Below are 72,089 nucleotides of genomic sequence, written 5' to 3'. Positions count from 1 at the left end.
GCGATTAATAAACCGTGCTTTGGTTATTGTTAGTGCAGGTACTAACGACTTTGTCATCAATTTTTATGATATCCCAATAAGACGAGCCGAGTTTAATATTTACAATTACCAAGAATTCATCCTAGAAAGACTTCATGACTTTGTTAAGGTGCGTTTGCAATGTGCGCGTGCGCGAATAAATATACAAGTGCATTTATGTGTTTATAAGTGTGTGATAACTGAAACTTGTGTGACTGCAGGAGCTTTATAAACTTGGTTGCAGAACAATAATAATAGCCGGGCTTCCACCTATCGGTTGTCTACCAATACAAATTACAGCTAAGTTTAAAGAACAGAATAGAAGATGCATAGAGCAACAGAACGTTGAAGCTCGAGCTTACAACAAGAAGCTTCTAGAACTTTTGTTTCATATGCAGACATCTCTTAAAGAAAGCAAAATCTTCTATGCAGACATCTACAAGCCGATAATAGACAAGATTAAAAGCCCAGAAACATACGGTACGTGTGTATAATATCTTAAGTCCATTTCGGCGCGTACTACACGGTTTCTGACTCGATATATGTTTCAGGTTTTAGGGAAACCATAATGGGCTGCTGTGGAACAGGGTTGTTGGAAGCGGGACCCATATGCAACCCGCTCACTCCAGTGTGTCATAACGCGTCTGAATACTTGTTTTTCGATAGCATTCACCCTAGTGAAAGAGCTTATCTTATTGTTACCGAATACCTTATGAAACAAATCCTTGACAAGTTGTAAAAAGTACGTAATAAATTTCTTAATGTCACAAAGCTAATAAGTCATTAACAGAACATAAGGATTGTACTAGTTTCCATCACATTTGTATAACTGGGCATCGATGGATCAACATTAACCGCATACAAATGACCAAAATTTAACAAATGTTACATGGCATACAACAACATCCACATAAACTATGCTAGAAAAGCATACATAACATAACTTGTATTAATGAAACATGAAAACAAAAGAGGCTTACTTGATATCGTTTCATTTCCGACCACTTCCCGATACTGCAGTTCCTTGAAACAAACCATCAATCCGAGCCTCAACGTCTTCAACCTCAAATTTAACATGTTTCTCCGCATACTTCGCAATATCTTGAATATTATTAAACCAATCGAGAAAACTTGTGTAAGCAGGGACCAAAGCTGCAGCAATTGAGTTCTTCAATTCCTCTTTTAACTGCTCATCAGATATAGCCCACGCGGATTGAGTTCTACAAATCTCGTCAAACTGAGAGTTGAATAGTTTAAGCTTTTCTTTCATGGCCTTTGAAGCAACATTTGGAGATAAGTTACTATTATCCAATTTCAAAGCGTTAAGTATCTTATTCCATGAACTTCTTTGGTAAGTCACATGATATTGTCTCACTTTCGCCGTGTGTTTTCTCACCCAATTGTCTCCTAAAAGCGAGCCCAATTCATCATCTTTAACTTTTTTAACAATGTACCTTCCATTATTCATCATGAACACAGACGACAAAGCAGGGTCCCTGTAAATCTTGGATTTTGCTTCGAGATTGCCCTCTAAAACCTCCATAATCAAAGCCATTTGGACCGCTAAGGGAGACGATGGTGATAAAGATCTATCGACAACCACCGGAGGCACAGCGTTTTCATCGAAAACCTGTTCTAGCGTCGGTCTAGAACAGGCTGCACGAAGGTAATTCATAACATAACGAGTAACAGGATGGAGCCCGCCACCGGGAACCGCAGCTTTGACAGGATCACGATGGATTAAATTCTCTAATTCCATAAATATACCTCTAATCGACTCCCCTAATCTTTTCCAAACTCCTAGTGCTTCGTTTCTAATAAACAAACAATACTGATCAGCAAACAGTACCTCAATTTCCGGCATCAAATCCTTCACCGCTTCATAAACGTCTAAAATCTTAAACAACCGATCCGGCGCACGGCTGCCCATCGCGACACCTTTAGCAAAATTAAGCAGCTCCATCGACGAAACCCTGCACACCTCCATAAACGAAAGATCAGCCGCAGCAGCCGTCGCAGACAAGTACCCAAACACACGATCACAAAGCCTGCGTTCGCTCGGGTAAAACACTCGAACCGCCATATTAATCGCTTTAATCCACTTATCGATCTCCACCTCGTCATCGTCATCTCTAAGCGCCGAACTCGACTTCTGCAACCCGAGAAACCCCAACCTCGACAAACTCTCTTCCAAAAACTCCCTCCGGCACAAACTATACGCGAGCGAACACTCCTTCCCATACCCAGCCCCCACCATCCGCTTCGAGATCTCGTGTAAATCATTAACCGTACCCGAAGGCAACGCGTCGATAATAATATTATAATCCGACACCGGATGCGCCACGGGGACCTCCACGTCATCGTACCCGTCATTCTCCTCGTCATCATTCTCCTCCTCATCATCATCCGAATCCAAATCGTTATTATTAACCGAATTGACACCGCCGCGTTCCATCAGCAGCTTAAACTCCTCCTCGAGCCGAAACATACACTGCTGAAGCAGATCCTCGGCTCGGTCAAGGCAAGCCGTGACGGATTTATCGGCTGCTAACGGCGTCCAGTCGCGAATGGCGGATACGAGATCGTCAACGGCGTCTAAGAACGTTGAAGCATCGGCTGAGTCAGACCAGATAGGGTGGTCAACGGTGACGTATCTGGAGATCTGGCGGTCGAGTGACTTGAGCGTTTGATCTAGACCGGCCGGTTCGTCGGGTAGGGTTTCGGTGAGCTTTTCGCGTAGACGGCCGTCGAAGTTGGAGAAGATTTGGAGGATGTCGTCGGCCATGGCGTTGTCGGTGTGGCCTAGTGTTTTGGCGATGTGACGGGCCACGGCGATTAGTTTTTCTTCACCGTTTTCTGCTGCCATTGTTGTTTAGTGAGTTAGGGTTTGATTGAGATTGAGATTGAGATTATTATTATTATTAGTATTATTGTGTGGGTGGAGAATTGAATTGAAGAGAGAGGAGATGGTTGAGATCACGGGAAAGTGCAGAGAAGACGCGGATTCTGTGAACTCAATAATAATATTAATAATAATGAAATGGTATTAAAGAAAGAAGATGAGGGAGGAAGAAGACCCGTTAACGATATATTTATTATTATTTTATTAAGTTGGAAATGTGAACTCAATAATAATATTAATAATATTATTATTATTTAAATAATGTCACACGTTTGATTTGATCCTCGATAACAAAGTATAATCGGACGTTATTTTATACGTGTCAGTCAGTAATAACTAGTTTATATGATCAAACCCAATAGACCTTGGAAGAATTTTTGACACGTCATCACATCCACCATCTTTTTCTCAACTCTGTCTTTGTTAACATCACTACGCTTAAAAATGTTTTTTTCTCGACGCACTTGGTGAATTGCAAAACCTAGGCTTGTAAATGAATCGAACGTTCGGTGAACTTGGTGAAGTTCATTTATGTTCTTTTATTTATTAAACGAACTAACATGAACAAAAAATTTGTGTTCGTTTAATTAAACGAACGAACATGAACACATGTTCCGTTCGTTCATTTATGTTCATGAACATTCGTTTATGTTCGTTTATTTATGTTTGTGTATTTGTGTTCGTATATGTATTAATGTAAAATAATTAGTTATTATCTGGATGAGTCATCTAACTAAATTTTTATATTTTTTTTTAATTTGTGTTCATTAAAGTGTTTTCATTTATGTTCGTTTATGTTTGTTGTGTTCACTTACATTTGTTCATCTATATTCATTTATGTTCGTTTATATTTGTTCAGTTATGTTCCCTTAGATTATATTATAAACAAATTAATATAAACGAACACAAATGTTCTTTTTTAAAAATAAACGAAAAAGAACATAAATATTTGTTCGATTAAGAGTTCGTATTCGTTTAAAGTTAAATGAACGAACACGAATATGCCCTTGTTTGTGTTTGTTCGATTCGTTTAATGCTTTCATTATTCACATTGATGAAAAGGTTGGTCTCAATCTCTAGGCTCTGTTGATTTTATTTGTGTTTGCTTGTGTTCGTGAATTGTTCATGAACACATTGATTTCCTTAATGAACGAACATGAACATAAAATCTCGTTCGGTAAGTGTTCGTGAACCGTTCGTAAACACGTTATTTCCTTAACGAACGAACACGAACAAGACCTTGTTCGTGTTCATTCGGTACGTTTACAGCCCTAGCAAAACCACTTCTCTCTCTTGTCTCTCTCTTCCATTTTATGAGTAGTCTCATCAAATGCATGCTAAATGCATTGCATTGGTGGTATAAAAAAATAGTTGCATAAATGTAAACTCATTTTAATCATTACACAATTAGGAAGATTTCCAGCTTGTTGCGCCGGGTTGATGTTATTGATAGTTGTACTCGTACAATTTATCAACTCGTGCAGTGCGTCTGCGCGTCAAGGTAAATTCAATCAGTGCCAGGTTACGAAACTAGTTATTACCCCCCCCCCCCCAACAAAAAACTTCGTTAACGCAAAAATACAACAAAGTAACATAACAAACAAGCGTTGCGGTTACGAACCGATGACACTTCGATTGGTAGTTGATTACGACCCAAAAATAAAGCAAACCATAAATTTGTCCACTCTTAGAATATACAACAATTGAACATATCTGTAAATTTTAAAAAAATGTGGCGAACAAAATAAAAAACACGTGCGTTGCAGTTGCGAACTGATACGAATTCGTTGATTATGGAATCGAGGGATAAAAAAAGGTAAAAACACCTCAAGCGGTGTGTTTGCAAACTAACGCGAGTTCAGCCGGAATCGACGTTGTCGAGATTAAATTGTACATAGAATACCATGCGTTGTGGTGGTGAACGAACAAAAGTTCGGTTGATATCAGGTCACGACTCTTAAATTAAAGCAATAAGTTAATTCGTTCACACTCAAAATACAACAAATTGACATATCTACTTAAAAAGACCATGGCGAAAACCAAAAATATAGGCACGTTGTGGCTTTGCCCCGACGCGGATTCGTCCAGAATCGATGAACTAAAAATAACTCACGGGGAAATAACCTTGGGTTGCGACCAAGAGCTGAAGCGAATTTGATCATAAACATTTGACGGTATCAATGATAAACCCCCCCCCCCCTCCCGTATTTTCCGGTAGCGAACCGACACGGATTTGAAAAACTAAAAGCAAATAAGAAGTTTGGCGACTAATCACATGATTGCGTCGCCAAACTTCATAATTGTTATATATCATAATTATTTTTATTTTAACGTTTTAATATAAATATGAATATAAACTAAAATTAGGGAAAATTCCTAAAATGACCCAAAAGAAGAAAGAGAAAAAAAAATGATCAAAAAAGAAACCATATTCCCAAAATAACTCATCAAATTTGTACTGAGTCGACACTTTGGAATTATAATCACGAGATTTTACAACCAATTAAAACATGACACTTGAAAGGTTTCTGACATTTCCGACGAGATTTTTAAAAATCTTGGGGTTTTCGTCCATATTTATAATTTAAATTATTTTGTAAAAAACAATCTCTCCAGACGGTTTTTAATGTTTCTTATCTGATCCATTTAAATTACATTTTTCTTGAGAAAAGAGCTTTATGAATTCGTCTTCCAAGACGCATTTTGAATGAATTTGTTTCAAGGAGTTCATATTCTCATGTTTTGTTTTTATAAGTTTTAAAAGTTTAATATCGTCTCGACTGATAAGATTTTTGGTATTCCGTCTCGACCGACAAAAAATCTTTGAATATTCCGTCTACTCCGACTATATTTTTAATTAGGTTTCAGGTGGACCCCACTTTCTTAAATTAAACTATCAATTAAATATAATATTAATTATCTTCATCTTCTTCCATTTTCATCTTCAAGGCACATTAAAATGATGTGCCTTGAACTTCTAACGACTTTGCTCCTTGTTGATTATACTTTATAGAAAGAACTGCGGTTTTAATTCTTGTGGTTTGACCGAATCTGCGGTTTTAGTCCAACAATTTCAAAATTGCAATTTATGTTCAATAATCTCGTTTTTAATTGCAATTAAACCTGACCCAACTAACCACATTAACTCTGGTCATTAAATCCATTCGCGTGTCCCTCACGTGAAGGGCAACTTTTTTAATCTACCAAATGTGTTATGATTGAAGCCACCCGAGATGAATCATAATCCTCATTTGTTCGTGTAGGGTTTGTGGAAGACGAAGGAAAAAACAACGAAGATGAAAATGGGATTTGAGAATCAGGTTGTGGTTTATTTCGGGAGAAAATGGACAAAAATGTCCCTCATAGAAGGGGCACACTAATGGGTTTAACAATCAGAGTTTACGGGGTTAGTTGAGTTGAGTTTAACTGCAAGTGAAAACAAATCTATTGAACAAAAATCACAAATTTAAATCTATTTGACTAAAACTGTAGATTTAATCAAACCACACGGACTAAAACCGCAGTTCTCTTTAATTTATATTACGAGTAATTGTTTTACACTTTTACATAAGCTTGATTAATCGTAAAAAAACAACCATGAGGGCATGTTGTCAACTAGTTGGACCACTTCATCATAGGGAAAATGGTCCTATCGTTGGTTCAACTTTCAATTTTCTAACAACCTAACATAAAGTCCAATATGATGTCAACACGATTATAGTTACTGTTTTTAGTAAATGACTACAACAAATCCTTTGACCATTAAATGTTATCAAACAACATTTCAAAATATCCTATATTACGACTTTTCAAATCAATCAATTAGGCAAAATCAATATGTAGTCATGACCATCACGACATCTCTAACCAAACAGTGTTTATAATGCGATGTGGAGTTTAAAAGATGTTTCGTGGCATTAAGATCATATTTGGTTTTTTTATTGTATCTAAATTTATACTATTGTTAAATTTATTCAAAACGCTATAAATATGTGTTACAGTGGTTGATAAAAATGTCTTGTAACAAGTAATGATACATAAACAATTCATGTCAATAGAGTAAACAATTATCTCATATTACCCATGTGTATAAATAAAGGATCAACATACTGAAACGAGTGGGTTCATACTATGTTAAAATGTTCAACCATTGTATTTATTTAGGGTGTACGGGTGTCGATGAATGTAGACAAATGGTTTGAGTTAAATGGAAAACGTTGGTTTTAGACTAGATGGGTTTAATATCACAAAACTACTATCTAGGTGACGTTTAATGATAAATATTTATTAGAGCGTGTTGGTGATGAAGACTTTAAAGAATAAATGGAGAGTATTCATAACAAAGTATTTGTCTTTATCTTTTTTTATTTTTTATTTTTTAGTTTTGCAATTTATCAAAACTTGTCTCTCCAAATTTTTAAAAATTTATGAATAGTGATTATATATGCAACCTCTATTGGCGATGCTTAACATAATTGACTTGTTATGAATGTTTGTTAGTAGTAATTGTTCATATGTCTCACACTAGCAATCCAAATACTTAAATAGTCCGCCAACACAAGCAAGAAGCAACACATTTGAAGAATCAACACACATGCATCAAAACGTATAACCTATAGCGAAAGTGAAATATGTGAAGAATGAATGAGATAGAGTAAAAACATGATATAAAATCAATTAGATATTTATTAAAATAAAGGCATTTTCTTATACGTTTTTTATAAGCTCGACAAAGTTTATATAAGTTGGAAATCTTAAAAAAAAATTGTCAATACCACAATTTGAATATTAAAATTCGATGTGGGTATGTAGAATATGCTAGATTCGCGCTCGACCATTAAGCTTGCGCCCGGTATATCTTCTAAAACTTGGCTATAAATAGGGCACTTATACCACAATTAAGATCACATCTTGCAAAACTAAAACTTCATAGCCATTATTTATTTATTTCTCTCTCTCTCTCTCTCATTCTTCTATATATTTTGCATATATGAAAAAGATTAAAAAGCCTAACAAGAGAATAACCTTAAAACTTGTACTTTCTTACTTATAAAATATTGTATTGAGGTGATCACTTCTTTTACTTTTAGAGAGACGACTAGTGAAACAATTTTTGATTGATGAATCAACGAAATTGACATATAACTGATTGGCTAACAATATCAACTTAAATCTCTATCAACTAGGTTATATCTTCTCGTCCAACACTTTGATAGATAAAACTCAAGAGTTATTTTATAATCAAGCAGGTACTTAAGAAACCTATTTACCGTCTTCTAATTGTTGTAACAATGAGTTTGGTTTGATTTATTGTTGTAACAATGAGTTAGAAGATTAACCGATCATTACTAACTGATTGGTTAAAACAAACAATGCACAATCTTACTAATCTATTAAATCAATACAATTTTACCACATGTCCTTCTACTAGGGTGTCCACCTAGGCCTCCATGTCATCTCATTTCCATTCTAAGACTCTCTAATATGCTGTCATGTTTTATCTCACACACTATCACCTTATAATTTTCTCTCTCTCTCTCAAAATAAACCACATACACCATTTACTATTTACCATGTCCTCTCTTGTTCATTCCACTGCCGACTCCATCTTTGGTATCCCACATGTTGCTACCGGGGTCTTTATGGAAACCCTAGGGGGCGGTGGTCGTCCGGTTGTGTTTTCCGGCTAACCTACTGCTGCCGGGTTCTATTTGGTAACCGTAAGTGGCGGTGGTGATCCAGTGGTGTTTTCCGGCGAGTGTACGCAATCGCCCTACAGTTTTCGGGTTCTATTTAGAAATCCTAGGTTGCGGTGGTTGTCTGGTGGTGTTTTCCGGCTAACCTACTGTGTCAGGTTCTATTTGGAAACCCTAGGTGGCAGTGGTGGTCCGGCGGTGTTTTCCGGCGGCTGTACGCGACCGACCTATCTACTGCTTTTGGATTCTCTTTGGAAACCCTAGGTGGTGGCGGTGCTCCGGTGGTGTTTTACGGCGGTTGTACATGGCTAATCGAGCATTAATTGAATTGCCGCGTAACAAAAATCGAGCATTAATCGGTGTGTGTCACTGCTCCTCACTTCCACCCATAATTTCGGTTGTTTGGCCATTGATTTTGTGTTTATCAGATTTGTTAAAAGAATTCAACCGTAGTTGCGTTGGATTGAAGAATAAACCAAATATATGGTTACAATTTTGTTTTTTTAATTAATGATAAATCCAAGAAAGAGTCCATCCACTGTTGTTCATTGTTGATGGTGTTTGGTTTGGCTTTGTTGTAGGTGAATATTGGGTTGTCCGGCAAGGTAATATTAAATTTGTAAATTAAATTCCAAATTTCGAATTTAATTTCGAATTTTGAATTTTAAATTCCAAATTTAAAACGAATACAATTTCAAATTTTAAATTTCAAATTTAAGTTAAATTTGAAATTTGTAAATGGTAAGTCAATATTCAAAAACGTCTAAACTTACCATCATTACAATTTATTATTTTCTAAAACGATTTGATTTAAAAAGTTTAAATTTTCAAATTTAAATTAAAGTTGATTTTTTTATTTAATTGTTGGTCAAACGTTTAAGTTGGTAAGTTAAACGATTTGATTTAAAAAGTTTAAATTTCCAAATTTAAATGACTGATTAAACACACATTAATAATGTCTAAAATTACCATCACTAAAATTTATTATTTCCAAAACGATGTAATTTAAAATTTATAAATTTCCAAATTTAAATTAAAGTTGAATTTTATGAATTACTGGGTAAATATTTCATAACATGTAACATTGACACAATTAAAATTTATTATTTGTAAAACAAATATTAATATTTAATATTCTCATTTCAGGTTATGTTCCCAACTTGATATAGCTAATTTCATGTGTTGAAGATTTGTTGATAAGATATCTTATTTGTTGTTTAATATTGATGTATATTTTTGTTATTATTCATGTATTTATTCATTTTTTTGACAATTTATGTAATTTATTTGATTTTTATATAATCAATCATATATAGTTGTTGGTTTTGTCCATTTAATATATTTTAATAACAACCGATGTATTAAAAAAAATATTTTTGTATCTTATATTTATCTATTTATTAATGATAATCTCTATAATTTATAATAATTATTATAATTTTAGTAATTTTGTTATTGTTTATTTATTAACTTTTCTAATTAGTTGTTACATCTTATTTTGACAAAAATAATTTACTCCTTACCATTTTTATATTTCAATATATTTGACTTAAAACATTATTATTTTATTATATTGTAAGATACATTATATTTTTTAACATTTACACATTTCCATCTTTTTTGTTTGACCAATGTATATGAGGCATAAATGTCACAATTAATGTTAATGGGTGTCATCATTTGGTTATGAAAACTGTAACAATTAATGCACTATAAAAATTCAAAATATTTTTTGAATTTGAATTCTAAAAAATATATATTACAGTTGGTTATGGAAAATTTTTGTTTTCATTGCCAATATTTATTGTTTATTAGTTTCCAATCTCCACAATTTTTCTATCTTATATGTTTGACTAATTTATAATTAGACATAAATATCACAATTAATGATAATGGATTTTTAACAAAATTGAATGCATATTTCTTTGACTGTAATAAAATAATATTAATTGTGGATCGACTAAAAAAGTAAAAATTTAAAGATTACATTATGCCATGATTTTTGTAATATTTTTTGTATTTAGGATCTTTGACTATAACAAATTTCGTTTAACAATTTTGGTAAACAGATTTATAACTTAAATAACAATTTATTATATTCTAATTTAATCAAATCATATAATAACGTTTAAAGTCATTATTTATAATTATTACTTTTTATGTGTATTCAAATTAATAATTCGAAATTCAAATAAATTAGTTGAGTATAATTTATTTATTTATTTTTGGAATTGACTATAACGTGGGTCGGTGTTTTCTAAAATTTTTAAAGCTAATAACTTTCTTTAATATTGTTGACCGACCATTTAATATATTCTAATTTAATTCATTTCTTAATATATACTCAACATAAAATGTCAATATCTTAAATACGTGTTTATTACATTCTCTGTTTGTACGGGATATTCATATACGTTCGTTAGTAATGTTTTTAATAATATTCTCATTTAAATATAACAATTAATTTCCACATTTTTAATATATTTTTTTATTAAAATACATGTATATATGGTATATATATTTTTGTATCATATTTTTTCACCTTTAAATATTTTCAAAGTCAACATAATTTTTTTTTAATCTTTCCAAAGTTATTTGAAAATTCATTTATTGTAAATAGTTTTTATGCTTTGCAAGTTTAACAAAATATTAATGTCTTGTAAATCGTTTTTATGTTTTGCAAGTTTAACAAAATATTAATGTCATTGATTTAAAAGTTTGTTGCAAGATTGGTCAAAACTCAAAAAAAAAAATTCATAATTTTTTGAAGTTGACTAATTCCAATTTTTTTTATATTTTGTAACTATTTTGAAAATATTTCAAAACGGGTTGTTTTAAATGAGTATCAAATTTGTTATGTATAAAATTACGGCCAAAAAAGATTTTTATTGATATATCTTTTTGGTTTAATGGTTTAAGTTAGAAAGATGTTTTATGTTGTCGTTTTACTTTGTTTGTTGTTATATGTTATTTTGTTTTAATAAAAGCAACTTTATTAATGTTCAAATGTTACTCATTATTAAATATATTTAATATTGATGCTAATGTTTTATTATATTTTCAGATGGTGAAGCAAAATGAGTTTGTTTTGATAGAATGTTTAAAGAAGTTGATGGTGGTTTAATATGAAAGTACATGTTTATGTCTTTTGTTGATGTTTTTTGGTTGTTCGATGTATATTAACTTATTGTAACTTTTAACTTTTAAGATCTAGACAATGTAAATGGTTAACGTTTTGGTCCGAAAGTTTGAAGAAGTATTGTGTTGCTTGAATTTGTTGTTTAAATTTATTATGTTTGTTATGTTCAAATTAACTTCCTATAATTTGAAAGTTTTAATATTAAGACAATGTAAATCTATTACTTTTTGATTGGTATGGTGATGTGTTTAGTGACAATGTAAATCTATTAATTTTTAATAGTTAAATAAACATTATGTTTGTTTAAATTGATGTTTAAGTTAATTATATTTAGTGACAATTTATTCCACCCGCGTGTCACGCAGGTATATACCCTAGTTCTTATAATTGCATCTCAGTTCATTAACTTTATACGACTCCTACATACTAAATAACTATAAGATTTCTTAACAAATGAAAATGATATTTGCAACAATTAAACAACATTGTAAGGAGATTTTTTTTAAAATAAATATTGCATCATCATCATCAAATATATATTAGATCTTCAATAGAAAAACATGTCATTTTTCAGTGGTAACTTATGATCAACAAACACTTTTTAACAACTTTTAACTTAGTTATCACCAAAACACCCATCGATGGTAACTACCTTGCTAGTAGCAAGCTTCAACTATAGGTAGCAACTCACTATCAATAGAAATACACTTCGTTAATAGAGACTGTTTGAAGTTAATCAACCAAGTTTTGTAACATTAGTTATATGATCGTGTTTTCCAAGTTGGTTCTGGAAAACAGAGAACTTAAAACTGATACGCACTGCATGCCGATAGTAACACTTTCAAAGAAAATATATACAGCTAAAGACAAAATTTTATTACACAACCATAGCCCTACAAGCCAAACGATCACGCAATCAAAGTTCAACTATAAAATAAAGTCCCAAAGTAAACAAACAAATAGTCACAACAAGCTAAAGTGTAAACATAATGAAGACAAAGAATCATACGTGAAGATAAAAAAAATCATAAGAACGAGAATCCGAAGCACTAGCAACATACTTGTTCTTACACGAAAAGTATCATTAGTGAAACGTAGATATGCAGTCATCGCCTTGTTGATGAACTTCAAAGTCGATTTAGCCTCATTTCTAAACTCTTTGAAGCCCTTTTGATCATTCACACTTTTACTTGAGCTCAATCAGAACGTTCCTCCTGATTCCTTTACATATGGTATTGTCAACCACATTGTTTGAAATGTGAACATCTGAGTAAAGATGACACCCAACTAATACCAGAGTCGATTGATGAAGCAAAAGATGACAAATGACGATGGTTAACTTAGACTAAGTTTCTACGGGGTTATCTTGATAACCTCTTAATAATGTCATTAAGAGGCCACATCTGAATTGATCAGAGGTAAAGTGTTCACTTAAAATACACAAGTCTCTTAATTGATTAGAGGTTTGTTTGGTATGAGCTAGTATAATGAAGGTAATAATGGAATGGACGGAGGTAAGGAATGGATCATTAACATTCCATTGTCTTGTTTGGTTAACATGAGAATGGATCAATACTTTGTGTTGCTTATAAGACATGAAAAGACTAATGAATAAAATAAAATCGGTGACGAGTGGCGATGATGATGGTGGTAATGGAATGGAAAATGAATGAAATGAACAAGGGAATGATATTGATCATTATCATTCCTTTGTCTTGTTTGGTTAACCTATGAGAATGAAATGAATAATTACTTTATGTTACTTGGTATCCAACAAAATTTTTGAAATGATATAGAAATAATAAAAACATTAATATATCTTTTTTTACAAAAAAAAAAACCGAAATGGCGACGGTGGTGGTAGCTCCGGCGACGAAAATAGTGGAGGTGGCGACTGTCAGGCGGCAGAGGCAGTGATTGTGATGGTGGTAGCACTAGTAGTGTTGCCAATGGTATAGTGGCGGCGGCGGTGGTGGCAGTCAGGCAATGACAGTGGTGGTAGCGGTTATGGTCAGACGGCGGCGGCGACAATAGACGATGGTGGTGGCAGAGGTGGTGCCAACGACGACGGTGGCGTTTAGGTGGTGGTGGTGGCGATGGTAGTGGTTGTTAGGTGGTGTTGTTGTTGAGTAAGTACGGTGAGGTAGGACTGGAATGAAAAAAAAGAAGAGGGGGGGGGGGCGTAAGAACGAGTGATTTTGATAGAATGAGAATCCATGTGTAATGGATGATTCCATTTCATTGCACAACCAAACACCATTTTTTTCATTCCCACGTAATGAATCTTCCCGTCATTTCTACATATATAACGTAATAAATTATTCAATTTCATTAACCAACCAAACACATTTTTACACAAGCTCCGAAACACCCTCCAAGTTAACATTACATCAAAAGTGCCCAACTTATTGATTAGTAATAAGTTTAGGGTTGTAAACAAAACAAACGGTTTCCTTCCATCCCGTTTAACTCCGTTACATCATTTCATTAACAAAACAACATCTTCAATTACACCTCTCACAGTCGCCGTCGTCTAAAACAAACAAACAAACCCGAGCTTTTACATTGGCTTCAAAATTCGGACTGGCCGGCGGCATACCGGAACGCCGAGTCCGTCCGGTCTGGGACGCAATCGACTCTCGTCAGTTCAAAAATGCACTCAAACTCTCAACCGGTTTACTCTCAAAATATCCTAATTCTTCATACGCTCTCGTAAGTCCGTAATTAGTTTCCGTTATTATTCAGTACGCGATAATATTTGTATAACATTTAATATGCAAATTGTTTACGTGTTATTGTTTAATTCAATTGGATTTTGGTAGGGTTGAAATGTAGCTTACTAGTATTGAAGATAATATTAATTGTTAGGGGAATTAAAAGTGTAGATGTATAGTCATAAGGTTTAATTTGCCCTAATTTGTATTTGTAGATATATTTTGTGTGAACTAACTAGATGATAACCATAGTTATTAAATGCGATAGGCGCACTCAAAGCGCATAAGCGATGGCCTGAGAAAAATAAGTGCATTTAAATAAAAAATATATTATGTTTTTCAAATAAAATCGCTATTATAATTACTACCAAAAGTTCTAAATAGGCAAGATTCAAAAGTCAAGTCTACGTTGATCTCCTAGATCTAAGTTTCAATAGCCTTCCTTGCGTTTACTTTGATCGGTTTTTTAGATTCTCATGTTCGTGTCATAGACAATGCTGAAGCGCTCGCCTAGGAACTAGAATCGCATTTATTGAGCATCGCCTGAAAAATGGGCCTAGGCGCAAGAAGCGAGGGCTTTTAATAACTATGATGATAACTTTACAGATTCAATAACTCTATTGATAGTTTTTACATGCAAACGAGGACCTCGTGATATAGAGACTGATAATTTAGGATCTATGATCGTTACCTTTACAAAGGCGGACCTTCGATCATAACGTAATCCGTCTTTATAAAGGGAACAATTAGAGGTCCTACATTCGTGCTTTCTCTATCGTCAAGTCGCTGTGTTTACATGAACTCTAACAGAAGAGTTTTTGAATCTGTGTGGTTATCATCAAACTAGTTAATCTGAAATTTATCTCATTAGGTAAAGTAGGATAGTGACTCTTTTGAGTTTGAATCTTTTCTTGAGTTTGATACTTCTTTCATCTATACGAGATGCATTATCTACAATACTTTGAAAGAGTTACACTTTTCTAGAGTCTTGTCATTAGTCTTAAAACCTTGGCATTCTTGGTGTACCCAATCAATATACTCTCAGTTTAACCATGAAAAGTCATTGTTTTAATACCGGCAAACATGTCGTAGGATCCACTAACTAAATAAGATGAATGGTACGTTAAACCTAGCAAGTTTAGTTAGAGCAACTACCAAGTGGTGAATGAATGGCATTCTTAATCACCATGATAATGGTTGCCAACACTCAACATCATTTCTTCATTTTTTTCTTTCGTTTTAATAATATGAACTGAACTAATATGGTATACAAATATTTAACCTTTGCTGTGTTTGTGAAAGTATACGGAATTATAAGACTTCTAGGGTTGTTTATGATAGACCTAAACCTCTCCGAGGACATGGTTGAGGATAGGAATTCGTGGAGAAGTAGAATTAAAGTTAAGGATTTTTAGAGAGAATTGAATACCTTAGGGCTTAGAATTAACTTATTTAGGTCACATACCATAATGGTATTTCCCTTACATATATTATTATTATTATTATAATTATTATTAGCTTTTATATAGCTGTTAAACTGTGATCTTATTATTAATATTATTATAATTAGTAGTAGTTTTTATATAACTGTTAAACTTTGATTTCCTTTATTTTGCTTCATACACATGTACTTAGAGCCGAGGGTCTCTCTGGAAGCCACCTCTTTATTCCTTTGGATAGAGGTACGGTGTGCCTACATCCCACCCTCCCCAGACCCTACTTATAGCTTTGCTGTCGGTGGGATTTTACTGGGTATGATTGATTGATTGATTGATACACTCTTTCCACGCGTCGAAATATTGATATTCTTATACGTTGTTCAGAAAGTATTCTTAGCAGTCATTTCCAATCTTTTACAAAGGTATTAAAGCATTATTTTTTGCGAGAAAAAAACAAAAATGAGTCTTTAGAAATGTGGGAGCGTATGTGAAAATTGTAGACATGGATGACTACAATTTTCACATCTTGCTGTACGCTTCCACATTTCTACAGACTCAACTCTGTTTGTCTCACACGAAAAAAAAGTGTCTAGATACGTCTAATTTCGTATACTTTCTTAAACAAACATAAATGTAAAATATACATTTATGTACCAGATTGGTTTCATTTCCTGTTATCGAAATGAAAGGAAATTGAATAAATGATGTACACAACCATTATTACTGTGATTGTTCACCACTTGGTGTTTGAATTAACTGAACTTGCTAGGTTTAAAGTATTGTTTGTCTTATTCTGTTATTGTATCCGACATCATGTTTGCTAGCATTAGAACATGACTTTATTTTGTTTCTTATTATGAAGTATTACAATCGGTGGACTGCAAAAATTGGAACTGGTAAAATTTGTAATCTTACTTGTTTTAACATAATGCAGGCACTTAAGGCTCTTATTTTGGAGAGAATGGGTAAAATGGAGGAAGCCTTATCTGTCTGCATCAATGCTAAAGATCTTTTGTATAAGAACGATTCATTCTTAATTGATGATCTCACATTAAGCACATTGCAGATCGTTTTCCAACGGCTAGACCATCGTTTGTATTCCTAACACACTCCATTTACTTAATTTCATATTTTTTTCTAAGTTACGTACTTATTTTATATACAACCATACATCATCAGTGGACATGGCTACTAGTTGTTATGAGTATGCATGCGGAAAGTTTCCAAACAATTTGGAACTTATGAGGGACTCTTCAACTGCTATGTTCGCGAATACTCTTTTGTGAAGCAGCAACAGGTAGATGTTTTGTTATCTCTAAGTATTTTTAGATTTATACATTCTTCCAATATTATGTAGCTTTGAATGATAGGTTTTTGTTGTTGTTGTAGATAGCTATTAAAATGTATAAAGTTGCTGGTGAAGAGCGGTTCTTGCTATGGGCAGTCTGTAGCATTCAGTTACAGGTTCATATTCTAAACTTTATGAACCGATATGGTTATACCATTATTATTTTATAAATTGTTTATGTTATAACTTATTAGAGGTTTGGTTTTGAATGTTTTATAGGTGCTGTGTGGAAATGGAGATGAGAAACTTTTGCAGTTAGCTGAAGGTTTACTTAAAAAACACATTGCTTCTCATAGCTTGCATGAGCCTGAAGGTGCGGTTTGATATAGTCTTTTTGACTTATTATTATCTTTAGGAAATACATTTTGTTGATAGTATTAAATGAATGGCATTGGTTGCAGCTCTTAGTGTATATATTTCTCTATTGGAACAACAAGCCAAATATGGGGATGCTACAGAAATTCTATCTGGGAACTTAGGATCACTTATAATGATCGAAGTTGATAAACTACGAATACAGGTACTATCTGCTCCTTTATCGTTTTTTATTTGTTATTATATAGATGTCTTATCATCTTTATATACATGTGCTCTTTAACTTACAAGTTGACAGGGGAGACTTCTTGCCCGGGCAGGTGATTTTGATGGAGCTGCAGATATATTTCAGAAAGTATTAAAATTATGGTAAGTCATCATCATCTTCTATGGATGCATATGCTTATATACATACAATAAAAAAGGAAAAATTTAAAAGAATAAGATATTTTTTAACCTGCAACTGCCACATTATCACTGATTCTCTTTTTTTATTTGCAGCCCTGATGACTGGGAATGTTTCCATCATTATCTCGGTTGCTTGCTGGAAGACGATTGCAGTTTGAAGGTGTCAAAATCGACCGATTGCCAGCATGGACACTTGGCAGATGACAAGGCTTTTTCTTATTACCTTCACCTGTCTCATATATATATATATATATATATATTTCTAACTAGTCCTTGAAGTTTATGCTGTTCTAATAAATCTTATGTGCAGTTTGATTCTTGCATATTAAAGGCCTCTGAGTTTGTAGAAAGTCTAATGACGGCAGTAGGTAATGATTCTATAAGAGGCCCGGGATTAGCGAATCTTGAAATTGAAAGGAGGAAAATAATGTATGGAAAGGGTAATGCTGAAAAACTTGTGGATGATCTAATTTTATATTTCTCCAGGTATAATTAATAATCGTGTTTATGAATAACAAATAAAACGAGTATTTATTTTCTGAATCTTTAGATTTTTTTACAACAGGTTTGGGCATTTAGCTAGCTTTACTGCTGATGTGGAGGTCTTTTTACAAATTCTACCTGGTGACATGAAAAAACAGTTATTAGAAAAGTTGGTTAAATGCATTGACTCTTCATCAACACCATCAAGAAATGTTCTTGGTCAACATATAACACTTTTTAAAATAAGAGAACTGATTGGTGATACGTTCTCACTTCCTGTTGAAGGTAAATTGTTTTAACTTTAACTGAAATTAATTACACGTATGGTCCATGTGGTAAGCACGGGTTATGACTTTGGCCCCCAAATTTGGAAAATTACAGGCTTAGACCAATAAATTGCAGAAACGTAAAACATTTTCTTCTTGAAACGGATGGAGATTCACTCTTCTGTTGAACCTTTTCAAAATGACAAAAATACCCTTATATTAAAAAAAATAAAAACTAAACTTTTGGGGCCTATTAATAATAAAGCCAAAAATTTTAGCCGAAGGTTATTGTTGTAATGTAAAAGTTTTGACTGAAAAGTTAATTCCTATCCATTTCAGGCACCAAATGTGGTACGTTTGTGCAAACCACTGGTCTAAACTCTAAACTTGTAACCTTTTAAACATACGGACCAAAACCATATTCTGTGCATACCACATAGACATCCATATTGTTTATTGACTTATTCTTTAAATTACAATTTACAAAAGTTGCTTTTTTTATTTTACATTTTTATGTCTTTTCTAAAACTTATATGGCTACCCTTCTTTGCACAGATCTTGTGGGATTTGCAGTTAAAATGACTGAAATGTATTGTCAAAATCTCCCACTTTCAAAGGACTTGGATGTACAAGAGAGTATGCATGGTGAAGAACTTCTATCTATGACATGCAATGTGCTTGTTCAGGTATCGATTTGTTTTCAATTTTGTTAGTTATTAATCCCATACATCATATTTTTTTAATCTGCTAAAACATAATTTCTTGATTACCTGTTGTAGTTGTTTTGGCGTACACAACATGTAGGTTATTTGTTGGAAGCTATAATGGTGTTGGAGCTCGGTTTAACTGTTAGAAGGTTCTAGTTTCTTCTAATATTTTGATTATTTTCATCTCCATATCTGAAACCTCCATACTCCCTAAACATTTTATTTTTATTATGCAGATATGTTTGGCAGTACAAGATTCTGTTGTTACACTTGTATTCTTATTGGAATGCTCTTCCATTAGCGTATGAATGGTAACGCAATTGTATTTCACTACTTGTATAATTATTTTGTTTGTTTGTTTATTTGTTTATTTTTTGCTAATATATTTAGGTACAAATCATTGGATGTCAAGAACATACTCCTCGAAACCGTGTCACATCATATATTCCCACAAATGCTAACATATTCACTGTTGGTAGATACTAGTGATCTTTTAAAGGGTTACTTACGGTTCATGGATGATCACTTTAAGGAATCTGCAGACCTTACTTTTCTTGCATATCGTCATCGCAATTACTCTAAAGTAAAGATAATTACACATTTATATCTTAATGCCATTTATTTTCAAGATTAATGTAAGCTATAACATCTCTATAGGTAATTGAATTTGTTCAATTTAAAGAGAGATTGCAACGATCCAGTCAGTACTTAACAACAAAGATTGAAGGGTCGATTTTACAACTAAAGCGAAAAGCGAATAGCTTTGAAGAAGCAGAGGTATTTACTATTTTACCCACAGTAAATGTGTTCGGTTCAGCTTTTATGTAACAATGTTGAAATGACATTTGTTTATCTTTTCTAGTCTGTACTTGAAAGCCTGAATAATGGAAGTGACTTTCTTGACATTTCAAGTGAGATTCGCTCCAAGAAGTTGACTTTTAATGAAGATTTAAAGCTACGACCTTGGTGGACCCCATCTTTAGACAAAAATTATCTCTCTGGACCGTATGAAGATATTTCATGTTATCCTAGACAAAACCTGGTATAAGCGATGATCTCTATTGCTCTGTGCTTACACATTTTTTTAATTGTTTTAACATTTTGTGAATAATGGAAATTTAATTTTAATCTCGATTTAATCTGTTATAGCAGGATGAGGCTAAACAAACCGAAGCAAAGGTGACAAGTATTGAAAAGCGATCACTACTTCCACGCATGATTTATTTGTCAATACAATGTGCTTCATCATCAATAAAGGGAAATTCCAATATTAATGGTTTTGATTCGAAAGATTTCTCAGAACTCAAATCCTTGCTTGAATCATATGCAAAATTTTTAGGGTCCTCCCTTCCGGATGCAGTGGAGTTAGTTATTTCTGTTTCTAACGGTCAGAAATCCTTCGAGGTAAGAACTGAAAACGAACGAGTAGTTTACCTGCTCTTATGTTAAACATTTATTTATAAATGTAGTTGAATCTTTTATATGAAACAGGTTTTTTCTTCTAATCTGATCGACTGGATGAACTTTGCTGTGTTTTTGAACGCCTGGAACTTGAACTCTCATGAAACAAACAGCACAGACCGACACACATTTCCCATAAACTGGCAAGTCTTATGTTGTCTGTTAGAGCAATGCATTTCCGAAAAACTAAACTCCACAAAACCGCTATTATCTTCTCCGGGAACTGATCTTTCCATCTTAATCCAATTAGTAACTGAGCCATTATCGTGGCTAGGGCTCATAATCCAATCGTGTGTTCGATCTTCTCTTCCATCTGGAAAAAAGAAGAAAAAAGGCGGCTCTGCTGACCAGTCAAATAGTCAACTGCCCAATGCGGTCAAGGATTCAATATCATCATTATTTAGCACGATCGATAAGGTTGCTAAATGGTTGAAAGAGCAAATCGATAGACCCGTGGATGTGGATGTTGACTTTTGCTCTCTTCAGTTCACGGGGAAGAAAACAATGACAGGCCCGGGAAAGTAGTCAAGATTCTTGAAACTTTGGTTGAATCAGTTGATGATTTGGAGGTTGGTGAGCGGGTTAATCGGGCAATTAGGTCTTGGAAGCCCGTCGATGTTGTACGGAAGATGGTAGCTGCACAACTGCTTTGACCGAGTTTTCTAATATCTGCGAGTCGAAAATGAAGTCTTTGCAAGCTCTAAAAAGTCAAATACAAGTCTAGAAGATATGATTAGATAGATTCTATGGCTGGTTACTTTATGAGATTCTTGTACACTAGATGTTACATTTTGTTGAGTTTTGTTTTTTGAGAGGTTTAACTTTTAACTTTTCAAGGTTCTTTCACAGGTTTTTGTTTTGTATCAGGAAATTTTTGACACAAAAGATGTCTTGTTGTGCTGTATATTGATTGCATTTCAAATCATGTTTGTTTCACTTTTAGATGAGAGCCGAGACAACGAGTCAGTGTTTAGCCGCTAAACGAGTTCAGGCTATCAGGTAGGGTTTTTCTGAGAAATTGAAACCTGGTTTGTATCCGAGGGTACACCAGTTCTGGGTCAGGTCTGGAACTGGGTTTTACGCCCTGCCTAAGTCTAATATACTGTGAAAACGTTACCGTTTGTGTTACTTAACCAAAACCAACTTTCTTATAGGTGTCATTGTCTGAAAATATAGAACGTCACTCGATTTTGCACACAAAATAACTTATAAGTACGACTACCTAGGTCCGGCGCTTGGTGTTGTAGACAAAGTTTACCTGTATAGTTTAAATTGGCAAAAGAAATGATTTACTGTTAGTTGCTACACCAAACCCTCTTTTGGTTCTGTTGGACCAGGTTGCCTAATTAAGATTCTGTTCTCTTTTGGTTCTGTTGGACCAGGTTGCCTAATTAAGATTCTGTTTCTTTTTTTTTTAATTTTATTTTGTTATTTTAAATTTGAATAATTAATAGATACACATTTCAGTTTCACCATAGTTTTTGTAGATTTCCACCTGTTGTAATAACGGTCTAACAGTAATAAATAATAAGTTATAACAATAACAAGACAGATTTTGTAGCTGAACAACATTGTTTGAAAACAAATCAATTATTACAATTTTATTGGATGATGTTGACTTTTTGTTTATATATAGTAAAAGATGACAGATTTTCCTTAAATGGTTGAGGACAAGTAAGTAAACCAACCATAAATAAAACTTAATATTAACTAATTAGTGGTGGACCCTAAATATATCAGTTTAACCTCCGGCTGACACATACCAAACACGATACGAAAACAATCAGATTTTGGGTTATACTGGCCAGTATAACTCGTTTAACAAACGGGTCATGTCTAGGTTGACTCGTTTGAATAAATTGGTTGTGTTTAATTTTACTCTTTTAAGAAATGGGTTGACCCGCTAACCAAATTTTATTATTTCATTTATTCTTTTCTTTCTGAAAACTACTTTTCTGTTTTAATTTTACCATAAAATTAATTTATTATCAAATCAAAACTTTTATTTGACTTTGATTTCAAGAATTAGTTACTTTTCTGTCAACCATAAGTAACTTTGATTTAAATTTCATACTTCATTAGTTTCTTGACTTTGATTTCAAGATTTTCATGACTAGTTATATTAACTTGTTTTAAACACCCTATAACCTATATGTCATGTTACCCTAAGCCCACTTACAGGGCTGGCTCCGAAAAGACAATTTTTTTGGGCCAAATACGAAATTTTTTTTGGGCCTTAAGCAAAAGATAAATTTTGTTGGGTTTAAACAATTTAATTTTAAATGGACTTATGATTTGAGTTGTGTAAAAAACTTTGTATAAAAATAAACTTAAAAATGTATCAAACAAGACTAAAACCCACAACCTTTTAGTTATATGTCATACCCCTTTACCACTAGACCAACCTAGTGGTTATGTAATTATGTAGAAACGTTGATTATACACATTTTTTTTCATAAAAAAACACAGAACTTTTTTTGAGAAAAAAAATTTCAAGACTAGAGGGGTGTCGGGCCTCTGGCCGTCAACTACCATGCCATACCTTAGGCCAGCACTGCCCACTTACAACCAATCAACCCATTTGAGTCATTTAAATAAAATGAGTTAAAACAGGTCATCTTCGGATTGACTCAAATATATATGTATTTTGGTAATAGTTAAAATCTTTGACACACATAAATATATGAGTCATGTTTGGGTTACACAGTTCAACCTGTCAATCTAACGATTGAAATCCCATGTTGTTCTTGACATGTCCAATCCCTCTTACTCATTTAATTGTTTCATAACTTTATGCATTTGACCCAAACTCTTTTTAGCATGTTATCTATAGCTACTTTTGATAATACTAAATAACTAAAATAAGTAGTGAAGAGGTAGGTCCCAGCAGAGCCCAGTTGGACACGCAAGACTCACCTTGAAAAGGGACGTCTGCGCAGAAACCAACTGGATCCGCAGGACCAACCATGCTCAGAGACGTGACGTCCTTACGCGCAGTACGCAAGCTGTTCCCGCAGGAAATGCCTCCCAATGGTGAAGGACTCCGCCTGTTCCCGCAGCTTCGGATACAAGCCATCAGGGAAGGCCACCCGCGCAGCAAGGCTACACGCACAAGGCACTTAGCTCTCAATCACTCAGTGTCACCTGAAGGAATGAGCAAAGCCGGGAACAATCCCGCACAAGGGCGGGAGGGGGAATACTCCCGCCCAAATAAGCCAGTCCGTACGATACGGGAAGATCTTCTGTACTGTACCTGACGAGGTATGGGCAAAAGATCTGACTAAAGATACGACAGCTTATTGACAACAGTATGGCGAGCAGCATGCTCCTGTACTGTATGTCACTATTAGCCGCTGCCTACTCACCAACTACTGCCATACCACGTGCATAGCCGGCAGTTGGTGGAAAAGGAATAGTACACAGCAGGCCTGGTCACTATCAGCCGCTGCCTACCCACCAACTACCAGCAGGGCACGTGCGTAGGCCACTGTTGGTGGAACAGGAATACTATTGCAGCCGGCCACACCTCCTTGGAAACCTACCTTCGGCTATAAATACCACAAATGGTATGACCATCTCATCTTATCACATTATCATCATATTATACCTGATATCTGCTCTAGCAATCTCTTAATATACATTTATATTTAAAGAGCAATCTAGTCTGATTCTCACGCCGGAGGGTGGTCACAAGGAGGAACCCCCATTCTCAGTGACAAGCTCACGGTGTCTGTTTTGCAGGTTATCAGAAGAACCATCTTTACTGGGTCTAACCCCTCGTGGGAAACATCTATCTAACCCCCAGGTTACCCGTAATCTGCCCGGGGTCCGGTTAGTGTTTCTTCATTGGCGCCATCCGTGCATAAAGCTAGAACTTCATTTTTCTCAAGTTTTTTCAAACTTCTGGAAAGATGGTTAAAGAAACTCCGGTAACCACAACCCCAGCTACTGGGGGGAATACCGGCTACACAGTCTTTACGAACACTACCCCGGTTACCCAAGCCGGGGCAAGTGAAGTAAACCTTACGAACACTACCCCAGTTACCCAAGCTGAGGCAAATGCAGTAAATAATCGCTCACTGGGATTCACCGATACCCAGTTAGAGAAACGAACAAGACTCCCCCGCCAAACACTCGATGAAGTTAAGGCATGGGCGGAGGCACGTCAAAAGGAATTCCAAGCTGAGTTGGACGAACGCTTGCGTTCCGTCCAACAGGCTGACGAATTCGAAGAATACTGGGACGTTGACTCGGAGGAGTCCGACTCCGACGCGAACCCTCGCCATAGGGCAAAAGGGAAGCGTAAGGAAACGGACTCCCAACCGAGAAGGCATTTTGGAGAAGCCTTCAAACCAAAAAACACAGGTGGAAGTCCACGTGACTTCTCCAAAACATTCAGACCAAACGTTGCAAATGCAGGAACGTCCAAATTTGCAAGGGACATTGCAGAAGCAATTGCCCCAAAAAGTGCCAAACAAATGTCCAGCATAGGCACATATGATGGTATATTTGACCCAGATGATCATTTGAACAGATTCATAGCGGGGGCAACCGTCAGTAGTTGGACGGAACCTACGTGGTGTTACATGTTCCAAATGACGCTTGTCGGGGCTGCTAGAGCGTGGTGCGATCGTCTACCGGTCAACCACATCTACGACTGGGCAGACTTCCAACAGAAGTTTAGCCAACACTTCAGCCAACAACGAAAGTATACCTAGGAGCAATGGACAATCCTCAAGTGCATTCGAGAGAGATGAATCTTTGCTAGACTTCATCACTCGCTTCAACTCGAAGAAGCTAAGTCTGGGTAACATTAGCGAAGATCTTGTTCGCGCTGCTTTTATTCAGGGCGCGAACGACCCAGAGCTCATCCGCACCTTAACGGGTAAAGATGGCATGCCATCCACATGGGATGCCATCATGACAGCAGCTAAACGCTTTGCGGAAACGGAGAAGCAACTGGGTAGAGATCTACCTCAGAGCACAAACCTCTACACCCAGAAAACAAGGGAAGACAACGTCCTTACCGCCCGATTAAACAAAAAGCGGAAGCTAGGCATTTGGCAGTCAAGGGTAAACTTTGACACCTCATCCGGCTTGCAGCATCGGTTAGGCGGAAGGGATAACGTACAGTCAAACAAGAACTCCAGATGGACGCCGCTCACCAAAAGCGTCACCGAGATATTCGCTACTGAGGAGCTCCCATGGCCAAAGCCTCAAATAATCCGACATCGTCACAATGCTGATCGGAGCAAATACTGTGACTTTCACAGGACAAAAGGCCACAACACCGAAGAATGCATAGACGTAAAGGACATGGTCGAAGCATTTGTCAGAGATGGGACGCTCGCACACCTCGTGGCGCAATGAACGCTGAGCAGGCTGATGCGTGTAGAACCCCAGCTGGGGAAAACACGAATAAAATTCCAGCTTCAATGTGGAGACTACATGCTGCGTAAAGAACGAGATCCCGAACCAGGTGCGTATCGGCTCGATGGCACTCCCATCCCAACAACATGGAAGGGAGCTCAATTACACAGTTTGCATGTAGATCAATTCCAAATTTGTAAAGAAAAGGCCAAGAGCCACTTCTAATGGAAATGATTCTCCTTAAAACATCGACGCTCATGATTTTACATTTTCACCGCATACAAAGGTGAGTCGTTGCATGGGGAAGGCGGCAAAACCCGCATAAACCCAAAAAACGACAAACCTTCACGCAGGTCAGTTGAAGGGGAAAAGTTCAGTCATCCTACTAAATAAAGTGCCGGTCTATCCGCATGAATCATGATAGAGGAAACTGAACACTAACCTATTAACAACCGCGCGTCGAACGGTTAATTTATTAAACACGGATATGCCGGTTTTCACCGCATAATTACGTGAAGTCGTTGCGTGGGGAAGGCGGCAAAACCCGCATAAACCTAAAAAACGGCAAACCTTCACGCAGGTCAGTTGAAGGGGAAAAGTTCAGTCATCCTACTAAATGAAAGTGCCGGTCTATCCGCATGAATCATGAGATGAAACTGAACACTAACCTATTGACAACCGCGCGTCGAACGGTTCAAAACAGAGAATTTCTAACAAAAGGATGAGGAAAACCTACACGCAGGTCAGATATAGGTAAAGTTTAGCCATCCTACTAGGTGCAAGTGACGGTCCTACCCGCACAATCACGAAAGAGGAAGCAAAACTTCAACCAATTATCTACCACGTTCAAAGGTTAACTTATCCTAAACACTTAGAAATTTCAAAAAAGGATGAGGAAAACCTACACGCAGGTCAGATATAGGTAAAGTTTAGCCATCCTACTAAGTGCAAGTGACGGTCCTACCCGCACAATCACGAAAGAGGAAGCAAAACTTCACACCTATTATCTACCACGTTCAAAGGTTAACTTATCCTCAGAAAAGATGAGGAAAACCTCCACGCAGGTCAGATGTAGGTAAAGTTTAGCCATCCTACTAAGTGCAAGTGACGGTCCTACCCGCACAATCACGAAAGAGGAAGCAAAACTTCAACCTATTATGACCAAGTTCAAAGGTTAACTTATTCTACACTTGGAAAATTGCTAATTTAAACTAAAGTATGCAATTCATATAACGTTTACAAAGCAAGGAATCCAATGAAAATAGCGGTCTTACCCGCAAAAAGATTTATATTTCGCAATGATTCATTACAAGAATGGCCGGGTAACTACCCGCCTACAAGAAAATAAATCTATACAAGCTAAATCTATCCTAGCAGTGGGAAGGGATCTTCAGGATCAGGCTTCAGGGCCACTTCCACTTGGACCAGCACCGTCAGAGCGTGGCAGTTCAAGGAAAGCTTTAAGGATAGCTAGCCCATCATCAGCAGCAGCAACTTGATTCACCTTCTCCACCACCGGATGCGGGAAGGCGGCGTACTGATTCACTGCTTGGTCGTAAACAGCTTCAGTATCAACATTGTACAAAGGGAAGTTGGAAGGCGGGATGCCTTTCTCAACGAACCCTAGACCAAGCAGGAAGCCGGCCTTTTCCCCATCCTCATGAGAAGCGTTGAGGGCTGCGCTCATAGCATCATCATAAGACGTCTCTGAGAAGACCCGATGCACAACCTTCAAGAAAATATACAAGTGTCAAAACCTTTTCTATTTACAAAGAAAAGCGTAAAGACATGAAAACAATACCTGAGACAACGCTTCTCGAAGAAGCCAAGAATACCTTGGCAACCAAGTAACCATAAGACGGATGCGGGTACAGTGTTAAGGCAAAACCCTTCACATACCTGGCACCCGCAGGGAATTGAAGCCAAGAATAACTTGGCAACCAAGTAACCGTAAGACGGATGTGGGTACAGTGTCAAGGCAAAACCCTTCACATACCTAGCACCCACAGGGAATTGAAGCCAAGAATAACTTGGCAACCAAGTAACCGTAAGACGGATGCGGGTACAGTGTTAAGGCAAAACCCTTCACATACCTAGCACCCGCAGGGAATTGAAGCCAAGAATAACTTGGCAACCAAGTAACCGTAAGACGGATGCGGGTACAGTGTTAAGGCAAAACCCTTCACATACCTAGCACCCGCAAGGAATTGAAGCCAAGAATACCTCGGCAACCAAGTAACTATAAGACGGGTGCGGGTACAGTGTTAAGGCAAAACCCTTCACATACCTAGCACCCGCAGGGAATTGACGCCAGGAATACCTTGGAAGTAAAGTAACCGTAAGACGAGCGCGGGTAGAGTGTCAAGGCAAAACCATTCACATACCTAGCGCTCCGCTGGGAATTGAAACCAAGAAGGATCTTCTGGGCAATGCTTGCGGAAACGGAAATAACATCCCCGCATAGCGGGAACGTCGAGAACTACATTGTTTGAAGCTCCAGGATGGAATTGGTGGTTTTAACATAATTGATCACTATGTTCAAAACTACCAAAACCACATGGAGAATCCACACAAGTGGGACTCAACGCTCCTGACTTGCGAGGAGGTTACAGCCTACCCGCATCATACCCAAAGATCAAGCAGGAAACTCGGGAATTTCTGCAAGTGACAAGGACTTCCGCGGGAAGAATCCCCATGGAAAACCTTAAAAAAAACCCCTTTTCAAAACCCTTTGCTTAAGTCCAAAAGTTCACCTCACTTTATTAAACACTCATGAGAAGAACATTGGACTGGGGGACTTGAAGAGGTAGGTCCCAGCAGAGCCCAGTTGGACCCGCAAGACTCACCTTGAAAAGGGACGTTTGCGCAGAAACCAACTGGATCCGCAGGACCAACAATGCTCAGAGACGTGACGTCCTTACGCGCAATACGCAAGCTGTTCCCGCAGGAAATGCCTCCCAATGGTGAAGGACTTCGCCTGTTCCCGCAGCTTTGGATACAAGCCATCAGGGAAGGCCACCCGCGCAGCAAGGCTACACGCACAAGGCACTTAGCTCTCAATCACTCAGTGTCACCTGAAGGAATGAGCAAAGCCGGGAACAATCCCGCACAAGGGCGGGAGGGGGAATACTCCCGCCCAAATAAGCCAGTCCGTACGATACGGGAAGATCTTCTGTACTGTACCTGACGAGGTATGGGCAAAAGATCTGACTAAAGATACGACAGCTTATTGACAACAGTATGGCGAGCAGCATGCTCCTGTACTGTATGTCACTATTAGCCGCTGCCTACTCACCAACTACTGCCATACCACGTGCATAGCCGGCAGTTGGTGGAAAAGGAATAGTACACAGCAGGCCTGGTCACTATCAGCCGCTGCTTACCCACCAACTACCAGCAGGGCACGTGCGTAGGCCACTGTTGGTGGAACAGGAATACTATTGCAGCCGGCCACACCTCCTTGGAAACCTACCTTCGGCTATAAATACCACAAATGGTATGACCATCTCATCTTATCACATTATCATCATATTATACCTGATATCTGCTCTAGCAATCTCTTAATATACATTTATATTTAAAGAGCAATCTAGTCTGATTCTCACGCCGGAGGGTGGTCACAAGGAGGAACCCCCCCTTCTCAGTGACAAGCTCACGGTGTCTGTTTTGCAGGTTATCAGAAGAACCATCTTTACCGGGTCTAACCCGTCGTGGGAAACATCTATCTAACCCCCAGGTTACCCGTAATCTGCCCGGGGTCCGGTTAGTGTTTCTTCAAGTAGTGTCTTTATTCACATTAAAAAAAATAATAAAACTAGTTGTTGCACCAAAATCAACCAAGTTTTCTCTCATTCTAACTTCACTACTGACTCAAAACCTAACCCAAACACAAACTATGTCTATATAAACTACCCCTTATCACATCATCTATACACACAACAAACCTTCACACTTCTTTAACCAAAAGTGTTTTAACAACAATATCTATTGGTCATGAAAAACGACACGCTACATGTCGATCTCTCGCGCCCTATTCCTGACCCTTCTCATTTCCTTTGCTTTTACTACATTCGCGGAAATACATAACTACGAGTTCAAAGTAAGCCCTGTCTCCTTTTATACCTACACATGTCATGTCATGTCATGTCATGTCATGACATATCAGTTATATAGATAATAAATAATAATGATTAATACTATGTTTCTCACAGGTTCAAGAACAAGCAGCAACAAGACTATGCAGAAACCATAGAATCGTTAACGTTAACGGGCAATTCCCGGGCCCCACTCTAGACGTACAAAACGGTGATACACTTTTCGTTAAAGTCACAAATGCTGCTCCTTACAATGTCACAATCCATTGGTAAAGTTTTATCATTATAAGTTATAACAAGTTGTTGCTATTAATGCTATAACGTTTCGTTGCATTTTTTAGGCATGGATTACGCCATCTGCGAAACCCATGGGCCGATGGGCCTGAATTTGTGACCCAATGCCCAATCCGGCCCGGAGGAAGTTACACATACAGGTTTACTATAACAGACCAGGAGGGAACATTGTGGTGGCATGCTCATAGCCGTTGGCTACGAGCCACGGTCTATGGTGCACTCGTCATCCGTCCTAAGACCGGTACTACATACCCGTTCCCAAAGCCCACAATCGAGTTCCCAGTTATTCTAGGCGAGTGGTGGGACCGAAAAGTGATTAGTGTTCTAAGACAAGCCTTGTTCACAGGTGCAGCACCGAATATATCCGATGCTATCACTATTAACGGGCAACCCGGTGATCTTTTTAGATGTTCGAGCCAAGGGACCACGAGACTTTCGGTTAATAAAGGCGATACGGTTCTGTTAAGGGTCATCAATGCTGCACTCAATCAACAACTCTTTTTCAGTGTGGCTAACCACAAACTAACCGTGGTCGCCACTGACGCTATCTACACCAAACCGTTTACCACCAATGTCATCATGGTCGGGCCCGGTCAAACAACAGATGCCCTCCTGACCGCTGACCAGCAGCCCGGGCGGTACTACATGGCTGCACGTGCTTATGCATCCGCTCAAAACGCACCCTTTGACAACACCACCGCCACAGCTATCTTACAGTACAAAACCGTAACTTCACAGCCGATATTACCTCAACTTCCATTCTATAATGACACAAACACAGTTACCGCGTTCTCAAACCGAATAAAGAGTCTCGGTAAAATAACAGTCCCGACTAAAATAGACGAGAACCTGTTTTTCACAATGGGGTTCGGGTTCTTTAACTGTACACCCGGGCCTAGATGTCAAGGGCCCAACAACACGCGGTTTGGTGCTAGCATGAACAATGTATCCTTTGTGCTTCCAAACCGCGTGTCTTTACTTCAAGCTTACACACAAAACATTCCAAACATCTACACGACCGACTTTCCGCCTGTTCCGCCTCTGCAGTTTGATTACACGGGTAATGTTTCTCGTGGGCTGTGGCAGCCCGTTAAGGGGACAAAGCTGTATAAGCTAAAGTTTGGTTCAAGTGTGCAGATTGTGTTGCAAGATACATCCATCTTCTCGACAGAAGACCATCCGGTTCATCTTCATGGATACCATTTCTATATTGTTGGTCAGGGTTTCGGTAACTTTAACCCTTCAAGAGACACTGCTAACTTCAATCTCGTTGATCCGCCACAAAGGAATACCATCGATGTCCCGGTTGGAGGATGGGCAGCTATCAGATTTGTAGCAGATAATCCAGGTAAACCAATATTAATATAAAAGATACAATCTTTAATATTAAATATTAAAATATACTTGAATGTATAATTGTATATGATCATGTTACAGGAGTTTGGTTGATGCATTGTCACATAGATACTCATCTTGCTTGGGGTTTCGCAATGGCGTTCATAGTTGAAAATGGAGTTGGCGAATCAGAGACGTTGCTACCGCCTCCTTCTGATCTTCCTCGATGTTAGGATCATATCATCACGCGGTTTCAGTCTTTGTTTGTGTGACTTTGCTTGATTAGTTGAGCAAAGTACATATTGTAGTGGTCGTAGGTTTCATTTCATGATACTTGTTTAATCCATGTATTCTTGTGTAGTTGTGTAGTTAAAGTGTTCTTTGTACACTAATTGTTATAGTTATTTGAATTCTTGCTCTTTGTTGTTACTTTTGGTATTCTATGTATCAATTTGCTAGATGATATGCAGCCTTATTGCATCATATTATGACTCTAATGAGTAATGAGTCATAAGATGTTATAAACTAACATGTCAAGTTAGATTTTGATGTGATATAATGAGTCTAACTAGATGTAATGAGTGATTACGTCCCGTTGAACATAACTGATTAAGATCTTGTGTGATTAATTAAAACCCAAGTTTGATAAAATGTTGCAGGACAATTTTGTAATTAGTACAAAGTACAGTTTAGGGTGCTTTATACAACATTTGTAAGTTAAGGGGTCTTGATGTAAATATTAGGCGGTTATAAAGTTAGTTATATAAGTATCAGGTAGTTATATAAATATATAACCGTCAGATATGGTTAATTAACCGCCATGATGATGCCTATAAATAGATGTTCGATATAAGTGTCTTGTACAACGTTGTTCGTATAATAAAGATCGTTTCTTGTTCGATCAATAAAGTTTGTGTTTTGGGTTTCGTCCCTTGTTGTATTCTTCTTCTTTGTTATGTTCTTGTTCTTGATTGTTGATTGAATCGTGATCTGCTGAGTCCTACATAAGATTTAGTCCTAATTTTCAAAATCATACTTGCTTTAGTGGATTTGGACTGCAGACTGTATATATTTAACCCGTGTCATGAGTCTGCTCCGAGATTTGAACCGTTGGTATGGCAGGACATTTGATTTACCTTTATTCCATATATAAATTTTGGGTTCAAGATTAGAAAATAAATTCCGACAAACAAAATACTTCACAACTTCGACTCAACGCAACCGATCAAAGTGCTTGTGTTTTGAAACGTTTTCTCTCGGATATGTGTCGTGGATTCGTGATTCTGACACTACGACTCACATGACATCAACTGATGTATCTTTTTTAAGTATGTTCATAAGTAAGCGTCAAAAAGTTATATACTAGATTTATTACAGAGTATTGGAAGGACATTTTAAAGGCTTAAGATTTAAATTCCTATGTCTTTAGCCTTAAGACTATTACGCTCGTCCTAGTATTACTTTCCGCTGCGTAAGAAATGGAAATGGTATTAATAGGTCACAAGTCAAGACTTAAGGCCAACGTAACGTTTTATCGTTGTAAGAAATGGTATACATTGAGATTAATCTGTCTTTCATTTGAGACACGATGCCAACGTAACGTTTTATCATTTTGATATGCACATACTATAATCAAATTGCTGATACTTTGACCAAGGTTTATCATGTGCTCGATTTGACACTTTTTAGATCAAGCGCATGTTAGAGTTATTGGATGGTTTGGACTCATCATTTCATCTACTATATTTATCATGTATTATTATTGCATTTAGAATGTACTCATGTCAAGGCTTCTTTGTAATGTGACAGAAACATAATACAAAACAAAATATTTATTACATTTTGATAAGTTCTTTAATTAATAATGAATTTAAACATTACACTTGCTTCTTTAGCAAATAAAATTACACACTAGAATACACACTCCGGAGATCGACACCGTATATTTCAATAGCGCTACATATTTTTCTTTAGTAACCTAAGTGAAAACCGAAAAAAACCATAAATAATTGACCGAATCACACGAACATATATATCATTTGCCGAATGCTGCTGTCTGCAGTAACTTAACATTGAGGAAGATCGGATGGAGGAGGTAGTAATGTTTCGGATTCACCAACGCCATTTTCGACAATGAATGCCATTGCAAATCCCCAAGCCAAATGAGCATCAATGTGGCAATGCATAAACCAAACACCTATAACATTACCCTTTATTAGTTTCATGCTCATACATATATATATACCAGAAGAGTGCCCGCGCGATGCAGCGGGAAACTGGAAACACATACTTTGATAATCATGTTACAAATTTTTGGGTGTTCATTATTTCGTTTAAAACTGTGATATCATTCACCAGTTTGGGTTCACGGTTGAAACCGGAGGTGGCCGTACATATTGAAATGTTAATTATTTACTTATTTAGTATTAGATATAATATATATTAGACATAGTTAAAATACAGTTAACCACATTTTTATTTAATACGATCAAACTTGTCTATTACAACTTTAATTTAGCCAAATTTCCAGTGGTTTTTTTTATAATTTTTGTTCTTGTTATTATTCCTCCTTCTATTTATTCTAATAAGGTTTATTATTTATATGACCAAAGTTATATTTGTTCATAGTATGATTCTCCTAATAATGTATTAGTTGATGATTAGTTTGAAGTGAAGGTATATACATATTAATAATTCTTGTTTTAAATTTTAAACTCAATTTTTTGTATCGAGGTACAAACTAAATAAGAACCTAATCGTTGGTAATGGTTCGGTTTAGTTGGGTTTTATTTAGAAACAGTTTAGTTTCGGTTTTCGGCGACAAAAAAACGTGTAAAGTTGACTCATTGTTTAATTAAAAAACCATCAAAAACAAACCGCACACACTTTTGCATAATTTTTATTACTTCGAAAACTATAACAATATGATACTCAAATTAAAGATAATAAAATGCTCGTTTTTATGATGCCATTTATTTTAAAAAATATTAACGTACGAAAAAGTTTGACCGTTTAAAAATCGTAAGAGTAGTTGGGTTAAAAATGAAAATAAAATAATATATATGTAAAAGACCAATGACCAATGGTGTAAACTTAAGGGATGAAACTTGTAATTATTTTGAAGACATTGCAAATGCACGTGAGATTTGATGTTATAATGACATTTGTGCCCCTAGTTAATGTTGTACCTCATGCATTAAATGTTGTAAATTACTTAAAATCTAAATGTCTTAATTTGCCCATGAGAAATGTGTTATATATAGTATAGATTTTATACGAGTTTACTATTAGAGAATATTATAGAATATAATATTAGAGTTTGATTATTAATACATTACACCCTCGCGGGTTTTCATTATTCTACATTTATCTGCTACAAATCTGATAGCTGCCCATCCGCCAACCGGGACATCGATGGTATTCCTTTGAGGCGGATCAACGAGATTGAAGTTAGCAGTATCTCTCGAAGGGTTAAAGTTACCGAAACCCTGACCAACAATATAGAAATGGTATCCATGAAGATGAACCGGATGATCTTCCGTCGAGAAGATGGATGTATCTTGCAACACAATCTGCACACTTGAACCAAACTTTAGCTTATACAGCTTTGTCCCCTTAACGGGCTGCCACAGCCCGCGAGGGACATTGCCCGTGTAATCAAACTTCACGGGCGGGACAGGCGGAAAGTCTGTTGTGTAGATATTAGGAATGTTTTGTGTGTAAGCTTGAAGTAAAGACACGCGTTTCGGAAGCACAAAGGATACATTGTTCATGCTAGCACCAAACCGCGTGTTGTTGGGCCCTTGACATCTAGGCCCGGGTGTACAGTTAAAGAACCCGAACCCCATTGTGAAGAACAGGTTCTCGTCTATTTTAGTCGGGACAGTTATTTTACCGAGACTCTTTATTTGGTTTGTGAACGTGATAACCGTGTTTGTGTCATTAAAGGCCGGAAGCTGTGGTAATATCGGCTGTGAAGTTGCGGTTTTGTACTGTAAGATAGCTGTGGCGGTGGTGTTGTCAAAAGGCGCGTTTCTAGCACTTTCATAAGCGCGTGCATCCATGTAGTAGCGCCCGGGCTGCTGGTCAGCGGTCAGGAGGACGTCTGTTGTTTGACCGGGCCCGACCATGATGACATTGGTTGTAAACGGCTTGGTGTAGATAGCGTCAGTGGCGACCACGGTTAGTTTGTGGTTAGCCACACTGAAAAAGAGTTGTTGATTGAGTGCAGCATTGATGACTCTTAAAAGAACCGTATCGCCTTTGTTCACTGTAAGTTTTGTAGTACCTGCATAACACATTTTGCATATTTGAAACTGAATAATTAATATATAGTGAATTAAGATGATTTTTATTAATTAACCTTGGCTTGAACATCTCAAAAGATCACCAGGCTGCGCGTTAATGGTGTAGCATCTGATATATTTGGAGCTGCACCACTGAATAATGCTTGTCTTTGAACACTTATCACTTTTCTATCCCACCATTCACCTGTTTCATAGAAAAAAAATGAACATGTTGATTCATATATATATAAAAAGTTATTAAAATCATGTTATTTCTAAAACAAAAATAGTTAAATGTGACTTGTAAAACAAAATTAACTAATACAATAACATTATTTGTATTAAAAGTTAATATATCCACAGAGTAGTGGCTGACATAACATGTTATGAATGAGTAGGGCTGTTCACTAGTTGAGCCAGGGTGGTTTCGAGCTCGAGCTCAAGCTCGAAGTTAAACGAGGCAACTCAGCTAGGCTTGAGCTCGATTTTGAAGTTAAACGAGCTAAGATCGAACCCAGTGGCGAAGCTTGGACATACACGTCGAGGGGGGCCGGACTCAATACGGATAAAAAAAATTCAGACTATAGGGGGGCGGGCTCAAAATTTCGGTCGGAAACGGGTGAATTTATACCATGTATAAAAATTTTCGGCTGAAAAAGGATAAATTTACACTGCCGAGCGAAAAAAAAGGAGGCCGGGCTCAAAATTTCGATCGGAAATGGGTAAATTTTTACTATGTATAAAAATTTTCGGGCAAAAAGTGGATAAATTTTCACTACCGAGCAAAAAACCGAGGGGGCCGGGCTCAAAATTTCAGTAAAAAACGGGTAAATTTACACTATGTATATAAAATTTCGGCCGAAAAAGGATAACTTTACACTATCGAGCGGAAAAACGGAGGGGGCCGGGGCCACCCCTGGCACCCAACTAAAGCTACGCCCCTGATCGAGCCAACGAGCCGAACCATGGTCGATTTTGGCTCAGGTTGTTACAAATCAAGTTTTTTTAGCTAGTTTTATTCGAGCGAGCCACGAGCCCGACCTATGAATGAGTGAACTATTTTCTTAAAAAAAAGTCATACGGTCAATTTTGGCAATTTAAAAAAGTCAAGGCGAGTAAGTCAATTTATTCGGTCAAAACGGCTATTTTCGTGAATTTTTCATTAAGTCAGAAAATAAATCAAAACTTATTTGTGTGTAATCACTTAAGTTATGTACCTAGAATAACAGGGAACTCAATTTTGGGCTTTGGAAAGGGGTATGAAGAACCCAACTTAGGACGAATAACAAACGCGCCATAGACTGTAGCGCGTAGCCATCGGCTATGTGCATGCCACCACAATGTTCCTTCCTGGTCTGTTATAGTGAACCTGTATGTGTAACTTCCTCCGGGCCGGATTGGGCATTGGGTCACATATTCAGGCCCATCAGCCCACGGGTTTCGCAGTTTGCGTAATCCATGCCTTATAAAAACAAAACAAAAAACCATTATATCAATAGCAACATTTATTATTAATGTGTAGCATAAAGCTTAAAGAGTTTATAAAGTACCAATGGATTGTGACATTATAAGTAGCAGCATTAGTGACTTTAACAACAAGACTATCCCCGTTTCGCACTTCTAGAGTCGGCCCTGAGAATTGCCCGTTAACCGCAACGATTCTATGGTTTCTACATAGCCTCCTTGCTACTATTTCTTGAACCTTCAGCCACAATATATAGTAATACTCAATAACCTTATAACTAAACAAATACTCAATAACCTTATAACTAAACAAATACAATACACATAAAAGTGAACTGCGGTTTTCGTCCCAGCGGTTTGTCATAATCTGCGGTTTTAATCCAATAGTTTCATATTTGCGATTTTTGTTCCTATGATTTCATTTCGCTTGCAATTAAACCCAAATTCATTAACCCCGTTAAGTCTGGTCGTTAAACCCAACAACGTGCTCCTCACGTGAGGGGCATTTTTGTCCCTTTTCTCCCCAAATAAACCCCAATCGTAATTTGTAAACCCCTCATATGAGGAGCTGGGTGTATTTGGGGGAAAAAGAACAAAAATTCTCCTCACATGAAGAGTACGCTGATGGATTTAACGACCGGACTTAATGGGGTTAATGAATTCGGTTTTAATTGCAGGTGAAATGAAACCACAGGGACGAAAATCGCAATTTTGAAACTATTAGACTAAAACCGCAGATTTGGACAAACCACATGGACGGAAACCGTAGTTTACTCATGTACACATATATGCATGATGATAGCAACATTTGACATACCTTAAACTCGTGATGGTGAGTTTCTGCGAACGTAGTAAATGCAACGGAAAGCAGAAGGCTTAGAAAGAGACCACAACTGATGGTGTTCATCATGTTTGTTATATTAATGTGAAGGTTAATTTTGTTGTGTGTGTTTAGATATGGTGATAATGAGTTGGTTTATATAGATATATATAGATAGTATATGCATGTGGGATTAGGTTATAAGTCAATAGTGAATTAAGTTAGAATGAATGAAATAATGCATGAAACATAAACCAACTACAAAGATGATTTTGGTGCAACTGTTATAAGTACTAATGGTGCATGTAAACCACTTTGGAGGCTTATTTTTGTAGTCATGCATATGAAGCGTTGACCATAATATTTACAAAAGAAAACTGCTATTTTGTTTGACTAGTTGACTTTGTTGAAACACCAAGTTAAATACTTTTGCATGCTAATAATTATTTAAAGTTACGAATAATTATTTCTTTTACAAGTGATATTTTTATATTAGTTGTTTTCATTTTACATACAGTGTGTATTTTTATATTAACTATTTTTACTTTACAGATAACGGTTTTATATTAACAATTTGAGTTTTACAAATGACACATATATTAGTTGTTTTTATTTTAGAAATAACATTTTTATATTAATTATATTATTTTTATTTTATGACTAACGTTTTATATCAAGTTTTTTTTATTTCACAAATCATGGTTCAATTTGTAATTAATTTTACAATAATACCTTTAAGCTAGTTATATTTATTTTACACATAACTTTGTTACATAAATTGTTCTTATTTTAATGTGTTTAAATCAAGAAGGATCACTCGTTTATTGTGAGTACGCTATTAAAAAAAACTATCTAGAAAATTTCGTTTAATCAATAAAAACTTTTGTATTAACTATGATGATCCATTGATCCGCTCCTGAATTATTGTCTTAGAGCATCTACAACAACAAACTAACACAAACTGTCACATCATAGCCACTTTATATTTCAAAATTTTCTTAAAAACTCTACTTTCTTTCACAACAACAAACCTACACGAACCCCATTAAATAATATTAAATGTGTATATATATATATATAATATATGTATGAGAAGGTTAACATACAAATAAAATTAACGTGCTAAACGTGAGAATCAAGTAGAGTAATTATATATACAAGTAGAGTAATTATTAATTATATATACAAGTAGAGTAATTATTACATAATTACTCTACTTGTATATATAATTACTCTACTTGATTCTCACTTTTAGCACGTTAATTTCATTTGTATTTGATTCAAACCATATATATGTATGTGAGAGAGGTTGCCACATCATCTGTTTGTTGCAAGTTTGCAGCAACAAACTTCTCAAGGCAAACTTGGTTCTATAACGGTGAAGTTTGTGATGTTGTTGTTTGCTGCAGTGACACCTCATCCAGACCTCGGGAAATGGTGCATGTTGTGGATGCTCTTAGATGATAATCCGACCTACATTAAGTATGTGGTTTTTAGTAATATTATTAAAGTTAGTTAAAGTAGATTGGACTATGCATAATATAATATACTATTTTCTTAAATCCACGTGAGCAGGTGGGCCGTGGGTGCACCAAATAATATTTTTGGTTAGACCATTTTTAGCAAGTTACAGTTAATCTTACCTATTTATCAAGACTTATGAACACTCACAATGAGTTTGGAACCAATGGGTAAATCCTTATTAGTTCATCTCATTAGCATTCTTTATGTTCTATCTTTAACTGCAAATGCAGAAACTCAATATCATGATTTTGTTGTAAGTAATATCTTACTTTATCATCTTTCTGATGGTTTTCGCCTTTTAGGTCTTGTTTTAGTTATATACATTTGCATAAACAGGCAGGGGCGGATCCCGTGTTGGGTCAGGGGAGCGTAGGCGCCCCCTCAGATTTCTAGTTTATGTTATAAACTTCTAATATATTAAGCATAACGACCTGTGTGCCCCATCTAATATATTAAGTATAACGACCCATGTGCCCCAAGTACTTGCAGGTTTTACGAATGAGGCTATAATTTACCGTTTTCGAAATATAAAATCACGCAAAGGTCAATTGTAATATGAATTTTGTTTATTATGTTTAATTAAATTTGTTGCTTAGATTTCTTTACGTAGTTTATTTATTATAATTTCTTTTACCTGGCCCATTTTGGTTTGACCCGACCCATTTTGGGTTGACCATAATAGTTTGACTAGACCCGTTCTAGGTTAACTTTTTTTTTTGGCTCCCACTGCGTAAAATTCCTTGATCCGACAATGTAAACAGGTACAGGAAACGCCCGTAAAGAGACTTTGTAGAACGAATAACATTATTACGGTTAACGGGCAGTTTCCAGGACCGACATTAGAGGTTCGAAATGGAGACACACTTGTGATTAAAGTCTTGAATAATGCTCGTTACAATGTCACGATACATTGGTTAGTGATTTCTACAAGATGCTTTATGTTTTGCTAGTTGTGAACTTGTGACTAAACTGTTTATTAATTAGGCATGGGATTCGGCAGCTTGGGACGCCATGGGCAGATGGTCCGGACCAGATTACTCAATGTTCAATCCAGCCAGGGAATAGTTATACGTACCGGTTTACTATAATAGATCAGGAGGGGACATTGTGGTGGCACGCTCATAGCGGATGGCTACGAGCTACAGTTTATGGAGCTCTCGTTATTCGACCAAAACTCGGATCTACTTACCCGTTTGAGCCGCCTAAACTAGAAATCCCAATTCTACTTGGTATGTAACCGCGCAATTAGTTACGTTATAACAAAAATATATCTTGTTATTTAAGCATACATTTTAGAGAGTTCGTATTGGTGGATCATTTTCAGATTAAAATATTTTGATGGTACTCTTGAAAGTTTATTAGGATAATTTTCATAGAAAACAAAATAAATATGCAAATTATGTTATGAAAAAAACTAACCAGAGTTAGACCAAAAAACTTCTATTTGTAGCCGGGAACCATTATAAAATTTTGTTGAAACGGTACAACTCTTCATGAAAGAGTGTCAGTTGACAGTTACAACTTTCAGTAATTACAACAACAAGAAAACGCCAGAATAAACTTAATCAACAACAACCAAGTTACTTCCTTGACCAAGTTACTATGATTAGTTAGCATTAATGATCGCGACTTCGACTAGGGGCACTTCCCCTAGTACCCCGCAAAAGTAACATTTTTTCCTAGGTGCGAGAAATCAAAATATTTTTGAACGAGTGTTAATTTAAATTTCTTCTTTCGTCTTGAGTAAATCGTGATTAACTAAAATAGCTTCTATTATTTTTTTTTCGGGATTTACTGAGTACAATGATGATGAGCTTGATAACACCAAATTCCTCAAACACATTTCATACTATATGGCGTTGCTCGTTTTCCCTTATTCGGTTAGAATTCGAAAATCAAAAATCTTTTCCTACTAGCTAAGATAGAATCATAGAATGTCACTGAAGCATGTCAACGAGTCCACAACACGAAAACATGTTATAATAAGAAACACAATTATGTTGTTTACAATTCTAAAATGTTGCTTAATTTGATGTACAGGCCAATGGTGGAATGGAAATATTATCAACATCATGAACCAGGCATTGTTTTCTGGCGGGGCTCCGAACGTTTCTGATGCATATACCATCAACGGGCAACCAGGCGACCTCTACAGATGCTCGAGCAAAGGTTAGATTGTTCGAGTCTTGATATTAACCAAACATAATATTTATTATTAGTCTAACAAAAGACTACATAATATTTATGATCACAGATACAATGAAATTCTATGTAGAAAGCGGCGACAGGATTCTCTTCAGGGTAATAAATTCGGCTCTCCTTCAGCAACTTTTCTTCACGATCGCAAACCATGAACTAATCGTGGTTGCAGTCGACGCACTCTACACGAAACCATTCACAACCACAACACTAATGCTTGGCCCCGGTCAATCAACCGATGTTATTCTAGTGGCGGACCAGGCTCCAGGCTACTACTACATTGCAGCCCGTGCATATGAAAGCGCCCAAAATGCACCATTCGATAACACCACCACCACTGCAATCCTCGCATATAAATTTGCACCGTGCAGTGGCCAAACCGGGCTGCGGTTAAAACCCATATTACCACAGTTACCATACTACAACGATACAGGTACGGTAACTGCCTTCACAAGTCAACTAAGAAGTCCTAGTAAAGTCTCGGTTCCAACTGGAATAACCGATGACTTGTTTTTTACTATCGGGTTAGGTCTAATAAACTGCAGCCCGGGACCAACTTGTCAAGGCCCGAATAACACACGCTTCACGGCTAGCATGAACAACGTATCGTTCGTGTTACCACTAACAACTTCATTGTTACAAGCTTATTACCAAAACATACCAAATGTTTTCACCACCGACTTCCCTCCGGTTCCAATAACGCCATTCGACTACACTGGGAACGTTCCTCGTGCACTTTGGCAGCCGATTTCCGGGACTAAACTGTATAAACTAAATTTTGGTGCTCAAGTGCAAATCGTGTTACAAGATACCGCGATTGTTTCAACTGAAAACCACCCGGTTCATCTTCACGGGTACCAATTCTACATTGTCGGTGAGGGTTTTGGTAACTTCGATCCAAAAACAGACACTAGCGCGTTTAACCTCTATGATCCGCCACAAAGAAACACAGTTAATGTGCCTGTTGGCGGATGGTCTGTGCTTCGATTCGTTGCGGATAATCCAGGTATTACGTGCATTTGATACTTTTGGTTTCCTAGTGCATGAGGATGTAGAGCTATTTAATTAGTCGTGTCCAATAGGTCATGAATAGTAATGTCATGACTAGGGGTGGCAAATGTGACCCATTGAGTTGAATGAGTTGTAATATAATGTATATAATGGGTCAGAATTGGTCAAACTAAAAAATGAAAATGATTGAAACGGGTCAAAACGGGTTAACATTTCTAAATTTTTTTTAACGCAACGAGATAAATGGAAAAAACTTTTTAGTTTTTGATTTATATTTTGAGTTATGATTTTTTAATTTTTTTTTTTTGAATTAATGAGGAGTTTCTGAAATCTACCCATTTTAACCCATTTCAAAAATCCCTCATTAAAAAGTTAAAAAAAATTAAAAAATCATAACTCCAAATATATATAAAAAACTAAAAAAGTAAAAGTACTAAAAAGTTTCCTCCGTTTTTCTCGTTCCATAACAAAACTCGAGAAATGTTTACCCTTTTTGACCCGTTTCAATCATTTTCGTTTTTCAGTTTGACCCATTCTGACCCATTATATACATTATATTACAACATATTCAACCCAATGGGTCACATTTGTCACCCCTAGTTATGACCCACATGACAATCTATTAATATTATTTTTAAACGACTTAGTAAGGGCTAGTGTCTATATATTATTATATAAAAAAATACATTATATTTTAACTCAATGGTATATAATCTGGAGTAATTCTAAGTTAAGTTATCTGGTTTACAACAGGTGTCTGGTTAATGCATTGTCACATAGATTCACATCTCACTTGGGGTTTTGCTATGAGCTTCTTGGTAGAGAATGGACCAGAAATACAACAGTCAGTCCGATCTCCACCGTTAGATCTACCTCCATGTTGATGCATATGAGACCGGAAACTGATCAACGGTTAATATATATCTTAAGTATAGTGATCTTAGATTGATAATGATTAGATGACTTTACTCAATCTAAACATATATTTTTTGGTTGTGTTAAGCTCAAGATTTTAGGCTGAAGTCCCAAACAACTTCATTTTATAATCAACTTTACAAAGCAACAAACTTCTTAAGGAACGAAAACCAGTGGCGGAGCCAAAAAAAAAGTTCTTATGGGTTTGATATTTTTCAGTGTTCGATTTTTTTCGGCGTCAAAGGTTTTGAGCCCAGATGGATCGTGTCGGTCATTAGGCCAAACATATTATACCATACAAAGGTACATCATCAACATCGAATACCATACGAAATCATATTAAATAAAAAAGTTATTGCATATTAAAATTGTTGTCTACGCGTTTATATTTTTTGAAAACGAATTAATAACATTTTCGATTGTGGTTTAAAAAAAAACTCATTTTCAATATAACAAATTTTGCAAGCATCATTCATGTAAACGCTACCCGTCCGATTAGTTCGAATATTATTTTAAAATGATGATAGAGGAATCAAAATGAGTACAATCTTATGGGTAAAAAATAGGGGGCGACAAGAGGAACTTGATTGGTCGAGTTGGTGTAATTTTACATTTTAAAAAATTTGAAGTTTTGTGTTGTATGTTCCTTCGTTTTAAGCTTCTTGCTAGGCACTGAAGTTTTTTAATAATATTTTAGCCGTAAAAAAATAAGTATTGATGAATGATGATGACCATTAAACAAAATACGATGCTACATATATTACTATAATAAAAATAATATTTTTTTAGACATATATTTTATGAGTGTAGAAATGCGACATAACTCCTCCTTCACCAATTGTACCGTCTTCTTCTTCTCCATGGGTGCTCTAAAATTAAATGACGAATTCTCAAAATGTCATAAAAACGACGACAGACTAGCTGAAGAAAACGACATCATTGTCTCTCTCTAAAATTCAAGTTTTTGTGTTTTCACCAACGAAAGGTGAAATGTTTCCGGAGATTTCGTGATACTGGGTTTACTTGTCGAAAAAAATGGGTTCGTCGTTAATTAAATCGTACCACTAAGTTATATATAAAACCGAAAATTGACCGGTTTCGGCCGAACCTGATAACTTGTATGTGGCTCCGCCACTGAACACAGCCCCCTATATTCTTAGTCAAGCTCCGCCACTACATTCAACTATTCAAGCACTAATACTGACACTTATTGTCCATTTCCAGAATTGCTTAATATTAGGGGGGAGGGGTGGTTCATTTCTCATCACACACCACCACCAATCAAATTATGCCACGTTACCAACCCCAAATCCATCACATTTTGATGGAATTTGGTAGGGGTGGTGTGGTGTGATAGGTTTTGGTATATATACATACATATATATATATATATATACATATAGGTTTTTGTGTGAGTGAGAGGAGTGTATTTTGGGTGTATAAGAGAGGGAGAGTTCCATCACTCAAACCCATCACTTGCGTGATGGCCATCACGCAACCATAATACCCATCACGCTTGAAGAAAGGACCGGCGGCGGTGTTCAATTACCCATCACGCGTGATGAGTGGCTTATCACGCACCGCCCCGTCCCCCCTTACAGTTTTTGTATGAGTTAATTTATGTATTACACAATGTGAAACCCCAAAATCTTTCCAAACCCAAAAAATAAAAACAAATATATACAAAAAACCATAAAAAATAATTACCATAACACCCCAAAAAAAAAGTTAAACCTAGATGAATATATATATGTTGATTGCTATATACATAAGTGTTGGTTAATGTGAGTACAATGTGTATAAAAATCATCATCACCCGCCCATATTTGATATAAATAGATTAATTAGAAGTAAATGAAAGTCAGCTGTATAGTAGCCGGCAAGTGACAGTACGTGTACTCAGCCAGCCTCTGAGATCAAGTTATTACTGCATTTAACACCCACACCATATAATAATTAACATCCATCTGACTATTCCAACTCACCATTTTTATGGCGTAATGATTGATTGGGTCCATTTCAGGCCCAACCATCTCCATCTCTTTTATTAAATTATTATATACTAATGTTTTAACTCTCTTAACCAAGTTGCATAATTATTGTATGTTTGTATAGTTACATAACATCTTTCAAGATCGAAGAAAAATGTAATCGATTGGAATAGTTGATGTAAATTTGATTTACTACGTATGTAAGTTGCTAGTTCGCCTTTGTTAATATAATGCCACCATTAAAAAAAATAACATAACATATCATCTACTCAACTAATGTTTTACCCAATACGTCCGATTAGTGCAAATCGTTATGTACTTGTAGCATGTGAGTATTACATCGCACATGCTACTAGTGCAAACCATTGTCTACTTCATCACGGTACACTTCGTGCTTTACAAATTTTGGTTTTGACTAAGCGAAAAGATAGCTTATAGGTTGCCCACAAGGTTTTTAGTTTTTCTTTTTTAGAAACGTACCGACCTCTATTGGTTAGCAATCAAATGAATTCTTCGACATTTTAAGAGGACTAGCTCTCATGGCTTAACGATTTTTAGCTCGTTTGCCACTTTATTTTCATGGTCGTACTGATACCGATACTGATACCGCCTGACATGTTATTTCGATTACCCCATCCCTAGCTCAACCAATCGCTACTATGTTTTTCGTGGCTCTACTCTCATCAGTTGGAGTACCAAGAAAACATTACACAATTACTTGATCTAGTACCGAGCTAGTTGAATACCATGCCCTAAACCACATTGTTACTAATTAAACACGACGTCGGATCAAGTCTCTAGTGCACGAGTTACAATTATCTTCCTCTAGATCTCTCAAATTGTGTTGTGATAATCTTGGAGCTAGCTTATCAACACACAAAAACCTTGACATAAATCACATTTTATTCTAGACATGTTTTTCACTCGCATTCTCAAAATCCGTTTATGTTGCGCAGTTTAGTTAATCAAGCGTCAAGTCAATGTCGCCTAGCTTGTGAACGATGTTCGAATAGTTAGGCTGAGGGGTGCGGAGCGCTAGTCAGGGCGCGTGAGGGCGTTCGCTAGCGCCCCGGGGCGCGAGAGCCACACCACCGGGGCGCGAGAGGGGCGCGAGAGGGGCGCGAGAGCGGAAAACGAGGCAGGCGCGGGCTGGGTAGCGGCTGGGAATGGCGTGATGATGCATGGGATTCCGGAATAGAGCCGTTGGGCTCAATATTATATTAAAAAAAAAAATTGTTTTTATGTTAATAGATTTTTAATTAACAAAAAATTGAAATCAAATCGTAAAAACTATCTTCTAATTAGTTTTCATGTTAATAGATTTTTAATTAATGTTTTGTTTTTAATAATACGTTTTTTTAATACATTTATAAAAAAAAAAAAAAAAAAACCGCTCGCGCCCCCTCTCGCGCCCCTCCACACCATGCCCCGGGGCGCTATCACCACTACCAATACCCATCTTATCAAGTTTCTCTCTCTGCCACACGTCACAATATTATTGGATGGCGCCCCCACTCACGCCCCCTCTCGCGCCCCCCACACCCCTCAGCCTTACATGTTAAATGGTCAAGTTAGTTAGTCAAAGTCACTAACTGATTCAGGTAGTTTACACTTTACAGTCACTTTTTTAATATGCAATAAGTCTATACATAACAATCATGTCACACTTTTTTACTAGGAAATAGAAGCCAAAAAGTACAAAACATCATAATCTAACTTTAGCTAACATGAGAAAAAGATTGATGTTACTGGTAACATGTGACGGTCCCATTTCGATCGCGAATATATTCCTACTGTCCAAATTCGTAGACACACGTCATTTAGTGTGGTACCGGAGAACACTTTACGACAAACTTGAAATATTTAGATGAAGATGTGGAGGGAGTAAAATATATAGTAGTAATTATAAAGAAGACGTGATCCAAACGAAGTTATGAAAGGAGTCAACATCTACATTACAATACATTAAAGACACCCTACAACTAAAACATGGACATTATTATCAGTTAATAAGTGTAGGGAACCAATATATAGAAATTAGCAATTACACCATTGATTATAAATAGACATTTATTTCTGTTTAAATATAGTAGGCGGGTTAGGTGGATTTAGAAGTACAGAATATTGGTTGTTAAAGAAAAAGAATAATAGCCAACGCCTAACATACATCTGTAGTTTAAAAGACGTACTGTGTATGCGGGCATATATTGTCTGAAAATACAATACAAACTTATTCATTTGAGAGTTATTAATTATGAAACAAAGTCTGGTGCGATCTTAACTGGGTTTTAAGTTAAACTTAATAGAACACTATTTTTTAGCATAAAAAAAACCATTTGTTGGCAAAAGAAACACATAAAAACTAATGAGGTGATGTATATATGAATTTCAAGATTCTAACACATGCCCAAATAATTTATGTTCTGTAACTTATTAATAAAAATTCCTATGTTAGTATTACTAAATAACTAAGTGAAATTACATTAAAATTACAAATAAACAAATAAATATGTATAACTATATATATATTTTACTTTGTCACGTAGAAGGTTACAAACTAGGTTCGTCGATGCATGTTGGGGATACGATACTATAGTTCGATTTGTTGCCCAATTACCTGAAAGTGGGCACTATTTCTGAACACTTTACTAATGTGGGGTGTATTGGGGGTGTATTAGTGATACTAAATATTGTGAGAACAAGTATAACAAAATTAGCAATTACTTTTCTTAGTTGTAAAAACTTTTAGAATAAAAAAAATAAAAATATATTATTTATTTATCTCTTATGAAATTCAAAATCATTGTGAACAAATTTCGTTTGTGTATATAACTTCACCTCTTCACACACGTGTAAGTCATTTATAGGTTATATTATATATTAATCTATACATATATATAATCTAAACGTTTGTAAATAGACACTTAAAATTTTAATAACATATAAAAAATAGTTTATTGTTTTTTATGTATATAACATAAGTACCGTAAAATGTACAAAACTTTAGCATGTGAGTTAAAAAAGATGTTACAATTTACAAGAACACAATTCTAAAATGAGTTGTGTTGCTTACTCGTTTTTAGACAATTAAAAGAAAATAACATACATTTGTAAATTAAATTTGAATTTAGTTTCAGAATATTTTCAGGGGGTAGGTAGAGTTGAATGTGTTTTATGAGGTCAAAGGATCAAATAGGACGACCAAATCCTCAATTTTGGCTATTAAGAAACTATTTTTATATAAATATAAAGACATTTTACGTTAGCTGGATTTTTTAAAAAAAATTATAGAAAACAAAAAAAAACCTCTATATTATGCAATCAGATAATAATAATCCTATAACAGCCCTTACAAAATCCATAATTAATTAAATCTCTTGTCAATCTAAAAAAGACATTGCTCAAAATTAAGAGAAAAAGATAGGAATCAAAGGAAAACACGAGATATCCTGAAGTATATCGGGATATCGACATAATTGAAGGTGGTGCCAACATTATTGGCAGAGATGGAGTAAAAGGAAGCCGTGAGGCTCAGGATAGACAGCGCCTTGATTAATATCATATGTAAAAACTATACATGCATAGATATATATAGGCGCTATCCCTCCTGAGCTTTACAGATTCTTTTCTACTGATATGCATGTCTCGTCAACATCCACAACAAATCACATGTTATTTCAAACCTTCTTATAGAAGTATGTTATCGTCGCTTCATATACGCATACATACACATATAATATATGCATATACATGTATGCATATGTGTGGGTAGTGGAGAGAAAGCGAAGGGGTATGGTCGTATTTATAAAGGGTAGGGGTGTATATGGGGGCCAATTTTCTGGCAAATTGAATTTGATGAATGAGAATATTTAATGGTAGGTTTAGACTTTAGGGCCAACAATTTATGGGTTTTCTATTTGTTTATATATGTGAGTTTTGTCTTATATACCGTCAAGTGTATAAAAAAATAGTATATTATATAGATAGTTCATGTTATATATATAAAGTTGTGGACTTGATCTCTTATATTACAAATAGTGGTCAAAATGTTATAATCCGTCAAACAAAGGCCACTAAACTAGACGTTCAGTTTATAACAGGCGTGTTGACTTTTTTATTTTATTTTTAATGATATATCCATATTATTTTTTTATTGTAAATACGTTTTTTTTAATTGCCGACGGGTCACCAATAGATTTATCAAAATTTAATAATAATAACAGTAATAATAATAGTAAATTAATTTAGACGTCAGTAATATCCAATTCATGAAATTGAGATTATCACCAACGGATTAATGACAACTACCAATGTTGGTAAACCAAAACAATGGTAGTTGAGATGGGTAATGCTTTTCAGTAGACCATTCATCTGTAATTAATCTGCTGGTAATAATGAAGATACGATTTCGTTTGAAATTCCTGTCCAAGCTTTTAGTTATTTTTCGAGTAGAAAAGTGCATCGATGAACTGTCAGCCAGTAATTCTTTGATGAGAAGACTGCCCACTAGGATTTTTAGCCGTTGAGGCTCAGTTTGTGATAACTTCTTTTGTCGTTAAATCTATCGGTTTATGATCTATATAGCGACGAACACCTACCATGAATTAATAACAACCAAACCTTACCTAATTCGAAAAATAAAATAAAATGAATTATTCATTCCTTTTTGTACGACGCCTATAACTACATATCTTCAATTTGTTTCTTTCATCTCCCCAAACCTCCCTATTTTCACATATACATTAACCATTTTAACTATTTAAATGTAATTAAAATGTTGCAATTAGAGATCTTGAGATTAAAATCTGTCATAAATGATCTTTGAATCATTGTGTGTGCTAGTCCAGATTACCTATATTTTGAGAATTGCACGTTATTAGCATGAGTTTCTGTATAGCTCTAATTTTACGATCGAAATCGAGCTGGACAATACACATAGTAATGGATCAGTCTCTTTACTACCATACGTACTAGTGACTCAAAAATATCTGTATTTTATCTATAATATCTAGAAATGTAATTTATTTTACGAAGAATATAATTTTCTTTAGTTTTTTTTTATGTTTTTAATATCATAGTGACTTATCATGATATAATGTGTCTTTTCGTAATCTATACCGGTCCACTAACATGACAAGGCACACCAAGGCGTACCATAGTACGTATTTTTATACAAATAAAATATAATACCAAAACATATGCAAACCCATAATCTAGATCGGCCTGATAAGTTCCCCGAAAGGCCCAACTTAATATATTTCTTTATGGGCCGTGTAGGTTTACTACTAGTACCAAGTACCAACTTGTGTCAATCCAACTTCTTAACGAAGCCCATTTCAAAACAATCTACCAAATCCAATTCCGTGCTTTTATAACAAATAGTACTCCTAGTGTGGTGCACAAATCGGGTTTTTTAAATACCTGGGTTCGGGTATGAAATCAGGTTCGGGGATGACCGGGTACGAGTATGACCGGGTATTGGTAATAATCGGGTCAGGTATAGAACCGGGTATTCTAAAACCGGGTATTTGAATACCTTATTATTGGGCATTGAAAAAACCTATTTACGGGTTTTTTCGGGTTTTTTTTTTCGGGTATTTTTCGGGTATAGATTGGATTTTTTAAAAGTTTGCAGTTTTAGGGTATTTTTGGGGTATTTTTAAGGTATTTTTCGGGTATACATCGGGTATTTGAAATACCCGGTTTCGGGTATTGGAAAAACCTGGTTCCGGGTATGGAAACGGTTCGGGTTTCCGGATATTACTGGGTACAAATTGGGTCCGGTTCGGGTTCGGGTTTTAGTGCCAAAATGCATACCCTATCCGTACCCTACGGGTAGGGTCGGGTACGGGTTCCGGTATTAAAAACCCGGGTATTAAAAAAACCGGTTCCGGGTTTTTATTTCGGGTCCAGTTCGGTTCGGGCTTTTTGCGCACCTCTAAGTACTCCTAGTGTACAACCAACGGGGATCCCGATCTGATCCGATCCGATCCATCGTCTTGAAATTGGTTTGGATATATATACTTGGGAACCGCTTTGGGCTGAAACCGATCTGAACTAGTAATTTTCTATTAGAAACCGGTTTCTAAGCCAATCCAATTTGGGTAATCTGGCTTTGATTTTGTTCGATTCGTTTGGAAACAGTTTGGTTTGGCCCACAAATCGGTTTTGGGCACACTTATGACTTATGCTTAGCGACATGGCAATAATATGTTTATCGTAAAACATGTTAAATTTTATACAGTTTATAAATCATACATCAAAAAACATTTCACGTGAGGAAATGAAAACTTAGGATATAAAAAATAAGTTTTTGTTAGAATATTACCGTAATTTTGAGAATATTGGATATGAAGAAAGAAGTAAATATATGATAATGTTTTCTGGGGATAATCTTTCGTTTACATCATAGTATTATTTATACTACACAAAAGTAAAAATTACCGACAAACTCAAATTATTGGATTTACTTTGAGTGTTCATGTGTCTATATATTTGACAAATGTGTAAAAGGTGGCATGCAACTTGCAAGATCGTCGGTGGTTGGTGTTCATGTGTCTATATATTTGACAAATGTGCAAAAGGTGACATGCAACTTGCAAGATCGTCGGTGGTTGGTTTCACAACACTCCCCCTTGGATGACACCTTTTCAAAACTTCGGGATATTGAATTACTGCCTCATTAAAAACCTTGCTAAAGGAAAACCCAATGGGAAAAAACTTTAGCTAAGGGAAAAAGAGTGCAGTATATAGCTCCCCCTCAAATTGCAGGTCGTTACATTGTTCGTACATGGCGCATGCCAATATCATGAACATGTTTCCTGAATGTTGCTGTGGGAAGTGCTTTTGTGAAAAGATCAGCTGAGTTGTTGCTGGACTGGACATATCTCATTTCAACCTGATTGTCTTTAATAAGGTCTCGAGTATACTCAAAGTATCTTGGTGGTATATGCTTTGTTCTGTCACTTTTGATATATCCTTCCTTCATTTGCGAGACACAAGCTGCATTATCTTCATAGATAGGAGTTGGAATTCGATCTTTTTCCAGTCCACAAGAAATCAATATGTGTCGTGACATAGATCTTAACCATACACATTCTCTTGAAGCTTCATGCAATGCAATGACTTCAGCATGATTTGAAGATGTTGCAATGAGTGTTTGTTTCTGAGAACGCCATGAAATCGCAGTTCCTCCATTCTTAAATACATATCCAGTTTGAGATTTTGCTTTATGGGGATCAGATAAATAACCAGCATCTGCATAACCAACTAACCCTTCTTTTGAATCGTTAGGATAAAATAAACCTAAATCAACAGTTCCTTTTAAATACCGAAAAATATGTTTAATGCCATTCCAATGTCTTTTAGTAGGGGATGAACTGAATCTTGCCAATAAATTAACTGCAAAAGAAATGTCAGGTCTTGTACAGTTAGTAAGATACATAAGTGCTCCAATTGCACTGAGGTATGGTACTTCGGGACCAAGAATCTCTTCATTATTTTCGCAAGGACGAAATGGATCAATGTCAACATTGAGTGATCTAATAACCATCGGTGTGCTTAAAGGATTTGCTTTGTCCATATTGAAATGTTTTAAGAGTTTCTCAGTATAAGTTGACTGATGCACAAGTATCCCATTATGCATATGCTCAATTTGTAAACCAAGACAATATTTGGTTTTTCCAAGATCTTTCATTTCGAATTCTTTCTTTAAAAGAGCAATTGCTTCATTAATTTCTTTTTGTGTCCCAATTAAATTTAGATCGTCAACATACACAGCTATGATCACATATCCTGATGTTGTCTTCTTGATGAAGACACATGGACAAATAAGATTATTTGTGTATCCTTTGCTTATCAAATAATCACTCAAACGATTGTACCACATCCTTCCAGATTGTTTCAGTCCATATAAGGATCTTTGTAATTTGATGGAATACATTTCCTTAGGCTTTGAGCTTATTGCATCGGGGAGTTTAAATCCTTCGGGAATTTTCATATAGATGTCACTATCTAGTGATCCATACAAGTAAGCTGTGACAACATCCATAAGACGCATCTCTAACTTTTTAGAGACTGCTAAGCTGATTAAATATCTAAACGTAATAGCATCCATGACAGGAGAATACGTTTCTTCATAGTCAATTCCTGGCCTCTGAGAAAAACCTTGAGCTACAAGTCTTGCTTTATATCTTGTAACTTCATTTTTCTCATTTCGTTTTCTCACAAAAACCCATTTATATCCTACAGGTTTCATTGACTTTGGTGTAATGACAATAGGTCCAAAAACCTTTCGATTGTTTAGTGAGTTTAATTCAGCTTGCATAGCATCTTTCCATTTGTTCCAATCTTGTCGATTTTTACAATCATCTACAGATTTTGGTTCAGGGTCATCATTTTCTTCCATGATATCGCTTGCCACAGAATAAGAAAATATATCATCAATATTTTCCATTTCATCTCGATCCCACATTATATGTGATTTACCATAGTTTATTGACAATTCTTTATTGGAATCATTTATTTCTTCCTGAGGAAATGTTATATCATTTATTCTTTCCTGAGGGAAGGTTTTGTCAATCATTCCTTCCTTAGGGTCAGTATCCTTCTCATAACCCTTTCTTTTTCGAGGATTTTTATCCTTTGAACCGATTGGCCTTCCACGTTTTAAACGTTTTTGAGATTCATGAGGCGCATTATTATGGTTTTGCTTGCTTGGAATCTCAACTCGAGCTGGAGCATTAGCAGCTGGTATATGAGATTTAGTGACCCTGTTTATATCAGTAAATGCATCAGGTAACTGATTTGCAATTTCTTGTAGATGTATTATTTTTTGAACCTCTGTCTCACTTTGTTTTGATCTTGGGTCTAGGTGTAACAATGATGGCACACACCATGATATATCTCTTTCTTGCCTTTTCATTTCTCCCCCTAATGCTGGGAACATTGTCTCGTTAAAATGACAATCAGCAAAACGTGCTGTAAATACATCACCTGTTAAAGGTTCAAGGTATCTTATGATGGAAGATGTTTCATATCCAACATATATTCCCAACCTTCTTTGGGGACCCATTTTTGTGCGTTGTGGTGGTGCAATAGGAACATACACAGCACAACCAAAAATCTAAGATGAGAGATATTTGGCTCATTTCCAGAAACAAGTTGTGTGGGAGAGTATTTATGATTTGCACTTGGTCTCATGCGGATTAATGATCCAGCATGCATAATTGCATGACCCCAAATAGAAACAGGGAGTTTTGTCCTCATTATTAATGGTCTAGCTATTAGCTGAAGGCGTTTGATCAACGACTTGGCTAAGCCATTTTGTGTGTGTACATGAGCAACAGGGTGTTCTACAACAATTCCCACAGACATGCAATAATCATCAAAAGCATGTGATGTAAATTCTCCCGCATTATCAAGCCTTACTCTTTTAATGGTATAATCCGGAAAATGTGCACGTAATTTGATAATTTGAGCAAGAAATTTTGCAAAAGCAACATTACGAGTCGATAATAAAGAGATATTAGACCATCTGCTGGATGCGTCTATTAAGACCATGAAGTATCTAAATGGTCCACATGGTGGATGAATTGGTCCACATATGTCACCTTGAATTCTTTCAAGAAACATTGGTGTTTCTTTATCGACTTTTAATGGCGAAGGCCTTGTAATTAATTTTCCAAGAGAACAAGATGTACATTGAGGCATTTTATCTATTTTATGGATCTTTTGACCTTTCAGTGGATGCCCATGTGTATTTTCAATGATCCTTTTCATCATTGTGGATCCTGGATGGCCTAATCTGTCATGCCATAAGTTTATGATACCAGAATCGCAACAATTTTCTTTGACTGTCATATGTGCTTGAGGCACATTTAAATATGTATAATGCAAACCAGAATGGAGCATTGGCAATTTTTCCAATATTTGATCTTTGCTTATGATATGCAAATATTTTTCATTACTAACAGTCCTTGACTGAGTATCATATCCATTATGATATATGTTTCTGAAACTCAACAAATTTCTTGTTGATTTTGGGGAAAATAAAGCATTTTCTATTTTGAGCTTTGTACCATTTGGTAATGTTAAATTAGCTTTTCCCACTCCTTCTATCAAGTTTGTAGGACCTGATATTGTATTGATGATCCCTTTTGTTGGTTTCAGTTCATAAAAATATTTTTTAGATCTAAGTATAGTATGCGTGGCTCCACTATCCGCTATACATATATCTTCTTCATTTGTTTAATCTTGTGCTCCGGTGATTTTCATTTTAAATCTTGAAAAATATTAAGAGAAAAAAATAAGTGTATAACGAAGACATATGATATTTTAATAAGAAATTTAATTGAAACACAAGTAGTACATGGAAGAGAAACTACATAATTAAAGATAATGAGAACACACTTAATAATTGCATCTAATTATAGTAGTCAAGCAACTTTGTTTCAAAGTTCCATCCCAAAGTCTTCAATGCTCAGCTCAGCATTAATATTATTAAAGTTATCAACATGGTTCACTTCTTTCTCTTTTCCTTTTAGAGAGGCTTGGTACAGTTCACACAGATGTGGAGCTGTGCGACAAGCCTTTGCCCAGTGGTTTGTACTTCCACATCTAAAACATGAAGTGCCATTATTTTCGGACCTACCAGCTTCATTCCATTTATTTTGGTGGTTGGAATTGGTATTGTGTGGGACATGATAATTATTGGCTCTATGGTTACGACCACGGCCACGACCACGACCGTAAGAGTTATTGTTCCATTTGAATGAATGCTTACGATCATTAAAATGCCTTTTGTCAAAATGACCACGTCCACGGCCTCGTTCTCGACTTTGTTCCCATTTATGATCAGAATTTTTATGAGAACTTTTGTGAGCAACATGTGCTTCTGGTATTGCTAATGAACCCGTGGGACGAGATTGATGATTTTTCATCAATAATTCATTATTTTTCTCGGCTACAAGGAGTAATGCATTTAGATCAGAGTATCTCTTAAAATTCTGCAAACGATAATGTGTTTGCAAGTTTATATTTGATGCATGAAACGTGGAGAAAGTTTTCTCTAACTTTTCTTCCTCTGTTACGGGATACCCACAAAATTCTAGCTTTGAACAAATTCGGTATAAAGCAGAGGTGTAATCATTTACCCTATTAAAATCTTGGAACCTAAGACTGTTCCATTCATCTCTAGAAGTAGGAAGTAAAACTTCCTTTAGATGACCGAATCTGCTTTTCAAATCTTCCCATATCATATATGGGTTATCATAGTTAAAATACTCATGCTGTAGCAATTCATCAATATGTTTATGGATGAAAACATCAGCTCTTGCTTTATCCTGGTCAGAGCAATCATTGTATTCTTGGATTGCGTCTAACACATCCATAGATTTTAAATGTCTTTTGACATTTGCTGTCCAAGACATATAATTTTCTCCAGAAATGTTGAGTGCTGGGAATTCGAGTTTTGCTATATTTGACATTTTGTTGCTAAACATAATAGAGCAAATAATAAGATAAATATTAGAATCCATATATATCAATCAACAATGAGATATAATACATTGGTAGAGCTATAAACATATAAAAGAAAAAGAACATGCCGAACTCTTCAGATGGGAGATTAAAAATTAGAATGAGAAGTAGTATAAGCATTATAGTGACCAACATCAAAACCGGGTGAATCATTTTGAGAATTTTATCTTGGATAAATTTAATAAGAAGAATGTTTGTTGTAAATGAAATGGGGTTAATTATTGGTTATTTATAGTGAAAGTTTATAACCCATTTATAACGGTTATATTACCGTTTATAACGGTAATATTACCGTTTGTGTGTGTGTATATATATAATATATAATATTAATTATTTTAAAGTAAGATAATAATTAAGATATTAAATACAGTTTATTTTATAAAATATATATAATTAGTATGCACAATAATAAGAATAGAATTGTTAGTGTAAATAAATCTAACTTCTAAATGAGATATTAGTGTGCATATATAAATAAAAGTTAGAATAGTTATCAAATTTTAATAACAATGTTTATACACATTATTGCTATTACTCAGTATATTAGTTAGTATATGTATATGCATAGATATATATCTAATGTACATAATTAAAGAAGTGTTTATGATGCTTATGTAGATACCTTTGTGTCTATTACCTTTCTTGGTTAGGATATAAGCGGTTCGTGCTGATAACGTGTTAGAATATTACCGTAATTTTGTGAATATTGGATATGAAGAAAGAAAGAAGTAAATATATGAGAATGTTTTATGGGGATAATCTTTCGTTTACATCATAGTATTATTTATACTACACAAAAGTAAAAATTACCGACAAACTCAAATTATTGGATTTACTTTGAGTGTTCATGTGTCTATATATTTACAAATGTGTAAAAGGTGGCATGCAACTTGCAAGATCGTCGGTGGTTGGTGTTCATGTGTCTATATATTTGACAAATGTGTAAAAGGTGGCATGCAACTTGCAAGATCGTCGGTGGTTGATTTCACAACAGTTTTTATATGGGCTTTAGTTTATGAGTTGGGCCTTATTTTATGAGGATACTCATTGTACTATATGTAAGTAGAGGTGCACAAAAAACCTGAACTCGGAACCGGACTCGAAATAAATACCTGGAACCGGTTTTTCTAATACTCGGGTTTTTTATACCGGAACCCGTACCCGACCCTACCCGTAGGGTACGGATAGGGTATGCATTTTGGCACTAAAACCCGAACCCGAACCGAACCCGATTTGTACCCGGTAATACCCGAAAACCCGATTTGTACCCGGTAATACCCGAACCCGAAACCGGGTATTTCAAATACCCGATGTATACCCGAAAAATACCTTAAAAATACCCGAATAATACCCCTAAAAAGTGTAAACTTTTAAAAAATCCAATTAATACCAAAAAAATACCGGAAAAAAACCCGTAAATAGGGTTTTTTCAGTACCCGATAATAGGGTATTCAAATACCCGGTTTTAGAATACCCGGTGCTATACCCGACCCGAACCCGATGCATAGGGTATGGTTTTTAGAGACAATACCCTACCCGAACCCGACCCGATTACTACCAATACCCGATCATACCCGAACCCGATTCTATACCCAAACCATAAAAAACCCGATTTGTGCACCTCTATATGTAAGTATGTAACGTACATAACAATAAACATGACGAATTTGACATGTGTCCACCTTGAAAGAATACCTTACGTCGTACGTAACATGCATTCTTTCAAGGTTCCATTGTATAATAACGAAACATGCATTCTTTCAAGGTTCTATTGTATAATAACGAAAGAGTCGTTTGCACGTGTTTGTTATACACATTCAAGAGTATTTTACATAGGGTAGACCCAGTTGTTGGTTAAAAGAGTAAAATGTTCCAAACTAACCTTTTTTAGTGTTGTCTTGTATTCAAAACTCGTGCATATGTGATACATACATATGAAGGGAGAGCCCGATTCATCACATATATTCTAAAAGTGACATCACTGTATTGTATGAACCCTTGAACTAAACATTCAAGACATGTAACAAGACGGATATTTGGGTATGAGACTAGATTTAAGTCTGCTGACGAGGTTACAATAATATAAGATTATGAATACAAATTACAAATCTTAGTCACATTGTTACCCCTAAACTATATAGACCAACATTGACAGTTAAAGAAAATTCTAGTCAAATAAAGAAAGATTTGTTTTTTATGTTTGTGTATATACAAGCAAAAGAGAGTGACATTCACTAAGCATGTCCATGTGAAAAATACCAACCAATTTGTGAAGATATTTTTGTGTAGATATTTTGCCCATCACCTTTTAGTATCTTCTCATGATTATTCCCTTTTCACAAATCTTCCCTACAAAGAAATATCTATGGTCATGCTATGAAACTATCAAATAATTATTGAATAACATTTAAACTATGTTTTATATATTTAAAAATACTTAAAAAATTACTTAACATCATTTGTAAGACATATTATTGAATTTTTGCAACTTGAATATTTATTATCAAAACTATGATATATTGACCTAATAATAATTCATACTGACAATTTAAAGTGTTTCTAATTATGATAAAAATCAGTGATTGTTCATTAGGGTAGACGTGTTTATCTCTACATTGGATTGAATTGAGATTGTTATTAACAGAGAAACTGAAAGTTAGAAGTGTCATAAATTAGATTGTCAGTATGAATTATTACAAACTAACATGTCATAATCTGGATTATTAAAACTAACACGTCAAATTGTTACCTTGAGTCTAGGTCTTTTGTCCGCATTGAGTTTTCGAACTTGATATCTTATCTTTCTAGAGAAGAGCCGGTTTTGACGTTTCTTTTTGTATTTGAGAACACTTGCTTCCCTTTTGGTTTTGGCTTCATCCATCACAGGCACTTCTCCCATCTAAAACATTCAAAACCATCATAAATCTTTAAAAGTTATATTACTATGACATTATGTGAATTGGACCAATTTGGAAAGTTAATCACAAAACAAAATACTAACATATCCGTTGTCGGAAGTCGAATGAGTGAAATCATTGGCACGACAAGAACCACGGTCGGACCATGCATCGATAACCTCTTGGTAATTTAAGCTCAAGTTCAAACACCTTTTCTTCTCTTCATCTTCTTCGTCTCCTTCCCAAAGAGAGCAAACTTCTCCTTTTATGTTTCCAATAAAATCGACTAAAATACCCTCTTCATGCTCGGGCTTGTCTTGATCACAAACCCCCGAAGTTTGATATTCGTTCATCGAGAATTCATCCCATTCTATCAAATGATCCCAACTCATCAACTCTTCATATGTGCATCTCATAACACCTTCTCCTTGAACTCCTTCCTCTTTGATACCCAAATTGCCCTTGAAATCCGAAGGATTGTCGTTGTCGGTTTCAAAGAACTCGTGGATTACTGAATCGGGGACAAGTTGTTCTTCTTTCTTTGGAGATTTTAACAAATAATTTGTCCCCATTTTTTTCTAAATGTTTGTGTGCATGAGAAGGGGATGTGGGTGAATATTATGGGGTTTGGGTTGCCTGGCTAGTGGTTGGTCTTTTTGGTTGGGTGGCAATGTCTTATCTTCATCGGATTAATAGGATATGATCCAACGTGGCAACTATGAATAATATAAGGTCAATAAATTTCATATTTTAAAAGTAACCTATGGTATGTATGGGTTTAAAAGATGGATAAAAGGCTTTAGTAATTCACTATTTCTATTGATCATCACACTTACATGATTATAATTTTGATTATTTGTTAAATGTATGGATTGATAATAATTAGGTTGTGGAGTATTTGAACCAAAAGCATGGAATCGGTGTTGTAAAATCCCTAGTCGTTAGTCGGGTGACGGGGGTGGGGACTATCGATTAATATAGACTAATCAAATCGGACTTTAATAATTTTATAATTTTAAGTTTTATGGTATATATACACACACATTTTTATATGTAATTTTCAGTTTTATACATACAGAAACACATTTTGGTCGTAAATTGGCTAGAATCTCACTGGAAACCGCTGATTTTGGCCGGAACTTGCCAGAAACCGCTAATTTTGGACGATTTGACCATTGATCAATTAACCCAAAATTAATCAGTGAAGTGAAGAATAGCGATTAATCGAGGATTAATCAATGCCTAGTCAAGATTTTTGTTACAGTGCATGGAATAAGTAATTTAGCACAAATTAAGCTCCTATACAATGAATAATCGACGGATTAAACACACATGATTAGGCCCTCATTACATTGTTGCATAGCCCTAAATTTTAACTTTAATCTCCTTAAAAATATACATCGATAATTAGTGAAATGTTGATGCATACATAGGGGTTTATAATAAAATTACATCGAACTCGAATTAAAACATGTAAACACAACTTGTTTAGGAAAAAAGAAAAAGAAAGTTGTTGGCCCACTTATGATCAGCCCACCATGATCATAACTTTAGATATTTCTTCTCTAGGAAGGATGGGCCCGAGGCCGATGGCAACTTGACAGCTCTAGGAACTAGGAGGGTGGTATCGAAAGTGCTTGGTATCGTATGCAAAAATTATGTAAATATAGGCACCGATCTCGAAAATCCAGAACTCCATCATCACAAAAACTTGATACTGGTACTGATATGCTCGTTTCGGTATCAGTACCCGGTTCCATATGCTCATCCATATTCATGAACATATGATCAGTGTTGTAAAAATCGTTAGTCGCTAGTCTGGCGGTGGGTGAGGACTAGCGATTAATCGGATCAAACTTTAATGTATAATTTCTACAGAATATATACATACACACATTTTAATATGTAATTTTCAGTTTTATACACACATAAACACATTTTGGCCGGAAATGGGCTTGAATGTCGCAAGAAACCGCTGGTTTTTTATGGAATCTCGCCAAAAACCGCTAATTTTAGTCGGAATCTCGTCGGAAAATGCTAATTTTGGTCTGAATTTCCTCGGAAATCGTCGATTTTGGACGAATTTGTCCATTGACCGATTAGCCCAAAATTAATCAGTGAAGAGAATAATTTGACACCTAGTCGAGATTTTTGCAACACTGCATATGATACATAATAAATAAAGTGTTTTTGTTTGTTGGAAAAATATAATGAAAAGGATTTTTCTTAGTAATTTGGGATACAAATAATTATATGTAATTACGATTAATATAATTGTTGGGTTTCGTAGGCCTTTTCGGTGTAGGCCCGGTTTATTATTTGAAGTCCAAAGGGCAGGCCCGGCCCGGTTTGGATTTCTTGTTCATAAGATACAAACCCTAGGTGTATCTCTATATATTTGATGTCGTGTACACGTCGTCACTCAATAAAAGAAATACTTAGTTGCCACCCGTGGACGTAGGTCAGTTTAGACCGAACCACGTTAAATCCTCTTGTTCGTTATTGCTTTCGTGTCGTGTTCAGTTCGTGTTTGCGTTTAATCCTAACAAGTGGTATCAAAGCCAGGTTCGGATCACACGGAGAACCCGAAGAACCGTCCCATCCCCGCCGCATCAGATCAGGTTAGGGATCCGCCGGACACCGCCATCCTAGTTTTGTTGTTGCCGTTCGCCGTCATCACCTGTCGATCAGGTTTGTTTTGGTTCTGTGTAAAAGCAATTAACTTTGGCATCACCACGGTGTACAGCCCGCTAGAAACAACAGTGATTGGTTGTTGAAAAAAGTGAATAATTAGTGGATGATTGTTTTTTCCCGAGAGGGTAACCAATAGTCCATGTGCCTTTGACTAAAATTTGTGGGCCTTGATATTAAAAGAAAATTGGACCTGTCAAGTTTTTGGTCTCGTGGAAACAAAAGGCAGTGAAGAAACACTAAGTGACCCCGGGCAGATTACGGATAATCTGGAGGTTAAGTAGATGTTTCCCACGAGGATTATGTCTGACAAAGACGATTGTTCTTCAGTTGACCTGCAAAACAAACACCGTAAGCTCGTCACTGAGAAGGGGGGGTTCCTCCTTGTGACCACCCTCCGGCGTGAGAATCAGACTAGATTGCTCTGAATATAAATGTATATTGAGAGAAATAGCTAGTGAAGATAAGATACAAGATAATGATACCGTTCCAAGGTGTTGGAGTATTTATAGCCGAAGGTAGGTTTCCAAGCAGGTACAGCCAGCTGTATAATATTCCTGTTCTACCAACTATGGGCTACGCACGTGCCATGCTGGTTGGTGGGTAGGCAGCGGCTGATAGTGACAAGGCCGGCTGTGTACTGTTCCCTTTCCGCCGGCTATGTACTATTCCTTTTCCGCCGGCTGTGTACTGTTCCCTTTCCACCAACTGCAGGCTATGTGCGTGCCACGACAAGGGTTGGTGAGTAGGCAGCGGCTAATAGTGACAAACAGTACTAGAGCGTGCTCCTCCTCGTACTGTTGTCGGTGAGCTGTCACCCTATGATTGGTTCATGGGCTGCTTTGGTCAGATCTTGTCTATTTTGTCCATACCTTGGCAGGTATAGTACAAAAGATCTTCCAGAAGCATACGGACTGGCTCATTTGGGCGGGAGTATTCCCGCCTTGCTCATTCCTTCAGGTGACACTGAATTATTGAGAGTTAGTGCCTTGTGCGTGTAGCCTTGCTATTAGTGCGGGTAGCCTTCCCTGATGGCTTGTATCCGCAGCTGCGGGAACAGGCGGGGTACTTCACCATTGGGAGGCTTTCCCTGCGAGAACAGCTGGCGTACTGCGCGTAAGGTCTTCATCTCTGAGCATGGTGGGTCCTGCGGAACCAGTTGGTCCTTGCGCAGACGTCTCTCTTCAAGGTGAGTCTTGCGGGTCCAACTGGGCTCTGCTGGGACCTACCTCCTCGTGGGAAACATCTACTTAACCCCCAGATTATCCGTAATCTGCCCGGGGTCACTTAGTGTTTCTTCAGGCAGTAAGGCTATATTGTTTTTTTTCTCTTTTAATTGTGTGGGTCTTACAATACAAAGGCAGCAGACCAGTTTGTTTAAGTTTGGATGTGCCAAAAGTGTTGGCAGTTTAGCCCGGAAATAATTTCGGTCCATCCTAATTTGCCAAGTACGAGCTAGGAACAGTTGAATCGAGATCCTATTTTTCGTTGAATAACAGTTTCAAGTCAAAAGAAATTTAAAGAAACGGAGAGCCAATTGCCAACCTCGTTTGTCAGGTTTTATCGTTTCAGTTAAAGTTTGAGTTTTCTGATTTACAATTCGTTATTCCGTTGCATGTTTAAATAGGTTGATTATTTAACAGAGTTCAGTAACAGTTGTTAAGTTCAGGCCCGTGCGATTATTGTGTTTGTTTCTGTTTTATCCAGTTTTTCGTTTTAGTCATTGTCATGGCAGAAGACGGAAAGGTTTCGATACAGAAGTTTGATGGACAGAAGTTTGGTTTGTGGAAGATGCAGATTGAGGCACTACTTTGTCAGAAAGACTTGGATGTAGTGTTTGAGGATGAAAAACCAGAAAAGTTGTCAGAAGCAGATTGGAAGAAGTTAGACAAGAAAGCTAGGGCTTGTATTAATTTGTCGTTGTCGGAAGATGTGGCGTTTAACGTCATGAAAGAAACCACAGCCCGTGGTATGATGGACGCACTATCCAACATGTATGAGAAGCCTTCGGCAGCGAATAAGGTCTATCTTATCAGAGAGCTAGTGACAACTCTAATGAAAGAGGGTGGGTCAGTTACAACGCATATCAATAATCTTAATTCGAACATCTACCGCTTAGTGTCAATCGGCATTAAGTTTGATGATGAAGTTCAAGGTCTTTTGTTGTTATCCTCTTTGCCCGACAGTTGATCGCAAACAGTGACTGCGGTTTGTAGTTCGTCTACAAAGATTACTTTTGATGAGATTCGGGATTTGATTCTTGGAGAAGATTCAAGACGCAGAAATTCAGGTGGATCATCAAGTGATATATTAGTCACAGAAGGTAGAGGTAGGGGAAAACAACGAGGCAGTGGGAGTAGGAAGAGGAGTCAGTCTAGGACTCGTAATGATATTGAATGCTGGGGTTGTAAAGAGAAGGGACACTTCAGGAATCAGTGTCCGAATGGAGAAGAATGCCCAGAGGATGAGTTTTACGTTCTTAGTGTTGAGGATAATGTTGATGCTTGGGTGATGGATTCTGGTGCATCGTTTCGTGCCACTCACTGTAGTGAAACGATAAAGAATCTAAAGTTTGAGGATTTTGGAAAGGTTCGACTTGCGAACGAAGATATTCTAGAGGTTACGGGTATGGGAGATGTTGATTTGATAACTTCAGCCGGTACTTCTTGGACTTTGAAAGATGTTAGGGTTATTCCAAGTTTGAAGAAAAGTTTGATTTCAGTTGGGCAGTTGGATGACCAGGGTTACTATGTTAAGTTCGGGAATGGGCAGTGGAAAGTAGTCAAAGGGAATCTCGTTGTTGCCCGTGGCAAGAAAATGAGTTCGTTGTATATGGTCGATATGTCACCGAAAGGAATGGATCCAGTTTTGGTGAAAGACAAAGTTCGGTTCACAGAATCTTGTGGGCAGAAGAAGCTTCGTTTTGCAAGTAACAAACCCAGAGCCAAAGTGAAGATTCAGGATGAACGAGCTAGGAAGGTTAAATCAGTCAGAGGACATCGTGACAGTGGGAGCACAAGTCGTGTTTCAGTTACAGTTCTAGGTCGACAGTAGATTAAGAAAACCGGTATTCCGGCTGTAAAAGTCTCTCTAGTGAATTACTTGCTGAATATAGAGAGTGTTTGTTTTCAGGATATCTCGGGATCCGGTAGTTTGTTTAAGTGGGATCCGGTAGGGACAGAGAACGGGTCAGGGGCAGTTTTAGCCGTGACTGACGTGTTGGAGCTCCGGGGAGCTTCAACGGGCCTTCAGGTTAATTGATGAGAAGGCGGTGGCAACTAGAAGATGGTTAATGTTCGGATTACAGAAGTACAATCAGGAGTGCAGACGAGAGTACTCAAGGCCTCCAAGTAGGAGTTTGTTGGGTTTCGTAGGCCTTTTCGGTGTAGGCCCGGTTTATTATTTGAAGTCCAAAGGATAGGACCGGCCCGGTTTGGATTTCTTGTTTAATAAGATACAAACCCTAAGTGTATCTCTATATATTTGATGTCGTGTACTTGTAATCGTTGTCACTCAATAAAAGAAATACCTAGTTGCCACACATGGACGTAGGTCAGTTTAGACCGAAACACGTTAAATCCTCGTGTTCGTTATTGCTTTCGTGTCGTGTTCAGTTCGTGTGTGCGTTTAATCCTAACAATAATTCTACTTTCTGGGTTTACGTTCAATAACATGAGAGTTTCGCATGAATCATACCGGTTCAAAATTGTACAAAGATGAATGACATATAGATATTCTAAGGTGTGCATTTATGGCTTATAAATTGGAAAAATTGTTAGAAAATAGGTGGAATAGATAGAACTTATCTCATATAAGAAATGAGACAATTTTAAAGTAGTTTACAAGGAGATACACTCCTTACTTCCTTAGGTGTTTCCACTACAAGGTAATACAAGTGGTATCCTAATAGCTCCGTTGCACCGTAACTCACACATGTGCGCGTGGTGTGGGCCATCAATGTTTTGATGGCTCACTTTGCACTTAGCAGTGCCGTTTGAGAGTCGTACGTATTTTTTTTCAATGTTATCCCCACTTAATGTGGTTGCGGCTCAGCTTAGTTGCGATGGAGCTAGATGGGTGTGGCTGCGAACTTCCACTACTTGAGCAGCAGTAGAGGTGCAAACGAGCCGAGCCCGAGCTCGACCAGGCTCAAGCTCGGCTCGTTTAACTTACACAGAGCTCGAGCTCGGCTCGTTTCGAGCTCTATTTCCAAAGCTCGAGCTCGAGCTCAGCTCGTGAGTAGATTTTCAAGCTTGAGCTCGGCTTTGACTCGGCTCGTTTACCATTTATTAGTTATTTTTTAAATAATATAATTATTTTTATATATTATTTTCTATTATAATTTTCTGTATAAATAATATATATATATATATATATATATATATATATTATTTAGTTATTTTTATTTATTTTTTATAACATTATATATATTAATTAATAATTATTAAATATATATTTTAAAAAATTATATAAATGGCAAGCTCGTTTAGGCTCGCGAGCCGGCTCGAGCTCGATAGGTGAAGCTCGGGCTCGTGCTCATTTATTAAACGAGTTTACTTTTAGGCTTGAGCTCGGGCTCGGGCTCGATTAAGCTCGGCTCTTTTGAGCTTTTTAACGAGCCGATCCCGAGTAGCTCGGCTCGTTTGCACCCCTAAGCAGCAGTTTTGTTACCGCTAATGACATCATCCTGACAATTGATGTTGCTTGATTGGTTTCCCCTGCCCATGTCGTAGAAGTTGCCACTCCTAACGTGTTATCAAGCACATATATTATCAACGGTCACATATGAACACGTAGGCATGTATAAGCGCATTGGTACATGTATACTAACATGTAAGTGGATAATCACATATCTTAAACACGTATCATATTTTATTAAGCCTAAAATACGAAAAATTGATCGTATATTAGGGGGTTATATTATTTGGCGAAATTTTTGGAATAAATCTGTTTAAAAAATTAAAGGCTAGTATTTTAACTTGGCTAGCTTTCTTCTATAATTTTAACTTGGCTAGCTTTCTTCTATAGATTGGAACTTTAATGACACTTCTTGCCCTTGTATTGACGTCTAGTAATATGATGCATAGCAATACTTGTAATCCTTTTCCAGTCAAATGCATTGATACAAAAATCATAATTACATATTGATTTAATACCACTTTAATATCAACATATTATGACATATTATAGGTGTTCTGTTTAATTTCTGGCTTCATGATAAAACAGTATATATACTTTTTATTGTTATTGAAAAAATCATTTATTGACTTTGAAAGGAACCAGAATCGTTTAGTTTAGTAAACGATGACAGAAACCATCTCCAACAATTTTTGGTTCAAACCAGCCACATCATTGCCACATCAGCTTTCTTAAAAACCATCTTTTTTACTCCAACAATACACATTCTTAAACCATCTTTAAATTTCCACATCATCACTTACTTTTACATTTATTTTTAAATAAGAATTTCACAATACTATAAAATATATAATCAAGATATGAACATACTTTTTGCGGATCACTCACATATGAACCCGAAGAGACTAGCGATTCACAAGAAAATATTTAATCGTTAAACTTGTCGTTACGTAAAAAATAGACATACAAAAAAATACATATTTGTATATATGTATAATATTTTAATATATTTTATAAATATAAATTTGGTGTGTATGTGTGTATATATATGTGTGTGTGTGTGGTGGAAGATGTGATGTTAGGGGCCCACAATTGATGGTTTTTGATGGTTTAAAAAACCAAACTTGAAACATTGGTTTTTGGTTTAAACCAAACTCTCCAATGGTTTCTTAGTTTTTAGGTTGGTTTGAACCAAACAAAAACCACCACTAATGGAGATGCTCTAACATTTAAAAATTATATAAAACATGTACATCTGACTAAAATTGATTCACCGCGTATAAAGTCAAAAAAATATATTTTCTTGCATTTCTCCAACCTAGACTTTTGTATATGATTAAATCAATAAAGAAAATCAAGAAACAAACTTGTGTTTTAAGTCAACTTGAAACTCATTTTACAAGAAACTTACACATATGTAATATGTTTTTCCAAATATTGACCACTAGCCTTGGTGCTCGAGAGTCGGTTAGTAATTAATTCATTTATAATTAAATATATATACATGGTGGATCTATGAAGTTTTTCAAATAGTCCTAATTTTACGGTATTCAGATTTTTCACTAACGACCATATATTAGAATTTTTGAATCGGTCGTCGTTCAGGTCAGGTCGAGGCTAGTTTCAACTTCTATTCAAGATTTCAAGTATTCAATCATGTTTAAAACTAAAAGAATTAGTCACAAATTCCAAATTGCTTATGCCGGCCACTCCACATTGGGTGAAAAGGTGGGGTTCATCGCTGTATCACATTTCTTGTAATATTGGTTGAAAACTTGAAAAGGTACTTGTTGCCTACTATGAGCACATGCACGGATTGGGCGAGTTTCCATGACTTGTTTTGGATTACTCAAATAGAACATAAATAGCGCAAGTCAATTGATGTTGTGAAGACATCTGAATATTACAACAATTTCAAATATAATGTAATATATATCTATAGTTAACATTTTCAAATTCAGTGTGTAATTAAATTGATATATAAAGCTGTCATATGCATGATGTCAAAAGATATTAATAGGGTAGTGTATCTTTATGTGAGTTTGTACTACATAAACATACACATCTCAGATTAATACACATATGCATAAATACACATGATTCACACGTTAACACTAAGACAGACTATAACACACTAACACTAAGAGGCTGTTTGTTTACATCTTAATGGAACCATTCAGATGTAAACATCTTATTCATTCAGATTTCAGATTTTTTGTTTTCAAACAGAAAAACATCTGAATGGTTAAAATTAGGTCTGAATCATTCAGACTTATTGTTGTTGCTGAATATGACAGATACTCATTCAGATTTGACTCATTTAAATCTGAATGAACCAAACAACCCCTAAGACACACACACACACATACATACATATATATATATATATACATATAGACACTTAACATTAATAAGATTCATAAATTTACAAATTTTATAGAAAGAAATAAAGATTCTAACGAAGTTGCCAAACAAAATAAATCTCTTTATAATAGAGAAGAGTTAAAGATTAATGGGAATGCTTCAAGATTCATTCTTTGAAAGATATTTCTAGATGTAAAATACTTTATAAATTAAATTATTACACACTTATTGTGAAGCTTATGATAAAAAGTTTATGTTTTACATCTTTTATAGATATATTACATATTACAGAATAATTTCTTGGTGTGTATCAAATCATAATAATATATATGATATTAAAAAAAAAGTCAACAACACACACATTAAGAAGCAAGTAATCGAGGAAGAAGAAATAAAGCACCAAAAGCAATATAGTAATAACCAAAAGCAGTTGATGAAAACTGAAATTCATATTAAACTAGCTACCTAGAAACTGAGACCTAACACAAGTACACAAAGTGGGAACTGAAATACAAGGTTTATGTCCAAAGAGACTCTCTTTTTAGAGGATCCTGGATTACATTAATGTTGTTAAATGAACTGTAGCTCAAGAACTGTGGCATCTGGTCACCAAAGTCGCCTGTGTTACTGCTCGATAACAGCATCGATTTTGTTCCACAATCCACCATTGATGGATGAATTGCTGGTAGCTCAGGCTCTGGCTGCATCATGCACAAGATCTCAGTTTGAGCCATTGCAAGCTGCATTTGTAGCTGAGAGACTTGGTTTTGTAAGTAGGATATCGCACCCACACATCCGTATACTGGATCTCGCATTCTTGCGGTTGCTTCATACACCAGACTGCTAACGGCATCTGCTCTCTGGTGAACCGGTAGCTCCTATATGTGTCATAAACATTAAGGGTTAAAAGATATTAATATTTTGTAATATATATATATATATATATATATATGAATATTTTTAAAACTATAGGTTAAATTGTTCCTTTTGCAAGTTCTTTAAAAAAAATAATTTGTCGTTAAGGTGGAGAACTGAACAAAGAATTCTCTTTTTTCATCATCAATCGAATCACTGTTTGCAACCCAGGATTCTATTTTATCATTAATCCAGTCCCCATTCACGTTTTTTCTTTTTCTTATTTTGAAACCATGATACAATAAAGGTTTCTTTGTGACATAATAAGGCTACATGTTTAATCAAATAAAAATGCCATCTTTAAGTTACAAAAACACCTTACTTTTTTAAGGAAAACAAGAACCCTAATTTAAAAGATTTCGGTTCTTGATCGATCACATATATATATATATCGGCATACAAACATATATAGATAGATATATAGAGAATGAACTAGAGAGAACAATACCTGCAGCATCTTACTGACATTTCTAGCACCAAAGACTTTGTGAACAATGGCAAACTTATGAGGATCATCAGGTGGGAAATAAGGAGCAAAGATGCAGTCTTTCGCACACCGACGCCTCAACAATTTGCAAGATGCACATGGTGAACTTCCTGATCCCATTTGTTCTTTTGGTAAATTAATTAACCCCTGGAAGTAATTAAATATTAATTTGAAACTTGGCTGCAAGATGGAAGATGTTGATGAAAAAGAAAGAACACCAAAAGTAGAATAAAGTATAAAAGGTGTAGTTTGGAAGAGAATGAGCTTTGCCACTACCCTATTTATAATAATACTCTTGTAATGAATCAAAACATCTATATATTAATTTATTGATTATAATACTCAATTTCTCCATAAACC

At 36.0% G+C, this 72,089-nt stretch overlaps 5 protein-coding genes and 3 pseudogenes across 7 annotated transcripts in view; 4 read left to right on the top strand and 4 right to left on the bottom strand.

Annotated features, from left to right (window-relative positions):
- Nucleotides 1–790, top strand: part of LOC143598693 (GDSL esterase/lipase At1g06990-like) — a 1,239-nt gene extending 449 nt beyond the window's left edge. The window contains exons 1-3 of the mRNA XM_077076843.1: nucleotides 1–148; nucleotides 240–498; nucleotides 570–790. The exon at nucleotides 1–148 is cut by the window's left edge and continues 449 nt beyond it. Coding sequence (XP_076932958.1) covers nucleotides 1–148; nucleotides 240–498; nucleotides 570–757 — 595 coding nt within the window. The 3' untranslated portion in view covers nucleotides 758–790. The remainder of the gene's footprint in view (nucleotides 149–239; nucleotides 499–569) is intronic.
- An 11-nt stretch (nucleotides 791–801) lies between these two features.
- On the bottom strand, nucleotides 802–3,070 carry LOC143598692 (exocyst complex component EXO70B1 pseudogene; annotated as a pseudogene).
- Nucleotides 3,071–14,245: 11,175 nt separating this feature from the next.
- On the top strand, nucleotides 14,246–21,803 carry LOC143598690 (N-terminal acetyltransferase B complex auxiliary subunit NAA25-like; annotated as a pseudogene). The gene is made up of 18 exons (XR_013147160.1): nucleotides 14,246–14,467; nucleotides 16,843–16,999; nucleotides 17,088–17,205; nucleotides 17,298–17,372; nucleotides 17,476–17,569; nucleotides 17,658–17,776; nucleotides 17,870–17,940; nucleotides 18,073–18,187; nucleotides 18,290–18,465; nucleotides 18,545–18,747; nucleotides 19,284–19,414; nucleotides 19,508–19,584; nucleotides 19,672–19,746; nucleotides 19,826–20,018; nucleotides 20,093–20,212; nucleotides 20,298–20,477; nucleotides 20,585–20,839; nucleotides 20,927–21,803. The product of XR_013147160.1 is annotated as an N-terminal acetyltransferase B complex auxiliary subunit NAA25-like (transcript).
- Nucleotides 21,804–30,094: 8,291 nt separating this feature from the next.
- LOC143598687 (laccase-3-like) lies at nucleotides 30,095–32,228 on the top strand. Its single transcript, XM_077076840.1, has 4 exons — nucleotides 30,095–30,365; nucleotides 30,478–30,629; nucleotides 30,702–32,002; nucleotides 32,092–32,228. Exons 1-4 carry the CDS (start codon nucleotides 30,279–30,281, stop codon nucleotides 32,220–32,222), a joined length of 1,671 nt encoding a protein of 556 aa, XP_076932955.1. The 5' UTR covers nucleotides 30,095–30,278; the 3' UTR covers nucleotides 32,223–32,228.
- Nucleotides 32,229–34,026: 1,798 nt separating this feature from the next.
- Nucleotides 34,027–38,855, bottom strand: LOC143598688 (laccase-3-like; annotated as a pseudogene). Its single transcript, XR_013147159.1, has 6 exons — nucleotides 38,557–38,855; nucleotides 37,826–37,977; nucleotides 37,493–37,737; nucleotides 36,353–36,480; nucleotides 35,356–36,277; nucleotides 34,027–34,191 (listed from the first exon to the last, which is right to left on the bottom strand). The product of XR_013147159.1 is annotated as a laccase-3-like (transcript).
- Nucleotides 38,856–41,178: 2,323 nt separating this feature from the next.
- LOC143598689 (laccase-13-like) lies at nucleotides 41,179–44,249 on the top strand. The gene is made up of 4 exons (XM_077076841.1): nucleotides 41,179–41,312; nucleotides 42,124–42,252; nucleotides 42,338–43,288; nucleotides 44,047–44,249. The coding sequence occupies exons 2-4, from the start codon at nucleotides 42,156–42,158 to the stop codon at nucleotides 44,175–44,177; spliced, it is 1,179 nt and encodes a 392-aa protein (XP_076932956.1). The 5' UTR covers nucleotides 41,179–41,312; nucleotides 42,124–42,155; the 3' UTR covers nucleotides 44,178–44,249.
- Nucleotides 44,250–59,898: 15,649 nt separating this feature from the next.
- Nucleotides 59,899–61,397, bottom strand: LOC143598686 (zinc finger protein CONSTANS-LIKE 8-like). The gene is made up of 3 exons (XM_077076838.1): nucleotides 60,739–61,397; nucleotides 60,487–60,636; nucleotides 59,899–60,086 (listed from the first exon to the last, which is right to left on the bottom strand). Exons 1-3 carry the CDS (start codon nucleotides 61,204–61,206, stop codon nucleotides 60,063–60,065), a joined length of 642 nt encoding a protein of 213 aa, XP_076932953.1. The 5' UTR covers nucleotides 61,207–61,397; the 3' UTR covers nucleotides 59,899–60,062.
- A 9,273-nt stretch (nucleotides 61,398–70,670) lies between these two features.
- LOC143598691 (LOB domain-containing protein 12-like) lies at nucleotides 70,671–71,966 on the bottom strand. The gene is made up of 2 exons (XM_077076842.1): nucleotides 71,691–71,966; nucleotides 70,671–71,205 (listed from the first exon to the last, which is right to left on the bottom strand). The coding sequence occupies exons 1-2, from the start codon at nucleotides 71,847–71,849 to the stop codon at nucleotides 70,846–70,848; spliced, it is 519 nt and encodes a 172-aa protein (XP_076932957.1). The 5' UTR covers nucleotides 71,850–71,966; the 3' UTR covers nucleotides 70,671–70,845.
- Between the last annotated feature and the right edge of the window lie 123 nt (nucleotides 71,967–72,089).

The sequence above is a fragment of the Bidens hawaiensis genome, unplaced genomic scaffold (genome assembly GCF_021521415.1).
Source record: "Bidens hawaiensis isolate Kalapana, Puna unplaced genomic scaffold, B.hawaiensis_p1.1 tig00050714_1, whole genome shotgun sequence".
NCBI classification, from domain to species: domain Eukaryota; kingdom Viridiplantae; phylum Streptophyta; class Magnoliopsida; order Asterales; family Asteraceae; genus Bidens; species Bidens hawaiensis.
Note: the sequence above shows the minus strand (reverse complement) of the source record. Positions and strands in the feature narration are given on the sequence as shown.

Coding starts and splice junctions, on each gene's coding strand:
- LOC143598691 (XM_077076842.1), bottom strand. CDS start 71,849: ATGGGATCAGGAAGTTCACCATGTGCATCTTGCAAATTGTTGAGGCGT. Junction 71,206..71,690: donor ATGTCAGTAAGATGCTGCAG/GTATTGTTCTCT, acceptor TGACACATATAG/GAGCTACCGGTTCACCAGAG.
- LOC143598687 (XM_077076840.1), top strand. CDS start 30,279: ATGTCGATCTCTCGCGCCCTATTCCTGACCCTTCTCATTTCCTTTGCT. Junction 30,366..30,477: donor TACATAACTACGAGTTCAAA/GTAAGCCCTGTC, acceptor TGTTTCTCACAG/GTTCAAGAACAAGCAGCAAC. Junction 30,630..30,701: donor TACAATGTCACAATCCATTG/GTAAAGTTTTAT, acceptor TGCATTTTTTAG/GCATGGATTACGCCATCTGC.
- LOC143598686 (XM_077076838.1), bottom strand. CDS start 61,206: ATGGGGACAAATTATTTGTTAAAATCTCCAAAGAAAGAAGAACAACTT. Junction 60,637..60,738: donor CGACTTCCGACAACGGATAT/GTTAGTATTTTG, acceptor TGAATGTTTTAG/ATGGGAGAAGTGCCTGTGAT. Junction 60,087..60,486: donor ACAAAAGACCTAGACTCAAG/GTAACAATTTGA, acceptor ATTTCTTTGTAG/GGAAGATTTGTGAAAAGGGA.
- LOC143598689 (XM_077076841.1), top strand. CDS start 42,156: ATGAACCAGGCATTGTTTTCTGGCGGGGCTCCGAACGTTTCTGATGCA. Junction 42,253..42,337: donor CTACAGATGCTCGAGCAAAG/GTTAGATTGTTC, acceptor TTATGATCACAG/ATACAATGAAATTCTATGTA. Junction 43,289..44,046: donor ATTCGTTGCGGATAATCCAG/GTATTACGTGCA, acceptor GGTTTACAACAG/GTGTCTGGTTAATGCATTGT.